The 72,089-nt window shown below is 37.1% G+C and overlaps 1 protein-coding gene across 1 annotated transcript; it reads right to left on the bottom strand.

The window, feature by feature from the left end:
* Positions 1 to 36,384: 36,384 nt before the first annotated feature.
* Positions 36,385 to 57,445, bottom strand: LOC139713131 (alpha-N-acetylneuraminate alpha-2,8-sialyltransferase ST8SIA3-like; the record flags this gene model as incomplete). Its single annotated transcript, XM_071624884.1, has 5 exons — positions 36,385 to 36,769; positions 38,628 to 38,872; positions 45,509 to 45,598; positions 47,195 to 47,307; positions 57,268 to 57,445. Coding segments are annotated over 5 exons (856 nt in total), but the record flags the coding sequence as incomplete, so codon positions are not given.
* Between the last annotated feature and the right edge of the window lie 14,644 nt (positions 57,446 to 72,089).

Genomic DNA, 72,089 nt, shown 5'->3' with positions numbered 1-72,089 from the left:
TCCTAACCCTCCATCCGAGGCGTAAATTGTTTGAAGAATCTACTGTACCGACTTTAACTTCAACGATATACCGATATTTGTGCAAAACCACGATGTTACATAAAGTTTATTAAGTAAATATGTTACCCATTGCGCCTTCTGGGTGAATGAAAAAAAAAAAAAACACCCAACACACACACACACACACAAAAACCCAAATATCATAAGCGTCAATTACAGTACGTAAACCACCAAATATAGAATCATCGTACATTCGCTCTGTGCTCTCTGATATCCACAACAGAAAATAAGAATTATTTGTAACGTAATTTTCCAATAGAGGTATAGATTGCACCAATCGACTTTACACAAGTCTCCAAAATTGATCCTCTTCAATACGTCAAGTGTAATAGTTATTTTTTTAAAGTCTATCAAGTGTAACGCTATCGAAAGCTTTTCCTAGCAAAACGAGTCCACCCAGCCTTTATTCAAGTAACCTTACCAAAATAATGTGAAGCAAAATAAGGTACAATTGCACTCGTGTTTTGTAATATAACTAAGTGGGTATTTCCTTCCAACAGCAACGATGGTGAAAAGGTTAAGTCCACGAGTGCTGCTGAAGGTGATATTACATGAACCTGCATGTCTATTCTCAACGATTCACTTTCTTACCTTTGAGTACCATTTCCTTGAAGTACCAACCTGATGCTACTACACATATTATGCTCTGATCGAGTTACCTCATATACAGAGATGCATTGATAATCATTATGGCCTGTTGGGGTCAAATGAAAGTACATCTTCTGTTAGGCATTTTCATACCCATTAGAAGAAGAGGTAGCCATGAAGATATACCTGACAACACTCGATTTATCAGTCGAAAGGGATGATTAGTAAGAAACTCTGCTTATGATGCCGCTTGCGTGCATTGCCTGATACGGTTTTGACGTCCCCTTCAAAAGTACAGATGTTTAATAATACTGGTTAACATGTGGAAAGTACGTGAGACCGGGGGTCCGAATTGACACATAGGCTTCGTTGGAACATTTTTCTGCTCCAGCTATATCAGCCACTTCGATACCGTAATTATTTACAGCTCTCCCGCGGATGAATGACCGATTTCTTTTTAATCCTACGAAAAAGTTCTTTTCACAAGATGTCTCAAATCATTCTCTCGCTACCCTAACTTGTTCTCACACTGCAACGTGGCATGATTGTGGGTTTCCCCTAACCTTAAATCACTCGTTACCATTACACCATAATGCTATAAGTATTTACGTTTACACACCAGCTCTTCTACTTATAAACTATAAAAACTGAAGAACGAACTCACCTAATCATATAGATATCATGTCTTCAAATGCGTGATTATTAAATCGTTGGATGCCAACCCATCGATGTAAACACTATTTAGTCAAGTCAGACCTGGAATCTGTGTTTATAACTATGCGTGCATTGCATGTTGGTAACTGAACCACAGATATACTTGTCTTTTCTCTCAGCAGCATGCAGTAATAATGCGCTCACTTTAATGATCTGACTCGTTGCAAAGACGTTTAATGGTTCATCGCTGTATGGGAACAATGACAAGCGATTTGTTCATTTCTTCAAATATCGAATATTTCAAGCAGAATGATGTTTGCTTTACAGAGCTAGTAGGGTGCACCGTGGTGAACGTTTATTTGACATTGACCGTTTGCATTTTTTAAAGACTAATATCAATTTTCAGGATGCACTTTTTACGTTTTCAGTAATGTTCAATGAATAGCTCACTTTGAAAAATACATCCGCAATTATTATAGTTTCTGTTTTTCAACAGAGAAATATCTTATCTCTCATAATGATATCAGTTGTGAATCAAATCATAGGCCTTGTAAACTGTAACAAAGTTGTACTTCAGCGCGATTTGTAATTTGGAAATCTTCAGCAACTACTATACGTTTGACCAATGCTGTTTTGTGTATGTGTGTGTGTGTGCGTGCGTGCGTGTGTGTGTGTGTGTGTGTGTGTGGTTGACGAATGTCTTTGCAGTGCTAAAGCTTGGTTGGTTTGGTTTGGTTTTATTTCCCGTCATAAAAAGCATACAATGAAATAACTTTACAAATAAACAGAGTTTACAGAAATGCAATGTTATACAAACTATACAAACAAAAGAAAATTAACATCATTAAACAGTACGAGTGAGAGTTTACAAACACAGAACCTAAGCAATAATAACAAAGACAAAGTGATAGATGAGATAGTGGAAAACGGCTGGAAAACCCATATTCAGCGACACTGTTGTAGAGTCACTGGTCTTCCATGGGGACCAGAAGAAGAAGAAAAAGAAGAAGAAGAAGAAGAAGAAGAAGAAGAAGAAAAAGAAGAAGAAAAAAACATAGAAAAAAAAAGTGGGAGGAAACGGGGTAATATCGTCTTGTAATAACAATAATGATATTCAATATTATCTTCTTATTCAAATTAAAAATCGATAATTATACAGATTGATACATAAACATCATACATGAAAAATCTTTGAATTGTTCATAAAATAGACACCATTGAGTCTTATTCAGTCTAATTGTTTAACAATAATCGCTTAAATGTTACAATTGTTGGGCAGTTACGAATACAAATGGGAAGACTATTATGCAACTTTATACCTCTATAAAAAAATGTGCGTTTACAACTATTTGTTCGAGGTTTTGGTAAAGGAAGATTGTTGTATCGAAAATTATAGGGTTTATCAACATATGATATATTTTCTTGCAAATAACTGGGTGTTAAATTGTTCAAAACTTTAAACATCATAATTTGAACGTGACGAATTTGACGAGATTTCAGAATTTCCCACTGTAATATTTCATGCAAATGATTCTTCCTGCTCTATTTTGAAGTTTTTGTATTTGATTAAGAAGTTGCCCACGTGATGATTGAAATATAATATCTGCATAATCTAGATGAGGTAAAATAACCGTTCGATATATCAAATTTAAATATTTTCTACTGATAAATTGTCGTAAACGACGAAGAAATGAAATCATGCGACCCACCTTTTGACACAAATGATCAATATGAACATCCCATTTGAGTTCAGCATCGATATAAAGGCCCAAATATTTCACACTCTGTACTTGATTTATCACATGGCCTTTTATGCTAAGATCCAATCTATTATACCTTTTAATCATATGACGGTTCCCAATAAGCATACTCACAGTTTTTTCATAATTGATTTTAAGTTTATTTTTGGAAATCCACTTGTCAAGTTTCAGAAGCTCATATCGCAAAATTGATTGTACTGTACGCGGGTCTTTATGAGAAACATATAAAACTGTGTCGTCCGCATACAAATGTACGCTACATAAGTCAAACACAGAAGGTAAATCATTGATAAATATAATGAATAGCAAGGGACCTAAGATAGATCCTTGAGGCACCCCCAGCCCAATGGGTAATTCTTCAGAAAAACAATTCCCTATACTAGTAACAATCCTCCGATCCGAGAGATAGCTTTCAAACCATTTAAGCGAGGTGCTACTGATCCCTATTCTATGCATTGTATTGAGAAGGCATTTCACATTGACCAGGTCGAAAGCCTTTTGAAGATCGACAAATACGGCACCTGTATACATTCCTTCATCCATGGCTTGTAACCACGTATCCGTGACCTTAATCAGTGCTGTGGAAGTAGAATGATTCGGACGAAAACCCGATTGTTCTATTGTGAGTATATTATTCTGACTCAAATGTTGAATCAACTGTTTTTGTATGACTCTCTCAAGGATTTTGGATAAACATGACAATATAGAAATTGGTCGGTAATTATTTGGAATCGATCTGTCACCCTTTTTATGTAAAGGAATAATTTTACCAACCTTCCATTTCTTGGGAACGATACCAAGGGTTATGGATTTATTAATCAAAAATGTTATAGGTTTAACAATTTCATTCTGAGAAATTTTCAAAATATGTACAGATATACCATCTAAGCCTTCAGATTTCTTATCTTTTAATAATTGTATTTCTTTTAAAATATCATCTTCGCTAACAGTACACAGTTTGAAAAGATTTTTGACACAGGTATCAGTAATTGAATTACAATTTTCAGGCTCATTCTCAGATGAATCAGAGATCAGTCCAGTCGCAACATTAGCAAAATGGTGGTTAAACTGATTTGCCATGCTCTGGCACTTACTGGGTGGAGGCTGGGAATTGGAACCTTCCTTTGGTAATAATGAAGCCAGTATTTTCCAAGACTTGCTGGCATTTTGTTCCTTGGTTAAGTGTTCAGTATAATAGCTTCTTTTCGATTTTTTAATCAAGGAGGTTACTTTGTTTTTCAGAACACGGTACATTTTCCAGTCATTTTCGTTTTGGGACTTAAAAGCTTTTCGTTTGGCTAAGTCTCTTTTTTTCATGAAAACAAAAATCGAATCATTAAGCCATGGGGATTTATTTGCACGCACTCTCTTAGTTTTAAGAGGCATATGCTTGTTAACAACGTGAAACAAAAGCTTTTCGAAATTTGCAGTAGCTTGATCGATGTCATTCTCCCCCTCAACCTCAATCCAATTCATTTGAGATAGATCAGACATGAACATTTCAATGTCAACACCTTTCGATTTTCTGTAAGTGATATAATTTACGCCTGATTGAGTTTGATGGGCTTTCCATACAAGGTAGCTCATTGAGTGGTCGCTTACACCATTGTGTATAACACCAGAAGACTTTATCATTTCAATACTGTTCGTTAACATATGATCGATAAGCGATGCAGATTCATTAGTGATTCGGGTACATTCAGTAGTGTTAACAAAATTCAGAGAGTATATATCATTTATCCGTATATATCGTTTAGTAGTACAATCACTAGCCTTCTTTTGAATGTCAAGATTTATATCGCCCATGATAATGAGGTGACACTCAAGACTTTCTGTGAATTCCAAAAAACGTTCATATTGGTCAAGAAGATCACTTTTAGAGTTTGGAGGCCGATACCAGTTGACAATCACAATAGGTTTTGACTTTTTAGAACGAATAATCAAAACAATTGCTTCCAGTCCTGACATAGGAGAGTCTTCTATGATTTCGAATTCTAAACTCTCATGGATGTAAAATGATACCCCACCTCCAGATCTGTTACGATCTTTTCTAACTATATTGTAATGAGGAATTTCTATTTCACGATCATATATTGACTCATCAAGTCTTGTTTCATTTAAAGCAAAAACGTGTATATCATTACAGCACAAAATTGAACGTATTTCATCAATATGTTTGACAAGACTTACAACGTTCAATTGAACAAACTTCAAACCTTTGCCTGTAAAATTTGAATATACCAGATTTGGTTTAGGGGGGGTTTGAACATCGGTGTCTAACAATTTGGGGCTACATAATTGATCAATTTGGCTGTCATTACAAATGTCTGTATCAGAAAATGGTAGATGTTGCATAATACACCGAGGACATTCCCAGCCAATAAACTGATGAGATATATCATTGTACAAATTTATTGGTACATTACTACAAGAAATATGAACCCATTGATCACATGATGTGCATAGAAGACCTTTTTGATTTGCTTTTACAGCAAGATTACATAAGACACAAGGATATTGTGTAACCATAATAATTTGCCAGTTCAAATTCAAGACGAATGTAGATAAAAAAAAGGCAAAAAAAAGTAGGAAAAAGAAAAAGAAAAGAAATATCAAAGAAACTACTTAATTGACATAAAAATTGCACAAAGTAATGTTTTAAATAATGCGCGTGATACAAACTTGAAAATCACATGTTCCGCGAAGTGTCGATATATTATATGAATGAAGTTATCTGACTCATATAAGCAATACATCAAAATAATATAGCCGCATAACTGGTGAATGCATGCGTCTTGAACTGCGGCCACTATCTAAAACAACTTATCTATCACAGGAAATTTGACGCAGCATTTAACATGAAAACTTGAGAAAGACTACGAAGTAGCACTGAACGAATGGCCGTGACACTGGTAAAAACAGGAGAAAGCAGGAAAATGGCTCTGCACAGGTCAAGACATAATAGAACATTGGAACTACAGACAGGTCAAGACCTACCAAAAGATGCCAAGAAGAGATAAAGCAGCCACGATTGCATAAAACTGGTCAAGGCATACTACAACACGCAGGTCATTAGGACCCCACTGTAAGCAGGCCAAAACATTGTAACAACTGGATTATAGACTTTAGTAGAGAGGTAGATGCTATTCATGTGTAGAACACAAATACAAAAGAAAAGCCAAAATGCTTGCCATACAAACGGACGCTCAAGCCCTCTAGGCTAATTAAGCTCAATATAGTAATTGCATTGGAAGACATGCTTGTACAAGAGTGGCATTTGACAGATTACACAAGAAGACCATCTGGTCTTGGGCAAGCAAGATTTTAACAATACGGCACCAGCTCTATACAAAACATGACAGAGAGACACGTTTCCTTTCAGCCATTGTTAGGAGTTCTTAACTTTTTGAGGTCGGTTTTGGACACGAAGGTAAGACGTCGGTCGTCTTGTGTACGTACATGAATTCGGCCATCTTGTGTCCAAATGTGTTTCACTGCTTGTTTGAAGTTTGATTTGATTTCCCAGAAGAGGTCCCCTCTCATCTTCGTCAAGCTCTCCTGAATGAAAATCGGGACTCCATCCAGATTCCTCAGCTTCTTCCGCGACTGATATATACGATCACGCACTGCATAATTCGTGAATTTCACAATGATTCCTCTTACTTTCCCCTTCTTGGCTCCTAGTCTGTGGGATCGGTCAATGTCGTTTTCCCCAAGCTTAACATCCAGCTTGTCAGAACACAGATTCTTGACGAGAGTATCCGTCCTTTCGTTGTCCTTTTCTTCAATCCCATGAATAATCAAACAATTTCGCCGGGAATATTGTTCAGCTTCATCCTGTTTTTCTTTCATTCTGTCGATCTCCTTCTCGAGCTTTTCGATCTTGTCATCTCTCTCTGCTAGATCAAACTCAAACCGCTCCTTGATATTGTCAGTTACTTTCCGCGTAATGACGGTGGTGATTTCCTCAATCAATGAGTCTTTTACTTTACTTATGAGAGTGTCAAGAAGTTGACGATTGTCTTCAATTGCCTTAGACACCTCTTCACGAATATCTCTGGCAAGGTCACTGGCGGCAGCGTCCTCAGTCTGTCCCCGCTTCGACCTCATAGTGTCGTCGCAGGTGAAACCATATAATCGAAGTACATGGGACTAATCCGATTTCATGGGGTGCGCTGCCAGGTGTTGAGATATGCAAATCACTCAAACAAAATGTATATTTCGACAGTATAAGAGTGAGAAATATATGAGTATTACCGTCAGTATAAGTCAACAGAAGCAGGAATGACTTTGGAGTCCTTTATCGATGCATTTTTCAGAGTTAACACTTCACGGAAACGATGAAATAGAGAGCAGAGTTCAAACGCGTCCGATCATGCCGAGCATGATGACAGCTTCACTCAAATGAAATTCGATAGACGCGTATATATCTTATTCAAACGAGCGAGGACATTGAAATACATTTATTCCATCTGTATAATAGGAGTGAACAATTAATGATAGCTACACGTATGAAACCGAGTAATATGTGAAGTTACCACTGGTTTTAACGTTAGAATTCAGTGTGTACAACATAATTTCATGTGAGACAGTGTTGAATTGCTTTCAAAAGAACAACAACACCAAAAAACAAACAAGCAAACTTTGAACTACTAATGCAAAAAAAAAAAGAAAGAAGTAGGTGTTGTTACTAATCTGAATGGAGTCAATTTGTATTTGCATTCTTCTTATGACAGTAACAAACTGGATTTTCTATCACAAGTTTCATTATAAGTATTTTGAAGCGCAAAAGCAGAAACGCATATTTGCAAAAGGTAACTGTAGACCAAAGTATGCGTGGTTTAATCATCATTTCAAACGTAATTATCATGAACCACTATATACTATATAATGCAATGCGTGTCTAAATCTTGTACAAGGCAGTAACTATACTTTCGATCGAATCTTTTGTCATCAGCTATTGACGCGGCTAAATGCAAGATTACGTTTGTCATTATTATAGGATTTCTACTTCTGTTGACTATAACATGAAATAACTTTGATATAAATCAAATCGTTAGATCGTGTCGCAGTAATACATCAATCATTTCATTTAATTGCAAGGACGTTAAATTTGTTGCTACCTGACTTCGGGAGAAATATTAATCAAATAAACGCAAAAAAAAAAACAAAACCCAATGCAACTTTTGCCTTTCGTGTTTCTACTGTTACTATCATTTAGCTGGTCCTGCCAGTCTAATCATAAGGTAGGCTACGTCTGTTTCCTTCTACTGATTTTTTTTTGTACGTAAATGAAACCTTTTATACCCGTCAGGCTGACTTCGCAGCTATTGTTGCATTCAGAAAACAAACTAGAGAAATACAATGCTGGGTTATATTCTTGTTTTCAGATAATATTATGCAAAGAACTCTGGCGAATCGTATGAATTCTTTTTGTTTTAACAGATAGACACATCAAAGACTGCATAGAAATATGTCCAATAAAGTTGCACAAAGCTAAACCCATTCTGATACCATGACATTGAGACAGTTCAACGCATCAGTCGCAAAAACCAACCTTGCCAAGCTTTACGAATGACTGGAAATATGCTGAGTTATTGTAAAGTTCATGTGTTTCTGTAAGGGACATTCAACACAATTTCTGCGACTTCTACTTTTTGCGGCAATGAAAACCCTCTTAAATAAAATGATTGTGTCGCTCACAATTGTCATTGATCAAACATGAACTAAGCTCGGAATAATACGTGTGCATATACTCGAACGATAACTGTGCTATTCCGTCGTTATGTTTGGTCAAGATTCCTACCACTTCAAGTTGTGTTTTGCAATGTGTATCACGCAGGATTTTCAGAACCTTGATTTCCACATCGCCTTTTCACCTTTGAAACCTCTCATACGCCTAAATTTCTGCAATGCGAAATTGTTCTCTAACAATTTTTGAAATGCCTCTCCTAGAGTTAAAGGTGAATGCTTAGCGATACTCTATCCGTTATGAACCGTTGTTTCGAATCGCCGCGTTCATGCCAGGGGAGTGTGATGTATTTCAATTTGCGGGGCAAGGCAAGAACATCTCCATCGCTCGTGTCGGTTGCTCCTCCTGCCAACGACCTACTAAGATGATACACCCATGTCAACGATTTAGATTTTATCCCTTTATTGGAATATTATTATATACTTAGTATGTCCATGTCAGAAAAAAAGTTTCCTATCCTTTCTCTAACAGTATTTTGCAATGACGCGCCTGTTCTTCGCAGTGGACATGATTGGCTGTAGACAAGCTGAGGTGCTTGGACATGATTGGCTGTAGACAAGCTGAGGTGCTGAAAACTCGCTATTACTTCCTTGAGGTTCCAGTCCGCCAGCATGAAAATGATGATCCCACTGAACCAACGTTCCCCGGAAGAAGACGAAGCCCTTATATGATTGATTCCTACTCTGAGTCTTTAATGACAGCTTGAGAATGAACGCATCTCGGGGTTAAAATTCTGTTCTTTCAAACTCTTAAAGTGAATTGTGAGACAAAAAGGAAGGATTAAAGTTCTCTGAAAAGATCTTTATTCTTACCAGAAGCTACAGTTGAACATGTATGTTTGAATGTAATATGTTTTGGTGTTCTGATTATTCGTGCATTATAATTCGACACTTATGTTTCTTTCCAATCTAATTAATCAGTCACCACAGGACACACGATTTAGTAGGCGTCCTTGTCGTATAGTCACAAACTCTGCGTGCCACAAAATGACTGTCATACATACTGTATATTGAATCTACCTCCCACTGAAAACAAGGCATACACAATCACGTAATATCCCATGTAAAGTCTTTCTTCGTGTATAACTTGTGCATAAAATCATGGAGCCATCGTAATTATACATGGCTACGTTACAACTCATTCGCCTCGTGAGTCAATGCAGTATTTATTCCGCTCAAATGGTTTTATAAACCTCTGTGGCGTGAACTTGTGATTTTACAATATCAATATGGTTGCAACAGGGTCTTACAACATGTTTCTATCATACATGTACGCCCCTGTTCCTGTACCAATAGTTTCACCCGGCCCATTTAGGCATGTACCTTTACCATGTACACGTATACCATACACGTTTTGTTTCATCCATCGCAGCATTCTGAAAAGTGCTTGTAGCCGGCAAGAAAAAAAATGGACTTGTAAAGGCGTGTTAACAGCAAATGTATGCGTCGTTACATGGGTGAATATCATCTTTTTGAAATTATTCTATATCGACACCCAGGGAACAGGCGATGATGATTCGTATGAGACAGCGTTGATAGACCAGTGGGTAAGGTTGTTAAGCTATTATTGGTCGCTGAGACTTCAATGCGATTTCTTCATCCAATGGGATATTGGATTTAACATCAGCTAGAGTTGCTATTAATTCGGAACAAACGTTGGTTTTGTAATTATTAACTGTACGATTTGAACTACTTGTTGTGTTATACCTAGAAGTAACGATGTTGCCACACACACAATACACACGTGCAGAGAAAAAAAAAATACCCGCCCTCGAAGTGACTCTCATTTCCCCGTCGAATCGTACTAGCCAGTGGTTGACCTAGCCAAAAAATGGCCCAACGATCACTTTTTGCTCACTATTCTAAAGTCAGCGACACGCGTCTGCCACGATATGATATCCTTTAATTCTTTATGGCGAGCTCAGGACATAAGTACATGCATATTGCACAGCGTTTAGGAAAATAATGGCATCCTCTTGATTTTCTTTCATTCATTCATTCATTCATTTATTTTTCATTTCCAACAAAAACATATAAATATATTACAAAAATTGAATACAGTGCATAAATTTCATCATACAAAGTAAAGGATAAATTTACAGAAAACTTGTAGGTATAGGAAAATGTTGGAAATGGGGAGGAATGCTAAAAAGCTGAGCTTGTAGGCTGCATTCCCCCCACACGTAATACAAGAAATTATATGATCGATAGACTGATAAGCATTGAAAATGGATGAAACAAAGAAACTAAGACAAAAAGACCTATAACCAAACTTATCCGAAACAAAAACCCTGAACAAATCCCTACACTAAGTCGCTGTCATGCCGGAAAAGAGAGGAGAGAAACAAAGTAGTATGTGTGTGTGTGTGTGTGTGTGTGTGTGTGTGAGTGTGTGTGTATGAGAGAGAGAGAGAGGGGGGGGGGGGAAGCAGCTTAATGCGTGGAGTGAAGATAAAAGACAAAAACATAGAAGGACACGAGAGGTAGTGGATGGATGGAGCCGCTGGATATTGCATATGGATATTGCAGAGCGTTGCGGCACGTGTCGGATGAAAATGGTGTGGGGCTTGTGCTCTTCATCAACTGGCCATCCCGACACTTATCTGTATTTGCATATTGATACCATCATCTGCCCAAACTTCCCCCCTTGGTTAACCAAAGATTCTTTGAAGAGCCACCAAGAAAGAACGAATAACGATGTCGTGGCATGATATTATGGCAGGGCAAGACAAATGGCAAGTTCTATGTTTAAATAATCCTGTAAGAAATTCCCCGGTAGTCATTGTATAAATGTTGTAGGCTCGTGTGCATAATCAACTCGTATTTGGGATATACATGCGTCTTAATCGGCAACTTGTGGGCTCCCCTATCGATCACCTCACTTGTACATACGACGCTTACTTGTCCAGTAAGTTCACTGATATAGCTAGAAAGTGTCCAATGCACCCGACAGCACAGTCACATCGATGAAATGATAAAGCCTTGCTCTCTCTGAGCTGTTTCTCCGTGCCTCCTAATATTTGTGATTGCACCATCTGTACGCAACGCAACACCTGCAAAATGTCCCCAGGAAGTAAACAAACAGGTAATTTTCTCTATTAAACATCGCCATGACATCAGTTTCCCCCATTGGCTCACGGTCAAAGCTCATAATAGCAGCGGCACGCGACCGGTGTAACGATTGACCTGTTGACCCACCTCCTCTCGCGCATTTCTCGGTTGCCATTTGACCTCAGCGGCACGCGACTTGGGGGCAGAGGTTTCCGTATCATGGAGCTTCCGTTGTATAGCTTCATATCCTAATTGAAAAAAAAAAGGCCACTCTCTCGTTCACTTATTGCTCACTCTCTTCAATTCACTTTCCCCATCAGGCCGTATGTAAGGGCGTTTCTGCGAGCCACGACACTATCCACGATCAAACCAAATGATGGCATTATGTTGCGCCATGTGTGGATGATGTCATTTTATTCTACGTTATGTCTTGGAATAGTTCATCTCAATATGTGCCTCGGCATAGTCTCCCGTGTCCTGTGCGCGACAAGCAAGACTTTCTTGTTTCCTAAGCAGGGTGGTCTCATACTCTTCTTCCTGGACCTAGTGGACTACCTTCGCGACGAGAACCGTCGGAAACTCAACGCCTAAATCTCTCGGGCTTTGGTAAGCCAAAGGCTCTTTTAAGAGCCACTACACCTACAACAACAACAACAACAACAACAAACGAATAATGGGTCGATACGCTCTCATGGTATGTATGAAATTATATAAAATTCCAGCAGGGATTACACCGACAGAAATTCCCCGGTAGTCGTTGTAGAACTGTCGTAAATGTTCGTGCTCACGATCAACTATACTCACACATCTATGTAGGGCCTATATTTATTGATATCATCGTCATCTTAAACACTCCATCTTACTTTTACTCGCTATTCTATTATAGGTTAGATCCTAATACACGCGTCCGCTGCAGCGATTGACCGACGATTGCACCTCAATGGTACTGATCGCTATACTCCCTAACCGCTTATACTTACATTAAAAGCAATAAAAATATATTTCTCAGCGCTTCGCGATATTCGGCATTGCGCCACCTGTACGCAACAGCGTTCCCAGGAAGTAAACAAACCGGTATTTTCCCACCATGACCTCAGTTACTCCCGATGACTCACGGTCTAAGTTCAGACGGTGCAACGATTGACCTCTTGACATTAGACGGCACGCGACTGTCTCAGTTCTCTCTCCCTCTCCCTCCGTCACCGCAGCAGGCACAGCTGACCTCGTTACCAATCCTCTCTCTCTCTCCCTCTCTCCCCTCGCACCGAGACGGAAGCAGACCCAACCGACCTCGTTGTTAATGGCTCCTGACCTCTCTCTCTCTCACTCTCACTTACATCGCTCACTCTCTTCAATGCACCGGCTAGGGATGCTGCGATATCCTCATCATATCATGAAACGGCGCTGCTGCGAGCTACCCTATCACGCCGAGTTATAGGATCTCATGTTGTCACTATGTATGCCTACGACCGTCACGCTATGTTGCGCCATGTGGTGATGCAGCGTCATTCCAGCCACGTTGCAATCGATTATCTCATCCCCCCAAAACACTCACGTAATTGATCATTATAATGATCTCATACTATGTCACGACATGTTGCGACATGTGCGGATATCTATCATTAATATTTTCTTGCGCCATGCGTTGCAATCGATGAGTTCATGATATAAACGCGGCCATGATGTCACCCTGTATGGTGCAATCGATGAGGTCATCTGTTACGCAAGAAATGGTGTCATCATTTACCTAATATAGCCCCTGTTACGTAATACAACTGATGGTGCAATCAATTGCGCAATTTTTCTCGACTTACTACCACCCCAATCTACTTATTATGTTATTGGTATATCTTGGGTTGATTTTATGTACCTTTGTAATATAGACCTAGATATATATGTTATTGGTATATCTCGGATAATTTTTTAGTACATTTGTAATACTAGTTCTTAAACCAAGTACATACGTCTCTGCCATGTTCCTCGTATATCACTTGTGTTACCAATAACAAGACGATAAATAACGAAAATCCATATAACTCGGTTGCTATTTGTTGTATAGACATAGCTCGCTTGTATAACCGATACAGAGGAAAGCGATTAAAAAAAAAATGTCGAGTTTTCGCTGCCTTGTAGCTAAGCTGTATATGTACTGTATATAGTCCTATCTAGTCATTACAAGCATAGAATCATTAAAACTAAATAATTCGATAGATTTATTATCGATGATATATTCTCATTGCGTTTACAATGCTTTCAAATCTAACATATTATACCACACGTAACATATAGAAGATAAAAAATAAAGAGGAAAATAAAGAAATGCATAAAAGAACGTCATTCAAAATCATTATTTGTATATATATAAATATATTATATATCATTCTCCTCATCCATTCAGAAAAAAAATAAAGAAATACCAACGAACTTCTTTACGTACATCGATGTTTGATGTATATTCCACGCATGTCCACCATTAAGAAAAAATGAAGAAAAAAATGAAGAAGAACACAAAGAAATATGAAAAAGCCCCTTATATCCAACGATCACGCGCACACAGCGCAACACATTCTCCGAAGAAGAAAATAAAGAGTAAAACAAAGAAATATGAAAGAACCCCTTGTATCCCACGACCACGCGCACACACACACAAAGAAAAAACATGCCCACATCAATCACACATCAACCACACATTACTCCACGCACACACGCACACAACGCACACAACGCAACGCCAGACCAACACTAACACATTCATGTACAATCTTCACACGGTCCTCACCAACCGAATCCAAAGCACATCACACGTTATAACATATACAACCGTCACCAAGACATTTTCACCCATTCACTCAACACATCACCCCAAAAAAATTCTAAGTTCCAACATATCTCGCACTTAGACAAAATATCAACATCACATCACACGTTATAACATAGGACCGTTACGCCACGCACACACGTACACAACGCAACACCAAAACCGGTACTAACACATTCATGTACAATCTTCACACGCAAACCACACGACACGTTATAACATATACAACCGTCACCAAGACATTTTCACCCATTCACTCAACACATCACCCAGAAAAATTCTAAAGGGCTTTTTACACTTGTGTTTCTTAACCCCGGACTTTCTCTGACCCAGGACTATCGTTAGTCCCGTACCAATTTTTTCAGCTTTTTACACTGTCTCGCCAATTAGTCCCGTACTATCTCTTGTCCGGGGCTAAGGAGAAAACTGACCTTTTTACACTCGTATTTCTTAGCCCCGGACTTTCCAAACCACATGAATATTCATAATTACGCTGTGTACTGTACACGTACACGCACGCACCGGCAGCACTCGATTACCTCGTTTCTGATTGGTCAGTGAGGGTCGGACTTCGTCTCCGTCGCTTAGCCCAGGATTATTTTTTCGTTTTGTTTACACTCACTTGCTTGGCACCGCAATTGCGGTGCTAGCACCGCAATTGCGGTGCTAACCCCTGCTATTTTGCAGGGCCAGATAGTACCGTACTATCGGTGGGGCTAGCCCACTTTGGCAAAAACGAGTGTAAACAGAAAGTGGGCTAAGGATAGTCCCGTACCAACGGTGGGGCTAAGGCCCCCCTTAGCCCCACCGTTGGTCCGGGGCTAAGCAAAATTTTACAAGTGTAAAAAGCCCTTAAGTTCCAACATATCTCGGACTTAGACAAAATATCAACATCACATCACACGTTATAACATAGGACCGTTACGCCACGCACACACGCACACAACGCAACACCAAAACCGGTACTAACACATTCATGTACAATCTTCACACGCAAACCACATGACACGTTATAACATATACAACCGTCACCAAGACATTTTCACCCATTCACTCAACACATCACCCAGAAAAATTCTAAGTTCCAACATATCTCGGACTTAGACAAAATATCAACATCACATCACACGTTATAACATAGGGCGTCACCAAAAAATTTCGGCTAATTTCTTAACTACAGCGTCTATGGAGAAATTCTAAGTCCAACTTTAACACAGGGCCTATGGAAAGTGAACACCCCCGATTCGCCTACAACACGCGATTTCCCATAGGGCGTCACCATTTAGACTACTATAACTACTTTTGTTTGTTTTTTAGAGACCAGATATATCGAAATAAAGACTTGGAGAAGACAACGAAGATGACGATAATTATGATGATGATGATGATGATGATAACAATTATAGCAATTATGATAATGATAATAGTAGTAAAAATAATGAATATGATAACAATGATAACAATGATAGCAATAGTGATAATAATGATAATGTTGATAACGATGCAAACCTGGGGGAGGGGTGAGTTTGTTCATGTTACCCCCCACATTGTAATCTGGGGGACGCTTGCCCCCTCCTCCCCCTCTCTCGCTCTGTCTGCGCCCCTGCTTTGCAAGAATGACAGTTGAAGAAGTCAATAAATTGATCAACTAAAAAGCAAATGTTGCAGAACGTAGATCAAATCTAAGGGTGTACACAGTTAGAACTTTTGTTAGCTGTAACAATAAAAGCATATTGCCTTCAGTACTTGAGAAGAAAATGAACATGAAAAATGAGATACCAACGTAGTGGCATATACACAATTAATTAGCCCGTGCGAACCCGGAAATAAAGTGACGAAATAATACATACAAACACACACAATTGGTCCCGACATGCAACAAAAAAAAAAAAGAAGAAAAAATGCCACATGAATAAAGTATTCAATATTGTAGAAGAGCAAAGAACACAATGACATTGTAACACAGAGAAGAAAGAACTAAACTAAAACTTTAAAGAGGAAGGGAAAAAGAACAGGGAAGATTTGAAAGAGGTCTCTGAGTCACGCCATTCCAGACATCAGGACAGGTGAAGATATAAATCTGAGATTGTTCTTTATTTTGTTTTGTTTAAACACAATTAACATGGTAACTATAGTATTATTTGTCCAATATCTTCTCAGCTTGCATTTGAATTGAGAATGATAATAGAAGATTATTTTAAACTCTTTTACATCTATGCTTTTCCAGAATCTGCTTAATATCATAGAAACAAATGGATTTCGGGTATGTTCTGTTCATTGTGTGTATAATACATTAAGCCACGTGCCGTGATATCGGTCTCTTGGGCCTTTTTTGCCAGGCGTCGGTCTCATGGGCCCTTTTTTTTTTTTTTGCCTATACAGTGTCGGATTCATGGGCCTTATTTACCAAGTGTCGAGTTCGGTGACTGTATAACTTGTGAGCTGTATGACGACTCGTGGGATGTATGACTCGTGGGTGTTGGTATTGTGACGTGCACCCTACAATATCCCACGGCATAAGGGTAGAATGATTTTTTTTTTTCAACTACACAATACATTACTTACAGCTTAAAGACATTGTTAGTTGTTTGGTGACATTTTGTACGCTCCCGAATCTGCTCTGGCCTCTGCATACTAAGACTTCATTATTATTAAGTATTATTATTATTATTATTATTATTATTATTATTATTGTTATTATTATAATTATTATTATTATTATTATTATTATTATTATTATTATTATTATCATTATTCATTGACTTTATTATTATCATTTTTATTGAGAGTTACAGCACACTTCGGCTATTAGTGCTATGGGAGCATAATTATAAAGCTGATGTATCCCTTTAAATCATCACTGACTATTAATACCGTTGTGTTTTGAAACGATATGTTGCTGCACATGGTAAAATTTCCTTCTTTTACTATTTTCACCGTGCACCGATGAATATCTGGATATCCCGTATAACCTTTTATATCATGTTTTTCAGTTATTATCATTTCGCCAGACATGTTTAAAGTCTTAGAAAAAGTAAAACGTAAGCATCCGGAAATCGATCAAACAAACAATATTGTGAGCAAAGAAATCACTAGGGATTCTTGTATTGAGTCGCACGTTGTATAGAGAGTTATGTACAAAGTCTGCGTGTACAAAACAGTTGGTATGAAAGACTACGTTCTTACCGTGCTTATTTTGTTGGTTTTTATGACATTAATTGTTTTCCCTTTATTGAAAATAGTGCTCGTAGGTATTTTATTATTCTTTTGTACAATCATGTACACTTACACGAGTTATCTTGTTAATCACCTCTATAGTTTGTAATGAGCACAATAAGCACTGCTGTGTAAAGGATTACATTACTTTGACTGTGCTGACTTTGCGAACTCTTTGGAATTCCTTGACGTCCCTCACTATGTGACAACAATTGTCGCAACATTTACATAGCCTTCTCTATAGCAAAACATTATTCATAGATGATACATTATTCATAGATGATATAGCAATTGAACAAAAACCATGTATAACATTTTCGGGTGTTGTTATAAATGAATATTTAAATTGGTCTGATCATGTCAGACATAATCTAATCCCATTGCACGCAATATGTTCTGCGTAAATTACGGTACTATCTTCCGGTGGAAATTCTTTTTATATTGTATAACTCACTAGTTTTGCCATATATAGATTATTGCAATATTGTCTGGGTAACTTCAAACAGTAGTACAAATTCAATATTTTTGCTCCAAAAGAAAGCCATGCGTGGGACTGTGCTGGGACTGATTGTAGAGCTCACACGGACCCAATATTTCAGAAGCATACAATTTGGAAAATTGATGACATCAATTTTTTTGCAGTCTGCTGCCTTCATGGTTCGCTACAATACTCAGTGTTTACCTTCTTACTTTATGAATATTTCCAAGTTCAATGAACAACTCCACTCCTACCCTACAAAATGCCTCCAATATTCATCTGATAAATCCCAGAACTTGTCTAGCCAAAAAAAAATCAATTCGGTACATCGGCCCAGATGAATGGAATTCTTTACCAACTCAGTCCCGTGCAATTCGCTCGATTGGCTCCTTTAACAGATTTGTTAAACATATGCTAGTTGCCAGATATCAGTGACCTAACTCACATATCACGAGCATGATTCTTTCGTTACTTGAAGCACATTCATTCTTTGTTATACCCTGCCTTCTGTAGTAGGCATGCCATGAAATGTTTTCTCTATTTTCATGTACAGATGTAATTGGTCCGTACGTTTCTTCACCCAGCCGTTTTAATACATGGCAGCAGGGTGAATGCACCTGCAATAGTGTTGTATTTGTACAGTGTATTATTGTACAGTAAACAAGGAGTCTTTCTATTTCTTTCTATTCTGGTCTTTCTCTGCACTATCTTTCATTATCGCTATACCCTTCTTCTTTGTTTTTCTTTCTTAGCATTACCTGTGTACGTGACCGTGTACGTTTTGTTGTGTGAAATAGTCTGTTTTTGTTTTAGTCAAGTAAGTCGTTGGTTGAAACTGTTCATTTATTTCTTTGTGCATGAGATCCCAATATCAAGCTCGGCTTACTGGGGATCCTCCTGTATTGTACCTTGACTTTTTTTTATCATCATTATGTCTCCGTTCTTTGTCACAATGGTTTGCTTACCTTTTATCTGCAAAATCAGCCATAAATTATTATGAACCATGTGTATATTTCTGAAAGTGATCATAGTTGATTATATTGTACCATACAGAAACAACAAAATGAAAATGAAATGAAAATGAAATGAAAATGAAATGAAATATAATACAAATGTGACAGTTTTGCTGGTCCACGTAACGAACGTTCACCGGTTAAGTCTAGAAATGGTATAAAACACGGTGTTCGATAGAATTTAAGGGATGACATCACCCTTTCTAATCAATATCAGGCCATGCAGTTGAAAACTACAAATTCCAAATGAATATTTATCATTTGATCTTATGTTTAATACATTGATGTCAGTCCAGGGTTACCTACGTTTGACCCAGAATTCTGATAGATTGCTTGTTTGAAGCAATTTTCGGGCAAAGTTATCTCTCATTAAAGTGTTCTCAAATATCATATTGTATTAGGGAGTATAACGCATATAGGAAACAGGATATAACCTTACATCCCTGACATTGACCCCTTTACCTTGGAAATACCTAGAGCTCAATGTGATTCCGTTTACAATGTATGTGAAAACCGGGGAAACGAGAACAATTCAGTCTGTAGACACATCATTTGAATATTGGCTATCAAGCTTAAACCATCGTCGTCAGATTTTCTATTTTTATTTATTTATTATTATTATTACTATTATTATTATCATTTTTATTTTTATTTTTTATTCATTTTTTTTTTTTTTTTGGGGGGGGGGGGGTCTTTTTAACAGTTGTACAATTTCAAGATGGCAAACTTTTCAAAGTATCCAAAAGAATTTCCCTTAGAAAAAGTAGAGAAGATACACGTATTTATCATATTGCATACATTAATTATTGGTAGAGAGACACCAAAAGCATGCATAAACACAGTTATTATTCCAAACCGGACACCCCCCCCCAAAAAAAAAAATAAATAAATAAAAATAAAAATAAATAAATAAATAAATGAATGAAAAATAAAAAATAGATAAAAGGTTAGCAACCGATTGGAAATGCCTGCGTTTCAAAATTGGAGAAATGAAAAGGATTTGGTGACATCCATAGGTACCAAAATTCCATTGTCAACACGTTTTCAAATTTCTGCGACCATAAACTCAGTTGTAGTCAATAATCAAATTGCTTAATAATTTGTTATAAATCACAAATACCCCGTGGCATTGGCAGCGACGAAAACGAAACGAAGAAATTTAGATGTTCTAAATTTTCTGCACACACTAATGAGTCGGGAACAAACAGAAATGAGGAACAAATTGCAATTGAATGTAGATGTATTTTTTTCTCAGTCAACCATGACCACAATGCTCATTTCCTTTTCTCTTGCTAATGTGGTCATTAGAAAACGAATAAATACGTAGGATTGAACAATGTCATAAAGAGAGGATAGGCGTTTATTATATCTCAAGGCATTTCCACACCCAGTTGACCATTGCTGTGCATTGTGTATATCTCTCTCGAAAGAGAGCAGATACACACAATCCCGATCAATGTCTATCATCAGAGACTCCAACCCAAAGTACCTTCTGATCTGGAGATTCTCCCGCCTGAAACCCCTAGCAAACGGGAGACTCAAAGTTGATGTGTGCGAAGCGCGAAATTCCCAGGGTTCTAGATGCTCTCTGGTGCTATCTAAAGCCCCCGTTCCACTTTCACGATTTGGACCCCGATCTGTCCCGATCTAGCAGATCGGGAGAGAGCGGCAAAAGCGTACGGGCATCGGAAGCATCGTAGCAGCAGCGTGTGGAGGTCGGGGTTGGAGCGGGCATTTTTTCAGATCGTGAAGAAGTTTTGAACCGGTTCAAAATTTCTTCCCGATCTCCCCGATCAAAATTGACATATTTTTAATCGTACGGCAAGCGGGGAGAGCGCAGTGATAGCGTAAACGCAGCGGGGAGAGCGTAGTGACGGCGTTAACGCAGCGGGATAAGCGTAACAAGGTCTTTCTAAGCGCAGTAACATCGGCACAAGAACGGGAAGTAATTTTAGCTGTAATTTTCGAAGAAGAAGAAGAGATGAAGAAAAAGAAGAGAAGAAAGCAGCGAAGCAGCTACCCAAAAGGCGAAGAAATAGAGACTGCGCGTGATGCTGAAAGAGGAGGAAGAGGACATAGCAGAATTTTGAAGAATATGAAATCATCGACAACTGGAGGAAGACGGACTATAAAAGGAGGGACATCAAGAAAAAGCCTTGGAAAAATAATAATAATAATACATACGATTTCTATAGCGCCGTTCTCCACTTTGATTAAATGCTCAAGGCGCTTTACAATTGTACATCAAAGCAAACAGACTGAAGATACAAGTACATCACCGTACTAGAAGAAGATGAAGAAGCAGAAGAAAAAAGAAGACATGAAAGTCTGTCTTCAAAAGGCACTGGTCTTCAAAATGCACTGCTAAACAAATAGGATCAGCACGTCTTTGTTTATACAATGCATTGCTGCAAAAGAACCGTAAGTTTAGGAGCCTCTCCGAGGTCCACAGAATATTTCTTCGGTTCTGCATGCTAATAAGTTGACCAACTGCAGACCGACAGTCGAATCGGGGTACATCGGGACACATCGGGCACTTTTCAGCTCTCTGAACGGGGTAACAGCGTAATAAGATCGTATAGATCGTTCAGAGCGTAGAAAAAAGCGTGCATCGATCGGATAACATCGGCAACATCGCACTGACAGCGTAGCTACATCGTTCTAAAACGTACCGGCAGCGGCAGAGATCGTGATGTCTCATTCCCGATCATCGTAGTAAGAGCGTAGCAAGCACTTGGTAGTCGGTAACTGCAGCGTACTTAGAGCGTTCTAACATCGTACTGTGTCCAGATCGGCTCAGGTTTTACCCGATCCTTCCCGCCCTGACAAAATTGTCAAATCGTAGCGAGAACGGCATAGTGGAACGGGGGCTTAGGCTTATTTTTCAACATACGATAGAAATATGTAAGGAATCCTTTCCAGCGGGAGACAAAGAGCCAGGGTGGGAGAAATTAAATCTCAGACGGGAGAACGGGAGATTTTGCAAAAATGGGTTTTCGGCGGGAGATCTCCCGTCGAAAACGGAGAGTTAGAGTCTCTGTATCATCGCACTGCACATGAAAGCCTCAAAGCCAGTACACAAGCGAGTCAGAATATCAATGTTGTATTATTGCTTACCATTAGCCAAGGTCCACTCGTGTTATCTTAATTAATTGTTACATTCTTATATACCTTCTTCTGCCTTGTCTCCCACGGTGAACAAGCACACCTGACGACACTATTGGTACACATAGATCACCCCTTATTGTGCTCCTCTTATTTACTTTCAAACAAATTTCAATTACTTTATTTTTATCCAGCATTATACAAAGTATACATTTGTCAATTCTTTTTTTAAACGATTTTAGGAGTACAAGTCAGTATAGTACCATACAAATGCATACAATGCATAATGTGCAATGGTGACAAAAAGTGAATTGACTAAAAGAGTGAACTACGTTGCCAGGCCATTAAGACTACGTAAATTTCTCACTTTTGCATATATAGTTAGCTTTATTGTGTTCTTCGTCTTCAAAAATACAAGCATTGGCCTTGTAGATATGCCTCCTTTTCCCCGGCATGAGTTAATTTCATTTTGTGCACGATAGCGATCAATCTGAACATTTTCATAACATAATACCAAAACACAGGAAGATAGATCCCGTTTTTACGACATATTCATTCAATGCAATTTACTTTTTGTTGACAAAAAAGTGAATTATCTTTTTCTTTCATCTAGAGGAAATGAGGTAAACCAGGCGCTGAGAAATGAAAAGGGTATATACAAACTATATACTTCAACCCCAATGAACTCACAATAGGTTCATATTTCGTAATGGTTGATTCTCGTATCAGCAAGTTTCTAATGACCCACTGCAAAAGGATTTCTGTTCAATGTGACCATCACAAAAAAGTCTTGCAGAACAAAATCCAACATTTCTTAGAATTGAAAGTCAGGTTCATAATAAACTCCAAGATGAACCTTTTTGAGATGGATACATTATGACCCATGCTTGACCTAGTAGCTTTGAATTCATGGGCACAAGACAAAAGCAAATATTAGCAGCTGCATTTCCTTGCGTCTCTGCAATGTAAAATCCGGTTCAACTGTTGTATGTTACTTACACATCTATTTTTGGCATGTCAAAACGTTGCATCGCGTGTTATCCTGTTGTTTTAATATTCTACTCCCAAAGGGTGAGAGAGAGAGAGAGAGAGAGAGAGAGAATCAAAACAGTTTCATCTATCTGTTTCTTTTATATTCTTCTCATCTATAATCAAAACAACTCACAGTCACGTTAAACCAAACATTATCCTGTTAGCTGGTTTATTCGACTCTCCTAAAACATGAAAAATCTATCGCTTTTTTCCCCTTATAACAGCATCATAGTCATCCATACTTTCAAGGCTTCGTGTAACATGGTCCATGTACAGTAGTCCTCCTGTTTGAACAGCAGTTTCGATCATAAAACAAAAATCTTACAATATAAATACGCAACCATTATCTGCTTTGTAAAGGTTGATTCTTGTGTTGGCAAAATCTCGATGACCCATGACAAAAATGATTCTTAGTCAACTCATTTGGCCTCATCAGACAAAATGCTACACTTCAAATCCTTCCCTTCCGACATTTCAGTCAATCAGTTATTTCAATCTTAATCAATTTATTCTCTCTTTTTTTATTTGGAGTCACGTTCATGTAATATTTGTTATAAACATATTCTTATTTTTATTTTTTTTACCCCGTAGATAATGATCCAAACAAACCGGAAAAGGATTCTTGATTACAAGCACATTGCCTAACGACTATGGAATTTAAAAAAAAAGAATCATGGTTGTGTGCCTGTGTGTGTATTTGTTTTATGTTGCTATACATTTCAGACATCACCGTACATTACATCGTGCGTTATATCATTGCTATATTCGACTCCCAGGAAAGACGGAAAAGGCAATGCTCATCTCTGTTTCTTCTCAAAACACACATTATATTTTCCGTATAATCAAAACTATACACAGTTTCCTTTGGGAAACGGCAAGTTATGCATACGCAACTCCGTGCGTTGGTCTGTGGCTTTTTCAACTCTCCATCAAAAAAACAAAACAAAGCAAAACAAAACAAGACAAAACAAAACAGTTTCATCTCCAGGTTCTTTTTTTTCAATAAAAAAGCAGCATTTTCTTCACATAATTTCATGGAACAAGTACATGTGTCGCAGTAAAGACACAACCAGAACATGTTTTTTAAAAAGTGATTCTTGTGCTAGCGAGTTACAATATCGCATAAAATTAATTCCTGGTCCATTTATCCACAGAAACCAGTATTACATGACAAAAATCCAGCATTTTCCCAGGGTTTAAATTCACTTTCAACTCTGAATCTTTCCAAAATAGATACATTCTAAAAGTGTTTATGCAACGCATTACTGAAATCTTTAGTTTGGTTCCCATGGATGTACAGTAATGCCACTGGGTTCTATATGCCATAGTGACCCCTTTGTTGTTGTGTCGCAACACATATAGACATGATGGTGACTTTATTTTCTCACCTTGAAAATGACAATTCAATGAATAATTGAGGTTTGCCAATTCCAGTTCATAAACTGAGACCATAAAATTATTCACAACCACTATTGAATGATGACAGCGCCTTTGGTTATCCCATTTTGTCAACATAATATGGATATAAAAACACAGCTTACTCACTGTCACGATAACAGTAATAAGCTGACTCGTTATCGACAGGTTGAAGTCCGGCTAATATTGCCCGAGGGTGTTGGTCATCAACGAATGAAAATCAGGGATAACATATGAGCATAATTATATTAGCCTGTATCTATTTCTTATTCAACTTGAAAAATAGTTGAGACCCCTGTAAAAAGAGTATGGCATAAAGTTGTCCTGTATAATGAACAACATTATGATACACGACTAAAGATAATTATGATAGTGAGTACTATCAATTCTCAAATGGAAATGCAAGATGCAAATGTCATGGACAACACTGCAATACAATTTAACTCAGTAAAACCATACGTTGATGAAATATGAACAAAAAGTCTGAAACTGCACAATCGTGTATGCCATTTTAACAACTGTGAAATTGCCACATTTGTAAGAACTAAAACAGGAAAATTATGTAATTACGAAAAAGAAAACACATGATGATAACATCAAGTAAAAATGATTGACGAAGAATGATGACGCACAATTGAGTAAATGCTTAAATTTGCGATACTGCTGAAGTTAAACGACGGATTCTGTATAGTACATAGTGAAGACAAACGATTGAAAATCTCTCAACGCTGGGATTGTACATTATCCAAAGTGAAATCATTCGAAATATTTGAAAGGTACCATTCTCACCGACTAATCTTTGGACCAAAAATTGTTGGTTTGATCTTTCATCGATGGGTTATAACGAACAAACTCTGATATACCATAGTGCATTTCAAGATCCCTGACAAAATACGAGACTATGTAGACTCCTTTGTACCAAACCGTACTAACACAAAATCTAAACATGCATTTAGAAAGCTACTTTACCATGAAGTATGAGACAAGTACCTATATGTATCGCGCTTTGAAATCTGTCGATCATGTTAAAGTCGGCTGCATCACCGAGGATACCTCGATCCTTTCACTCACCATTCCCATGTCAAATACCACGAATTCCAGACGAGACCTAAGTTACATCATCTATTGACCCGAGTGTACCATGTCGCTACGGCAATATACTCGCAGGATTGCATTTCACTGGAGAATGCTGCTCATGCTCCGTATTTGATCGCACGTAAAACCAAAATTGATAGCTACATTTTTGCTTTGTTTGATGCACTAATATTTCTATTTCGTCTTTGTCTTTTTTCTTTATTTCTTCCGCTTTTGTACGTCCGGGTCTAATTTGAATTACACAAGACTTTATTGACCGGTACCTTGGGCAGCAACTTTACATATGTTGCAAATAAAAGTTAATGATACATGGTCCTGTGAAAGATTAATCCTCCTTACAAAATTACGAAATTTCATGCGGGCAATGTGTATCCAACTATAGTCATACTAAACAAGGAATATAATCTTCGGTTGTCAATAGAACCAATTTGAGTCTTAATCATTAAAATTTTCAAGTGTCGCTTAATTGCTTGTCAGCTGAGGAAACCTGGAAGTGGCAACAGAAATATGAACTGTCCCCCCCCCCCCCCCACTTTAAAAAAACATGGCGCTACCGGTCATGTGATTGACGGTGATGTGAAATGGGCTAGTATACATACCATACTGTGTGACCATTTCTGTTTCTGCTTTATGACCTGAAGACAACGAAGAAAGAGTCTCTGATAGATTGACGTCAGAAGAGATCGATTCTTCTCTCGTAAACAGGTAATTTTGTTCGTCTTTACATCCGACATCGAGATGTGTGCGTGAGAGAAACACAGCAGTTGCCTTGGCGAGCAGGCTAGTAGGCAGGCCATTCAACAAAGGTTTATCCTTCATACAGTTTCAAAGGCTTATGGTACACTAATTTTATTCGCCAACTATATCACGAACGGCGAAGAGCCGATGCTGAGTGCGAGAGGGCGTCCCATTGGTTTACTGTGCAGCGTTAGATTGACCCATGTTGAACCCAGCTTTCAAAAGTAGTAAAACGCACACTTACCTTGAAAATAATACATCAACAAAACATCTGTCAGACAAAGCGTTGCCATGGTAACCACAAATTTGGGGATTTCTACATAAACTTGGGATACACAAGAAAGTGCTCGGCAGACGTGGTCAAACTCACAAGGTACTCACAAGACACTACACACAGACACAGGCACACACACAAACCAGGGGCGGCGCTGCCGTGGGGGCCGTGGGGGCTCGGGCCCCCAAACTTTTTGTGCACCATATAAGGGAATACATAAGGTGTCATCACTTTGGGCCCCCACACTTTTTTCAACCCGGAAGTACGAAAGAGGCACTACAATGGGAGGGGATGAGCTGAGGACTTTTTTTGTTTGCTTGTTAGCTGAAGAAACCCGGAAGTGGACGGGGACGGGGAGAGATGAGCTGAGGACCTTTTTTTTTCCTTTTTTTTTGCTTGTTAGCTCATGAAACCCGGAAGTGGGCCCCCACACTTTTGAAAACAGTGCGCCGGCCCTGAACCTTTTGTCAATTCTTTAGTCACCATGTACACTGGAACTGTTGGAGCAGGGGTATTAATCACCTTCATTATATCTATTTTTGTTTCTGAAGTATGTCATGTCTATTTGCATCAATATGATTCCTTTTGTCGTGTATAGGCCTATCTAAAACATTTCATGCTAAATATTTATTGAAATTCAATCATTCCACGTTTCAGGAATTCAACCAGTCCATGCTTAGAGCAGTTACGCAATGATTTGTGATTATTTGTTTTTAAAATGTGCAATAGTTCCCGACCCCAATTGTAAGGTAATGTCGTCGTTTTATTGAATGCTAATTTCGTTATGTATTTTGTTTTTTGTGTATCATATGTATTTGCATTAGTATGATTATTCTTTTTTTTTGGTTGTACAGAATATTTGTTATTAGTTGATTTGTGGTTATATAATGTATGAAAATCTATTTTGTGATTTTTACTGTAGCAGGATGTTCAATAATTTATTTCCTTTATTGACATAATTTCAATTATTAGTAGATACGTATATATTAGGATTGGTTAATTATGAAATGTTTCTAATTGTGCTTAATTTTTTTGAAATTATGTGATAATTTCTTTATGTAATGTGCTGATAAGGAAGCGGATAACTTGTGTGCAAAGTTGAATTCAGTTTTTCTATGACGCGAGAATCCGACATGTTGTCTGCAAGTCTTATACACTCTGTAGTCATACTATTTCAAACTAATTTCATATGTGTTTCGTAAAATGAATAACTTTAGCTTTTGACCTGCATGTTCTTCTTTATCGGGAATAAAACTATATTGAATTGAATTGAACCAAACCACAAATGTAAAACTTGGATAACGCCCACAAACGCATAAACAACCAAAAAAAAAAAATGTACAAACGGTAAATTCGTTATTCGATTTTGATGATCGACAAACCAAGCGTAGAATATGCTCTTTACGGGTACATGCATGTGTGTGTGTGCGTGTGCGTGTGTGAGTGTAATTTGTATGGAGTAGAAATGTATGATTACAGTAACATATCACCAAAGAACTGTTAAAGAGGTGCTTTCAAGGAAGACTTATGTACATTTCGTGTCGTGTTTACAAACTTTATATTGCTTAGAAATTAGAGACGATCATCAGAAAATTGATATTTCGGAAAAAGGGTGTGAGAACTATTTTTGTAAGGCCTAGAACCTAATCGGAGATTTTAGAGAATTTCAATTCAAATTACATCATGGAACGGTTTATACAATGGACGCGATTTGGTTTTGTTGCTGATAATGTATGTTCTTTTCACAGTCAAAGTTCAGAAACTTTGACTTTGAATGACTGCCAATTGGTGTGTATGGGAGTGTGTGGTTAACACCCAGTCAATAGTTCTCAATAATGGCCAAGGTTTTTTTTTTTTATTTATTCATGAGAAATTCCACTATCACAGCTAGTCTTTATTCTTCATGAATGTAGTGTATGCAAGCACGTGGAAATATGTGATTTTTTTTTTCATGTGAATGCATTTCATCCTTTACCAAGAATTCAGACTATCAGTGCCCTGGACATTCCATCACGAATTATTGGTAAAGCATTCATGTGCTTTGGAGCAAGAGACCACAAACCTAGTTAGCAGAGCGCTGAACAGGTGGTATTCATGTCTGCGTTGTTCAGGATCATTGTAAGCACACATAAAATTCACATCATTGGTTCCGGTGTAAAGTTCACGTTTTGTACAGAGGGTTAATATTTTGGCCAAAAATTGGAAACCTACTTTGAAATTAATCATGGATTCCTGAAAATGATTTATGTTTTCTTATTCAAATGACCTCCAACTAAATTGTACACTCTTCAGCCATTACTCATATCAATGACAGGATTATCTGATAGTTTTCGCACTATCAAGGATCAAAAGTGGGTTTTTTTTTTGTAACACCTAATAATACGTGTCACCCCAAATTAAAGGTTCAGCCAAATTAAACCTGTTAAAGCTTCATTCTTTCTTATACCGATACATAAATGCGTTATACATATCAAACATGTATAGTATCCGTTATACCAGACGGGATAAAACATATTGTACAAAACCCTGCCTATCGTTAGCTTATATAGTCCAAGAGCATTAGGTCAAAAGAGGCTTAAACCTGGAAATTTTCGGTAACAACCTGATTTTTTTAAATATTTTTTTTAGGATAGGTCCAGAAAAATGTCTAGGATAACATACTAAAAGTCCTCATAAATCCTCTTTAAGCATTTTCCGCAATCCGAGATGGCGTCCAAAATGGCCGCCATTTCCAGAAATTCTTATAACTTTTCAACCAGAGAACCAAAATACAACATTTGAATGTCTAAATATATGTTTTGAAGCATGAAGAACGCAATGTAACACATACATCTTGTATCAAGAGATGTTGATACACGCAAGTACCGAAATCCAAGATATATATAGCGTCCAAAATTTTTGATTTTTAAATTTTGTATTTAGGCTACCTAGCTAAAAAGTTATAAGAATTTCAGAAAATGGCGGCCATTTTAGACGCCATCTTGGATTTCCGTACTTGCGTACATCAACATCTCTTGATATGTGTTTTATTGAGTTCTTCATGCTTCAAAACATATATTTAGACATTTAAATTTGTATTTGGATTCTCTGGTCGAAAAGTTATAAGAATTTCAGGAAATTGCGGCCCTTTTGGACGCCATCTTGGATTGCGGAAAACGCTCAAAGAGTATTTATGAGGACTTTTTCCTGGACCTACCCTGAAAAAAATCAGCTTGTTACCAAAAATTTCAAGGTTAAATCTAATGCTCTTGGACCAATAGCTACACAGACAGCTTATATTTTGCGCACAGACATTAATACAGACACATCGCACATTTTCACAAAGTCATTGCACATGTGACTGCCAATTGAAACAAAATTTAATGACTGTCAAATCCCAGCTAAAGAAAATTCTAAAAGCAATCATCCAGATACCACATCAAATTTTCATCTAAAACGTATGATACGTGAAATTTATGTCAATTACGCACAATACTGTGGCAGACGGAATGGTGAATAAAACTCTGGTTTACAAAGTCGGTCCTAATGGGAAAACATCCCAGCAATGCAATGGAGTATGCTAGATGTATCATTCAACAACAGGATAGCGTTGTACCGCAACATTGGTTGTATAATTTCTTCATGAATAATCCTCCATATACAATATATTATTATCATTGGCATACCAATCAAATGAAAACATCTACCATGAACAGACTATATCCTTGTAACATATTGCCGAAAAGTGTATATATTGTGTACAGAAATAATGCATATAAAGACCATGCACGTACATGTACGTACTGTGTGTGTACATTTTATATTCATCTCATCCTAACCTAACGTTTCACAAAATTGTTAAGCATGTGATTATAAAACAAATCATGTACTGGATGTGGCAGATCTTGTTTAATTCTGTGAACATTTATCAAAACTTCATGCAGGGCGGTAAATGTGAGTAATTCTGATTGGATAATTCGTTGTGCAACTTTCCTTACTCGATCAAACTTCTGATGTTCATTTGTTAAACTAATGATTTCCCCCCAAACAAAGCAAATTGAAGGAGATTTATAGCACTGTATCCAACTTTGGAAGAACAGCACAAGAATAGGCAGTGTTGTCTGCTCGAAGTTCCCTGAGTTTACTCGAGAAGTATATCTGTGAATTGCCACTGTTTGTGAATTTTGATTCCAGTTTTATTTGTTACCAATTATTGTCCCCAAAAATTCGTAATCAGACACTTTTTCTATGGATTAAACATGAGTTTAAAATTAAAGGCTCATGTGTGCAATTTGAAGAAGAAGAACGACGGAAATCAAAGATTATTTCCTTTGTCTCTTTGGCATTCAGGATCAAACTGACTTGATCACTCCGGTCATAAAACCTCTGAACTTCCTGAAAATATTCCCCCAGATTCTTGATTCAGAAATCCACTGATTAGTGTACCATGTGTAACACAACATTCGGAGAACTATGATATACTGTCAGTGGCTTATAGAGGGAACAGAGAAGAGAGCACACAACCCTGTGGCATACTATGGTAATCTTTCCCACATCAGAGAATATTTCATTACACTAAACCACAGTGGTATGTTGACAAGAAAAATCAAATGTTATTCTATAACCAATGGGAGCGACATCAAAATGAGACGAAAACTATTGACTATAATTTGTGTGCAGTACTGTGGTGTTGAAAGCACTTGAGAAATCAATAAACACTGACCTTACAAAAGCCTTGCGGGTTCTAGATGCTTGTACACACGACGTGAGAAGGAAAACACAGCATCTTTAACACCCTTATTTGTTTGAAAGGCAAACTGAGTTGGATAGAACGACCAGTCTGGTCCGTCTGGTCTTTAAGAAGTTTGATAAGAATTCTCTCCAAACTTTTCATTACCCGCCGATTATGATTCAACCTTATGGGTATATGGTTACCTTTTGGGATTGGAATTAGTATTGATGATTCCCATATTTTGGTGGAATATCGCCAGGGTTTACATGATTGGAAAATGTACGTTGAAAAGACGCCTGAAAGTTGTTGGCTGCAAACTTTGATAATCGTGTTTGTAATCTCATTCGGACCAGTTGCTTTATTCACCTTGACTATTGCAAACAAAATTCGAACATCATGAACATGAACTTTCAATTCATAGTTATAGATTCCATGATGTTGGTATCCAACTTTCCCAAAACACCGGCATTTCAACAAAAAATAATTGGTATCGAGTCTATTATAAAATTCACAGAGCTCATTGAATATGAAGTAGATATGATAGAGATTTCCTAATTTCATAGATAGATATCCTTTCATGTATACATACACATGATATATTGATGTTGTTGGTCACCATAAGACTTGAAAGCATCACACACGAAGATGATTGAGTGAACACGTACGTATATTGTATCTTCGGTATATTCTTAACAATTGCCACCACGAGGAGCACTTTATAATTGAAAAAAAAAAATTCATTCATTAAATAATGATACACTGCTGAAAATACTTCACAATTAAAAGAATATTTGATCTACTGAAACACTATAACAGTGCAGAATATCAAATTTTATTACAGGAAGAGTTTGAAAGCAAAAACCGATAAATACGATACATAATGTACAGAATTGAATAGTGACAACTGAATTGCAACGAGGACGAAGTTGTGTTGCAAACCACTTTATTTGAGCTTTCGGGCTTCGCCTTAGTCAGATGAACGTTAACAATATACAACGACAGTGATGATAAATATATATCTTATATTATCATCAACCATGGTTGATCTGATGAAGGGCGAAAGCCCGAAAGCTCAAAGGGGTTTGCAACACATGATAATGGTCTTCGGTGTAATTCTCTTGTCACTACATAAAGTCACCTTACATCACACCGCCATCAGGCCCGTAACTAGGATTTTTATGGGGGGGGGGGGGGTTCAAAATTAGAAATAGTGGACCTTTCTGAGGGAGTTAAGCAACCAAGCGGGATAGGGTCTCACTCTGGGAGGGGTATATTTTCAAACGTAAAAACAATCCATTCTTCACCTTTAATAGTTCGGTTTGACACATGAATCAGTGATCATCTTCGTGCCTATATACTGAATTGTTCTTGTACAAGCGCGCCGGAACACTTTTTTTTTGGGGGGGGGGGGGGGGCAAAATGTCGACGGGGGCACATTATGTGACAGTGTGAAATCCTCGGCGAGGGAGCGAAGTGACCGAGCGGGGGTACAACGGGAGGGACTTTTTGTAAAAACAGAGTACAAAGTCGCAGCTCATTTAAAAGTAAATTTCTAGGAAATTACGCATAATGGAAAAATTTAGTGCGAAGGACTATGATTATAAAATACGGGGTACATTTATGTGACGGTGTAAGATCCTCGGCGAGGGAGCGAAGCGACCGAGCAGGGGGAGGGTGTGAGGTGGGGATACCCCCCTCCCACGATAGGGACTTTTTGTTAAAACAGAGTACAAAAGTCGTGTTTATAGATCATTTAAAAGTAAATTTCTAGGAAATTAAACTTAGGTTTAAAAAAAATTGCATTTTCGGATATGAAATTGACACCTTTTTAAGACAAGAAAAGTGCCTTTATTGTTCATATTGGTCTTCCAATAATTGATTAATAATTTGTTACAGAGGAGCAGGGGGGGGGGGCAGAAACTCGTTTTGCCCCCCAAAAATTTTATTGGGGGGCACCCCTGCCCACCCCCCCCCCCCCCATGAATATGGAGAAGCACAAGAGACGTTAGTCGAGTTTGGGTCATGCTGGCTTTTGGCTTTTGTTTTTGTTTTATTTTGGTTGTTGTTCTGGTTTTATCTTTAGAAATCATTCTTCTGTCGTATTTGGAGCTTTGGGAAGAAGTTTTCACTTTTTTGTTTTTGTTTTTTGTTCAAGTGGACCCTGCTCGCTAGCGGGGGGGGGGGGGGGGTTCGTTCGAGACCCCTCAACCCCCCCTAGTTACGGGCCTGGCCATGATTATGGGTTTAAGCCCCTTGCTGCCGCTATATTCATATTTTTGTGCTTATTGCCAGTACTAGCATACCGCTGATACCACTGCGAAAATTCATAAGCACTTTTATCCCTGACGAAGGGTGAGCCCCCCCCCCCAAAAAAAAAAAAAAATGTTTTTTTTTTTATACAATACCAAAGCATTTTTCATTTAATGCATTCCTCTATCGTGATATTGCTATATACATGTATAATACATACTTTGTAAAGCTATTTCTAGTCATAAGAGGAAATGCGGAATAAATAATAGTTTGGGGATTTTTGATAAAAGGCATGCAAATATTCAGAAAAAATGCAAATATCACCCTTTTTGAAAAATTATGCATTGATATGGGCTCAATTCAGCATTGAACTGACAAGAGCACAAATACATCTTATTCCACTAAATTCTATATCTTGATAATAAAAAAAGTAAAAAAAAAAAAAAAGCAGATATACAGTACTCTCCGCATAATCGGGTAGGCTCGGGCAGAGCGTTTCTTACCCGATTAAGCGGAGTACCCGATTAACAGAAGAACCCGGCTCATTCACAATGGACACACACAATGTGTATGTACATGACTGTACATGCATTGTACACTGCACTAAACACCTGTCTGTCTATGCAATTGTGAGTGCCAGCTACATGTGTAATGTTCGTTTACGTGTGACAAGTTGGTACGTGTACATGTGCTTTCATGTTTAATCACTCCCTAAATGATCGGTCTGCTTTGCAAAATTAAGCAGAGAATGCGATTAGCCGTGGAAAATTTGACATTCGTGATTTCTTTAAGTGTTATATAGGCGATGAAATGTGGGCAGAAATGAGATAAGAATAAAATTATTTACCCATTTATGCGGAGAGGCAACCCGATTATCAGGTAATTTTAATGTGCATTGGAACTGATTCTGACATTACTACCCAATTAAACGGAGTACCCGTTTAAGCGATACCCGATTACGCGGAGAGTACTGTACCTGAATTCCCTCAATGACCCGTTTTCTGTGCACATCCGATGTATAAACCCTATTTTTTTTTTTTTTTTTTGGCATGGCTGCCAATCACCCATAAAATTGTATTGATGGTACAGTCTTCAATCTACACATATACTACGTCATCGGTGCCCTACTGGGGAGTATTCCTGAGGCCCCAGATCAATGATAAGGCGTTGAAAAACATTGCAAAACCCTTAAAGGGAATCAAAAATTTTCCCTTTGAAACGAATTCCCCTTAAGATATCTCGTTTTCATACGTAGTGTATTCCCCCTTTGGACGCTTCATATAAGTGATTATAACATTCAACTGTAACATAATAAATAGTTTAAGTAATCCGATCATAAGTGGTAAGGACATGATTTGCAGCTGAAATATTGCTGTTAATAAACCACCTGAATATTGATTCATTGTTTTTGTGCGATCATTGTCACTGTGATTTTGGTCGCAACAAACTTCTTTGTAAAAAGTTGACATTGTTCTGTACCATGTTAAACGATCGAATGTTCCGTTACGTCGCAATGTTTCGAAATAGATATACATATAGTCAAGATACACACGATGCATGTCGTACTGATATCAGAATGACCGCTGACGAGTTTAAGGACAGGTATTTGGTGCAAAAAACAGAACCAAATTGAAGTGTGCTTTCTCTTAATGCGCTATTGCAAATAGTCAAGCCGTAGTAGTTGGTTGAGAGAAAGATACCGACTTTCAGCATATCCTGTATAATGCACTTTTCACAGTAAGTGAGAGTGTGTTTTGAAGTTCTCACTATGTTCATCCCATTAAAAATTCTTAAACACCTTGACTGTCACATTATACTTAGGACTAAGCTTGCTTTTTTGTTCATGATTTCTTTTAGTCATAAGGCTATTCTCCACTTATCCCATCGTGTCGTTAAATCAAATGGCTGTCTGCACGAAACTTGGCGATATCGTTATTTTCGCAATAATGATCACCAACAACTTCTATCCACTATCTCGTCCTTCAATCAATACTATTTCTTGGTTAAACTACAAGACTACTGCATAGTAGACATTCATCGCTTCTTGATTCATGCACCTGTTTCTGTAAAAAAAGTCACAAAAATAGTTTAGACGTGTTTTCTTGCTTTGCTCTCATCATCACCGCCGACTGTCAACTTGAATAAAAACAGTGACAAATTTTAAAGCTACATACGCAAAAGAATGATAGTCACTTTCTTATATCAAGGAAAATGCATCTGCGGTTGTAGCGTACATTACACTGGGAAATCATCACCCAATCAATTCATGTACGAAATACACGTACTTACGAGAAAGCAAATATTTAGCAGATTAATCCTGATTTATAGTCTAATTTTCAAAAATGTTCATACCTTGTTTCAGAGTAACCACGGAGTTAACGTACACGACAAGAATGTCTCACCATTCAGGACGGTTACATGCGTGTCCATAAGTGTCCACTTCAGTAATTACCAATTGTGTACTTGCACGCTCGAGACCTTGGCTTTACAGCAGCTGACAGGTGGATAAATTACCCCAGCGACTCGTCGCTATCGTCCCCGGCATTTCCCCGTGTGTAGTCGTAAGAGTCCCAGCTCGTGGTACTGCACGAGGTTGGAGAATTCGGTGCTCATTCCGTGTTTCTTATTCAGCAGTATGTCGTCGAAATAATGGTAAGGTACCCGCTCGAACCCCGTGTCCAGCCGCAGAGGGAAGGGCCAGAAACCGTAGACGTGAGTTTCTTCGCACAACTGCAGGGCTACGTGGACTATGTAGAACCCTGTCAGAAAGAATAGTTCGTAATATACTTTTGGCAGGGGAAGATACCTCTAATTAACCAATCTCTATTGAATGTTGTCCTGATCTTTTATGAAAAGCAAAGGTAATTGTAATTTGTTTTAAAAATAGAAGAAGAAATGATCTTACCAGAAGTAACCAAAACTCATCGTTCTCTTATTCTTTTACCATGCATATCAAAATAATCGAAAGAAAAATTGCACAACAGATTGGATTATTTTTCGGATTAAATATTTGCCAAAGTTCAATGTGGCTGAAGTAAAAAAAAAAATCTCTACAGATTTTTTTTTTTAATAACTTAACTACTAGAGAAGATCACAAATTTATTTTCCTTTCACAGAAAAGTCTTCGATTATTGATAGTAGTATAAAAAAATCGTTTGATGTCGTTGGTAACAGAACTTTACTCCACAAATTATATGTCAAAATTGTGGAATACGGGGCATCCTTAGGTCATTAATTAAAAGTTACCTCTCAAGTAGGCAGCATTATGTTTCTATTAATGATTAAAAAAAATCCAACATCCTATATTGATTGCGGAGATCCAGAAAGGTTTCCTGCTAGGTCCACAGTTATTTTTTGATGAACACTATAATAATACTAAAAACTCTCCTCTCATTTTCGCTCATCTTATTCACCATGTTTTCGTTGTTGTTTTAAAGAACGAAAGAAGAGAGAGAGAAAAAAAAATGGGGCCCTATACAAATAATTTGCCCAATCTTTTTACTTTCCCCTAGCATGCCTACGAACGCCAAAGAATACTGATCAATGTAATGAATTTATTAGGATTCAAATATGTATTGCAATGTAAGTGAAATCTTTAAACACGAGTCAAATTTAAGTTCTGTATTTTCAAATCACTCAGAGAAGCGTAAATGTACCACAAAATATCATCATAAAAAATCTGATCTTTTATAGTGATATGTCAAATTTCTCGTTATTGTCACACACAGGCATCATGGTACCAGCATGTAAACAACGCCTCTCCTTACATATCGAAAGGAACTGGAATATTGTACAAATTTATCTCCACACCTCTGTCATTTACAGGGCCTAAACTCTATAATTAATTAGGGTAGAATTAATATCTCCTTGGATTTATTTCAAGGGACAATTTATAAATGAATTATTACAAAGGTTGAAATTATCCATCCTTCTGCTCGATATCATCTCCTCTGCATGTCCACCTCTTCTTTCTCCTCTCATCTCAGTTTATTAAATCTATTCCTTCTGTTTCGTATCTTCTCATCCCATCTTTCTGTCATCATGTAGAGTTTCAGTTTCAGTTCTTTGTTGAAATTTTCTTTATACCATTCTGGTATATACTTTGTTGTTGTTATGTGTTTAAGTGACGGGTTTGTTATGTTATTCAGTTTTCGGTAGTCTAAGTAATAAAGGCCTTCCTTTTGACTTAGGCTCCCCCACTTTGGTTTATATGGCTACCATATATTTATCATTTGTTGCAAATGTGATATTATGTTATCGGAGTATGCGTTTAGATTATTTGTAACAAAATTCAATTTTATAATAATTGTAACTCAATGACTTTTTGGTTCAGGTGAAGACAAAGTGGAAATAAATTCAGATTAAATCAAAACAAGTCAAATCCAATCGAACATAAGAAAACATTAGAAAATACAAGAACGCTTGATTTTGATCAGACTGTGTTATGTTATATCATGATGCCAAATTGTAACTACACTTAGTTTCATCATGATGATAATGAATATGTATTTCCTTTAAGGAATTTTGTCATAAAGAATTTGCAGAAACCAAAAAAGTACTGAAATGGAATTTCAAACAAAATGAATTTAAGGACAATCACAAAAATGGAAATGGTACCGGTTGACGGCAGATTCGTAAAGTTTCTCCGCTTCCAGAAATCCCAGAAATTGACGAACTCTTTGGGGTTCCCTACTACGAGGTGGGGATCGTCCTCGTGGTTGTTCGCCTCGTCCTGCACCGTGGACAAACAAACGTTGTGGAGCGCAGCGGCCCCGATGCAAGGCATCCAGATGTAGCCGTGGTACTGCGAGATGTTCTTTCGAAATGCAAGGTAGTCTTCTTGTCTGGCAAGGGCATTGAATCTTTTTGGGGAAAAGAAATATAAACAAAACAAAATAAAACAAAACAGATTGATTGATTGATTGATTTTATTTTCCGTATAAAAACAACAACGGCTGGATGGCCCATATTCAGCGATGCCAACATGGCATCGCTGGTCTTCCATGGGGTCCAGAACATGGAAGTTATACAAATACAATGTGACATTGTGAAATACATAACTCTTGTAAAAATGTACATATTTGAAATACAGTATACATAGGTTGAGAGAAAGAAAACAACAACAACAACAACATCGAATGGCGAATAGCAAAAGAGAAGGATACAAATGAAAGGGAGTGGAAAAATGATAAATCATAACTTTCAATAATCTGTACTAATTCAAATAATTCTGTAATAACTCTTTTTCATCAGCAAAAAGAAAAAAAAATTAAATCAACGGGGCAGTGACCTTAAACATACTTATTCTAGATTTAAATATATGAACACTGGGGGAAATTTTGATATCCATGGGAAGGTCATTATATTCCTTAGCATATTTATACTTAAATGATTTCTTCAAATATTCAGTTCTAGGTTTGGGAAGTCTTAATTTTTGCCCAAAACGGGAGGGGTAGGAATGAATTACAATTTCAAATTCATCTTTTAAATAAGAAGGAGTTAAATTGTTCATTATCTTATACATAAGAGTAAGGGAGTGATGATGCCTTCTTTGGTCAAGGAGTTGCCAATTCAAAGCGTTATGCATTTCAAGAACAGAAACATGAGAATCAGGTTGTAATCTTAATATAATTCGGCCGGCCCTATTCTGTAATTTTTGTAGCTTATCTAGGTGTTTCTTAAACGATGACCCATATATAATGTCTCCATAATCAAAGTGAGGAAGAATCAATGACTTATAAATTAATTTCAGAATCGATTCACTTACAGAGTGTCTTAGTCTACCGAGAAAACCTACCATCTTTCCAATACTCATCAACATCTTTTCAATATGATATTTCCAATTTAAATTTTCATCACACCACAGACCTAAGTATTTAAAAACACGTACTTGATTCAGAGGAGTGTTGTGTAGCGAGACTCGTAAAACATTTTGTTTGGACATCATGTGGTTGCTTCCAAATAACATGCATACAGTTTTCTGACAATTTACACTTAACTTATTTTGACACATCCAGTTATACACATTTTCTAAATCCAGATTAAGAGCAAGTTCAATGTTGTATACTGAAGAATGAGAAAAATATAAAACGGTGTCATCGGCATATAATTGCACTTTACATACTTTAATATATTGTACCAAATCATTGATATAGATTATAAAAATCAGTGGTCCTAAAAGGGACCCTTGAGGGACCCCGCACGTTATATTAGATTCGGAGGAAAGTTTGGAGTTGACCAATGTTTGGCAGACTCTGTCCGTCATATAACTTCTCAGCCAAGCTCCGGGGGTACCATCAATGCCTATTTCCTTAAGCTTCTTCATTAGTATATCACAGTTCACTGTGTCGAAAGCTTTTCTGAGGTCGACAAAAACAGCTCCTGTATATTCATTTCTATCAATTGCATGAAGCCAGTCATCCGTGACTTTCATAAGGGTAGTAATAGTGGAGTGTTGTGGTCTAAAACCAGATTGCGCAGACGTCAGAATATTGTTTTTGTGTAGGTAAGCTAGTATCTGTCTTTGAACAACTCGTTCGAGAATTTTTGAAACACATGACAATATTGAAATAGGTCGATAATTTGAGGGATAATCTTTATGCCCGTTTTTATGAATTGGAATGATTTTTGCCCTTTTCCATGGCTTGGGAAACTTACCACTTAACAGAGATAGATTAATCAAATCAGCAATGCTATGTGATATATCAAAAGCGCATAATTTCAGCATATAAACAGATATCTTAACAAAACCAATGGATTTAACCTCTTTCAAACTACGAATGATTTTACAAACTTCACTTTCCGTCACCAAAGTAAATTCAAATATATCATTAACAGAGTTAGCTTTACTGTGAATAAAAGGTGCATCAGGAATTTGCTCTGCTAAAGTACTTCCCACTGTGGCGAAAAATTCATTAAAATGATCAGCAGTTTCAATAAAATTATCAGAATTCACATGGACTGAGCTATCACATTTCTTATTTGGTATGATAGATTTCAACAAACTCCAAGTAGATCTGGAATTTTTACTATTTTGGGAGAATTTATCAACATAATATTTTTTCTTTACTTTCCGAACTTCCGCTGTAACTTTATTTCGTAACTTTCGATACTCATTCATCATATTTTCATCTTTACATTTATATGCTTTCTTTTTAGCTTTATCTCGTTTCTTCATAAGTCTATAGATATCAGAAGTCATCCAAGGTGAAAAATTATCTTTTACTCTTTTACACCGTTCAGGCATATGTTTTTCAATAACATTTAGAAACAAATTCTGCCATAATTCAACAGCTTCGTCGATAGACTCAGATTCTCTAATCTTTTCCCACGGTTGATTGTGAATATCAATTCTGAAGTCATCAATATTTAAATTTTTCCGACTTCTGAAATTTATAATTCTTGAAGAAAATGAAATATCAGACTTCCAAGTCATAATACTAATCGAATGATCACTCATTCCATTGTGAATTACAACAAAACTCTTCACTTTAAAGGGATTGTTAGTTACAATGTGATCAACCAAAGTAGCAGAAAGATTAGTTATCCGGGTCGGTTCAGTGCAATTTATCTGTGTCAACGCGTACGTAGTATTAAGATCAATATACCTTTTGGTGACACCAGATAAAGGCTGGGACAGTAAATCACAGTTTATATCTCCTACCAGGACTGTATCACAACCTAAACTGTCTACATAACCAAGGAAATTTTCATATAAATCAAAGACACCGATATTACAAGAGGGGGGTCGGTACCAAGTAGTGAACACCATTGCCTTTGAACGCTTCAAATAAACCTTTACTGCAAGCACTTCTAACTCATTCAAACTTTCATGTATGAGGTTCTCAAAATGAATCGACTTATGAACATATATCGCTACTCCTCCACCTTGACGAGTTCTATCTTTTCGCACCAGTGAGTAATTTTCTATATTGAGTTCATGATCGAAAATAGATAAATCAATTTTAGTTTCATTTAGAGCGAGTAAATGTATGTCGTTTGACGTCACAAACGCTCTAACTTCATCTATATGTCTCAAGAGACTATTGACATTTAAATGTGCAATCCTTAGACCGTTACCTCGTACATCTTGATGCAGTTCCCCTGAAGTAGGCAAATTTCTTTGTGTCATATTGACCTCATGTAAATCAACATCTGCAGCAGTTTCACAATCAATATAAAAAGGCATCTGCTTAAATAAACAAATATTACACTGCCAGTCGTTAAAAGTTTCTGTCAAATCATCATAAACTCCTTCAGAAATACCAGAACAAGCAATATGAAGCCACTGCTGGCAGTTAGTACATCTCAATCCTTTTTGATTTTTTTTCACAGGTTTCTTACAACAAACACATGGAAATGTATAAATACTAGACTTCATTTAGCAGGGAAAAAGAAACAAAAATGAAACATTGACTGTGCAGAACACAAAAGCATGAGAAAAAAAAAGTACACAAACAAGTATAATCGCATGTATATCGCGAGTATAGGAACACAATCTTCCGCAGACAGAATATAAAAGTATTCAGAGTATTCAAAGACTCCTCAAAATAACCATGTCATATTCCAACTGGATGTCAATGTATAGACTTCAATATGCATGAGTGTTCTAAAATTATGGATTTAAAACACAAATCATTCAAAATCTTACATAAATTTTAAAAACACGTGTACTAAGCATGCTAAGTGATCTCTGGTGATCACTTTGCATTCATCAGATACGTTGTACGATCTCACAAAAATAGTTTAATTTTTAAATTGTTTAAACTTTAAATATGATTGAAATGGTTACCAACAGTAACCAGCCGACCGCATAATGGAGAACAAAAATCTGATCTGTAAAACAACTGTTCAGTTAGTAGGAAAATACGCGTCCGGGGAAGGGTGAGGTAAAGCAGCAACTGCTGCTATACATCGACGAGTGATGGCGCTCTTCATCTATGAAATTCGTGAGGGTAGGGGTGTGGGGGCGGAAATGCAGTGGAAACCCTTGGCCAGAACATAAAGTGCTACAGTCAAGGGTTAATCCTAGAACAGATAATGCGATGGCTGAAATCACACAATATTTGAGTTATCATAAGCGGAGACATAGCGGCCGAAAATCAGAGGGCAAGCCAAAAGAGCACGATTCGGAGCAGGGTGGGGTAATGTGTCTACAGGTGATGGCGCTATTCTTCGATTACACTCATACATATGGGGACAATACACTACTCGGCGTCTGGCAATCATGAATACCGTGGCCTACGGCGTAATGTGCTGTAATCAGGGTGTATCCTATTCAGATATTGCGAGAGGGTGTCAGCTGGAACCATTTGCACCGCAACCAGTAGAGCAAGGCTAGCACACACAATTAGAACACAATTAAAAGCAGAGCGAAAGGGGAGTGGGGTATTGTTGCCGACAGGTGATAGCGCTATTTTTCGGTGGAATTTGTGAAAGGGGTGGGGCGACGTTGCAGTGAACAGCTTCCGGTAGTCATGGTAACCACGAGCTAGAACGTGGGGGTCCTGCAGGCAGGGGTGTTTCCAATTCAGACGATATGAGTGCTTCACACAACTGTATAGAGTTAAACACAAAAGACTTTACCGAAAGAAGATTCCCTCAAGTTGGCTCAATTGACAGCAGAATACCAGGCGATTTATCTTGAAGTGAAAGAGGCGCGTATAGACATGGTTCAACAAAAGGCAAGCCACGGCTATCGAACTTGTCCATAGAAGATGTAATTATTCAGTGGAAGTTAGTTGACTCCATCCTTTGTGCCGGAGGGATTATGCGGAGGCAGTTTGTGCAGATCTCTTTCTTTCGTGAACGCAATTCGTTTCTTTGTGTCTTTCAAAATGGCGAGAATTCGGCCATCTTGGGTCCACAGGGCTTCGATATGATTGCTGTACTTGGTTTTGATTTTCCAAAAGAGTTCTGTCCTAGTCTTTGTGAGACTTTCGTGAACGTAGATACCTCCCCCTTGAAGATTTCGCAGCTTTTTGCGATTTCTGTAGATTTCGTTTCGGATACGGTAGTTTGTGAATTTTGCAATCACTCCTCTGGTTTTGTTTTCCTTACTTGGCCCCAATCTGTGACTCCTGTCAATGTCTGTTGAATCGACGACAATATCGAGCTTGTCAGCACACAACTTTATCACAGTTTCGTCTGTGTTTTCATTCACATTCTCCTTAATCCCGTGAAATATTAGGCAGTTTCTTCGAGAATACTGGTCCGACTCGTCCTGCTGGTCGAGTAGAGACTCAATGTGTTTCTCGAGAGAAGCTATACGAGTATCTCTCGTCTGCATCTCAAAATCAATATATACAGAAACAACGGACGACTAAAATTTGTGCTTATTAGGTACAGGGAACCGGGTTCGATTCCCGAGTCTTACTGAGCAATGTTGCGTGTAATCATACTGTCCCCTCTGGTATTATGATAGAGGCAAAACACTCTGTCCCTTTCATAGGCCATAAAATGGAGGTCCCGTGTGTGCGAGAGTTACATCTCATTGACGTAAAAGATCGCGCTTCATTCATTGATGGTAAACATGGTAAAGAGCAAGGTGCATCACCCGGTGGAGTGGGCTTGCCTCACATCCAACTGAACCCCATGGAAGCCCAGCTATGTGCAGCTGAAAATAGACTACCAATCTATCTTTTCATATGGAAAATGAGACAAGCAACCAAAAAATCAAGGTCTCGGTTACTATGCATCGTGATGCACTTCCTTTGGCACTTTTTGGCGAATGTCACGTTGTAACTCGCTTCGACACTCTCACAATATTGCTTGTGCATGTGCGGGACAACATTGTGCGGGACAACATTGAGCGGGCATCCAGTGCTTTGCGATGGAAACTGCATCAATAGTGCTTTGACTTGTCTTTGATGATTCAGTGGTATTGGTGCTAACAACAGCTAATCGACAATTCCCTTATCACTCTTGTGAGACATCTTTGAGAGACGCACACAAATGCTTGTGTGCCATGCGGAGCAATTGAACGCAGAATTGCCTTGATAATTTTGGGTTGTTTCTGTTAAAGTAATCTCTCTCTCTTTATCGAACAAACATTCCATCGCTGTTTACCAAATCACAAACGGGCGTAAAACACATTATAGATGCGGAGAGAAACGTGATCACCAACCATCACCTTGTGCTCCGCAATCACTTTTTTTTTTTAAATATTACGAGAGCAATAGCAGTGTGTATTAAGTTAATACGTAAAACAATGCTAGAGTTGAACAGATTTACGATGGTATACTTCTTATATAGGCTCTGTCAGTCTTATACACACACACACACACACACACACACACACACACACACAACACAAAGAAGACAAGTGGGCGGTATTAAAGAGCATAATACAAATCAAATCGATAGAATGAGTCTATGCGACATTCAGAAAGATGGTTTTTCCTCTCTTTATCTTCGATTTGGCGTTTCCACCTTTCCATTATTTGCACTTGATTAGTTTTTGGTTTTCATGCCAGCATCATTTTCAAAGCAGTGCTTACTTTCTGAAAAGTATACTTGGGTTGAAAGTAGTCAAATTGCTCTTCTCTCCCGCGTCGTCTGTGAATTTCTTTATGGGCGCAGCGTTACATCTAGTAAAGATAGATGGGAAAGGTAAGAAATGATCGCTGTTGTCATAGCAAAAAATTCAGAAGTTCCTTTCCAAAAGGTGCTAACTCCACTTTTAATAATAAGGAAAACCTGGATTTTTATTTCATAATGCCTGTATATGTTTTCGTGCAATGACTTTATGTTCTGAACGCGGGGTGATGTGGAGCTCTACACTGATTTAAGTATTGAATTTCATACTGTGGGGAGTTTTATGGATTTAGCATGGTATGTTTTGTAACAAAACTTCAGCAAAGTGATGTACAACAAGCATACAAGCAAAGCTTGTAATAGGTGACTAGATTCTGTGACCTTGTGTAGTTTGTGTGGGATGACTTATTACCACACATTCTCTTCCTGTTTCCTGATTTGGTTTCCGATTGGATCCAACAAGATTTAGACTCTTTTGGAAAAAAAAAATAGAAATGGATTTAGCATATTTTAGAACATAACCGATATTTCCTTGCCTGATTTCTCTCTTGTATTTTCAGTATCAGGTCTTACGAGAGCTTCAATACTTTGAGAATTTAATGTGTGGAACAGCTTAGGTGAATGGAACTACTTAGATGAATACATTTTAGCAAAATAAGTCAAATTTGACGAAAAAATGGATTTAGTACCTTTTCAAAAAGGAAGTATAAGATTATGTACACATGTATATATACATCAGATATACTTATTTCAAAAGATATGATCGCAGAATGGCATAGAAGGCAAAAAATCAACACATGTGACAAGAGCGAAGCACGGATGAGCAAAATTCGATTCACTTTAAAAAAGGTCTTGGTTGATGACGTTTGAAACCGATGTTATAAGTCCTGCTGTATGGGCATTTTAGGTTGACCTTACTTGAGTCCTTTTGGAACAAAGCACGACACATGAAGTGCGATTTCATATAATTCTTTTTGAATCCGAAAGTTAGAGCTGCATAAAAAATAATCACAACAAATAACATGATTTTGATCGAGCTCATCATTTTCACATAATTTCTATGAAAGAAGAGATAATTTGGTCCAACTCGCAAATTGATGTGATTGGATGTGATTTGTTCCTCCTATTATCAGACAATATTGTCGGCCATTGCTTAATTCTCATCCATAAGCCTCAGAGCTTTCACGTTCTCTGAGATAGCAATTTTGTTCCCAAACAGAAGAGCAATATATGGGATGATAAAGTTTGACACGTTTTCAGGAAACGATGCTATTTTGGTGTCTGATGTCTAGAGGAAAAGAGGCGAATTAGAGTATCAAAGCTCATTTGTTTGTTTGTTTGATTTTGCTAAAGAAAAAGATTTAAACCGATTCTTCATATCATTGATAGTCACCTGTAAAATTATAACAGTCACAATAGCTATAGATTCGTATGATTTATTCACTAGTAAAATCACCTCTGACGTATTGTTATGAGGATGCACTTGAAGTAATTGAACACTACTATGAATCTGTATGACTATTTGACTGGTTGACATCTTGTCTTTTCTATGCACAAAAAGGTTAAATACAAAGGGAGAGTTGCTCTACCTAATGAAAAAACGAAATTGAGTAATTGGAAAATTAAAAGATCTTAATGTGCATCGGTACCGGAAAACCATATCGCTGGAATCGATTTCGCTTCCACATCCGCTGTTTAGAAGGCTTCCGCTGTTCCCCACCACTGCGCACTTCTTGTAGTGTTTCTCTTGGAACGGACTCACCTGTAATCGAGACAAAAAAATTCAAAGTGCGACAGACAAAAGTTGATTATGATTCCTTTCAATCGACGTTTGAAAAGCGTTTTGTCCTGTTACATTATCATTTCATTTTCTGTTTGTTTGTGTATAGACGAGGTTCATGACGCGTTGCCTGAGGGCAAAAAACAAACCTCATCTAGCCCATACCAGCCTGTTTTTCATTTGACGTGCTCATGGGAAGTATTGTTTATTTTCATGTAACAAAAGAGTGAGGCAAAATATAAAGCATGCATTACACAAATTATTCTAATTCTTCTATCAATTTGTAAAAGATACATTATGCACTGAGGATCACTAGTTATGTAATAAAATTTATGAGCAATTAGGTAGATCAACCAAGAACAGCAATCCATATTCTGCAATGTTGAAAAAAAGAAAAGAACGTATAATGGTGTAAAAAAGTGATCGATTGAAAAGAAGGGCTTGTAAAACATGGATCACTCAAAACACAATAATATTATGTTATCAAATATCATCCAACATCTATCCAAGAACAGCTAAAGAATATGGTGAACCCCCCCCCCCCCCCCACAATAATGAAATCATACATTCACGCAGAAGTACACAAGCACTTAAAACGCGTGCATTTTATACAAAAGACGCGACAATGTACATGAAAGAGAGCACGATGATATTACAAAACAGAAAGTTTTATGAAAAAAATTATGAACCGGCAGACTGCAGCGCAGTGGGAATCAGACTTATTTTAATACCTCGATGGTTACAGCGTTTATCTTTCACTCGTTTCCTCTGTATATTCCTCATGTTTATGCATTTTTTCCAGTTTGCCTATGCATTATTACAAACTCCTTGTGTATCAATTTAAACATTGAGCAGATGATGATGAAAATGCCGATATTACACTAGTAATTACAATAAGATTTGGATGTTCTGAGGACATAAATTTTTACAGTTTATAAATAAGTTTAACGAAGCATTGTGATAAAAATACATTGAGTTGTTGCGTTTTTCTTCTATAACATGTCCCATGTTGCGGAGATGTTTGCTGAGAGATACAGCCCTTCCTCGTGACAAAACGACTTGGAAACTATTCTCAAAGATTAGGTGTAAGTGCATGAGGGGCTGGGGAGGAGGACCGAATCATCAATGGCCTTGTGTTATTTTGTTTTAAAAATGAATGTACTGAAAGCGAACATAAATTGAACAATTTTTACGTTTCTCTTGTATTTGCCAATGCTTTTACTTCAAAAATATCATTAACTTTAATTTTACAAGGATATTATACGAACGGAAAAGGATGTGATTGATGCACATATGAAAATTGTGTTTATTCTGAAGAAAATGTATGACTATTTTAAAGACGAAACAATATCTATCATAATTAACATCAATTTACAATTAAAAAGGATTTGAAAAGGGATGTCATTCCTACAGTTATTATAATTTTTTTCAGAGGAATATGAATAATTATCATAATAATTATTATAATTAATTATTATTATAATAATCTCAAGAAAACACAATATTTATCATCATTAAAACTATAATTTCCTTTGGAAGGATTTGACTAAGGATGTCATCGCATCGGATGATTATGGATAGCATTCCATACATCAAATTTATATAGTTTGACGGATTTGTGAACCATGAGGATTCTCTCTTTCTAAAGAAAATGCTATTGAAGATATGAGTTTGATATGAGTTTGATATGTTTTTGTTGCAGTAAAAAATGTTAGGTGCTTGCGGTAACCATTTTTTTTTTTTGTATCCTCAAACTTTTAGAATTGTACGCATAACAATTAAAAGAAAAAGAAAAATTACGTCAGTGGACCTGACGTATTCTATTTAATGTCATTACCGGTAAGTAAAATTTGAATTACATTGGATTGAATGGATATACATTCCAATTTTAACGGCGTCACCAGAGTGAAGGGGATAAACTTATCAAATAAGACGATTTGATTGTGGGCATGACTTGAAATGAATGGAATCCATACATTGCTCTCAAATTCATACACCACATTTCGGTAATTAGTTTGCTTCTATTACGTTTCTTCAGTCGGTCTGTAATGATTGACTCGTTTTCAATCCTTGTGTGTGCGAGTGCCTGTCCGTTTTGTGTGTGTGTGTGTGTGTGTGTGTGTGTGTGTGCTGCTTTTGTGTTCGTATTAGATTTATCGTCAACATGTACCTGATATTGAATGAAACTCAAATAAAGAATATCATGAAACACACACAAATGTGTGTGTGTGTGTGTGTGTGTGTGTGTATCTGTCTGACGGAGTGCTTGCATGTGTGCGACTGAATGACTTCTTTATGCATCGATCAATATTTTTGTCTCGCCAAGCAAACCCAAGTCAGACGTTAAACAAATTAACTTTCGAGATTGTAATGGGTATTAAACCAATGTCCTTTATAGCAGGAAGTACAAAACGCATGATATTTGAGTACACCACTCAAACTGTTTCATCAACGTGCTCAATACGAAACGCTAAAAAACTCCCCAAACACCAAGCCATATGGTCTGTATGCAACGAGGATGAGGCTAATATTGGCATGCGTCTTGACTCAATCAAGAAGCGTAAATGGGAGTACTGTTTTATTTTGCTTTGACTACTTAAACTGCACTGGTCTATAGACGCAGCAGACTGTTCCAGCGGGTTAATTTTCATATTTCACTTTACATACAGAGCGGTGAGTTAATGATAATGATAATGAATAACATTTATATAGCGCTTAATACTGATGTTTCTAAGCGCATTGATCCGGAAAAAGAAAAGTATGACATTAAAATAAAATACAGCATTATGTAAATATACGTATTATGATATAACATGCAACAGCAAAACAGCATAATTAAAGTTGAGTAAACAGATAAGTTTTCAACGATGACTTGAACTTATCAACGTTATCAGCATTACGAATATGGAGAGGAAGTTTATTCCAGAGAGACGGGGAAATAACAGAAAAAGCCCTATCACCATAGCGGGTGCAGGTGCGGGGACCATGTGATAGTTGGAGAGTGGAGGAAGTGGAGGAAGTGGAGGAAGTTAGCTTAGTCGGTAGCGCTTCTGCCTCTCGATCCAAAAGATCCGGGTTCGATTCTCGAGTTCTACTGAGCAATGTTGTCTGTAATCACACTGTCCCCTCTAGTAGAGGTAAAACATTCTGTCCCTCGGATAGGAAATAAATAATGAGATCCCATGTCTGCATGTGTGAGAGAGTCAAAACTCATGCACGTTAAAGATCCCGCTTAATTTATTCATCTCATAGAGTAGGGTGTTTGACCCGTTGAAGTGGTCCCGCCTAACATCCAACTGGACCCCATGGAAGACCAGCTATTGCAGCTGAACATGGGCTATCCAACCACTTTCTTAGATGGAAACGAAACAAAACAAAACAAAACTTCGAGGTAATGAATATACATCTCTAACTATATACAGAAGGCAAAAAAAGAGAGAAGAAGTACAGTGGATTATAAGTATTAAATGTATCTGCATATGCACACGCCTTGCACTAAAGACTAATTCTAACAACATGCAAAATATGAAGGAACCCTTATGGCAGAGTTTGTGATTGTGGGTTCCATTGACAAATACCAACGTATATATATGAATATGTGAAAATATGTGAATAATTGAGAGGAGACACACCCTGAGTACCTATAGAATCCAAAATAGCAGGGTACAAAGGGCAAAAGAAGTAAAGAAAAAGAGAGAGGCAGATGTGGGTGAAGAAGAAAAGCTAGTACAAGTATACAGGCATATCTACCGCCATGTTCGTAAAAACTTGAAGTCAGAGAATTGACGTTGAGACAATGGAAGCAAATCGCTGAGACCAGAGGCAAACCAAGCGTGCACTATAGAAGTAAATATGTCATGCATTATGAAAAAGGACAATAACTAACAGAACAATGCACATTAGTCAGGGAATTTACAATCATTAGTATCATTGAAGTGAGTTTTTGTTGAAAAAATAACAAGAGAAGAATATTTACTAGCTATTATCTTAGGACAGACCGAACCAAAATTAATGACAATGTTAGCAATATTATTTTCTAGGCTAAGAAATGTGCGAGTATGTGGAAGTTGAAATGCAACATTTCGTCTCGCAGGGTAAAAATGGTTTGCATATCATGTGTGTTTTTCTTAGAAAATATGGGTAAATCACTGGCCGATAGTTGATTAAAACAATAATGTGAATAACTTAATAATCATAATATACTCATATAATCAATAATCATAATAACTATAATCATATGGTATTCATTATAAAAGAAAAGTATAATTAGTGTTAGAATAAAAGCCAAAGGAGTTGATCCGGTTCTTCGCATCTTTTAGTTTTTCGATTTCTGATTTTGTTGTCTTAATGCGCTTGGTAACATCATACAGAGATTTATGAAATATTGCTTCGATGCATCGATAATATCAAGGTGAAAGTGATTTTTGAAATGCTTGTTCGTCTTCGCTTGATATCCCTTCTCTCCTTGATACTGCAATGTTTATTTTGTGTTGTAATTAAATAAACCCCAAGTCTTTCCTCCTAGCAATGATACGACTTCTGTTGTTCTGTCCCTGCTCTTTTAATGTCTTAAATGTTGTAGTATATGATTCAAAACATGCATAATCAGATAGAAGATTCACAAGTATCCTACTGTCGACACTTACTAAACTTTTATTTTCTTTCATTTATTGAATACCCCAACAAAGGAAACCAATCGCAAATGAATATTTGATTCCATATAAGTAGGCCCTACATAAACTCAATACCGATATCAAACTCATCAATGCAAAATTGCTGTCAAGGAAATTTCTAGGAATTGAAATGTAATAAATCTACTGTCTTTGGTGACATATACATATTTGTTTGGAGGCAGCTACACCATAATAGCCAGCACTTTGTGTATACATATATATATATATTTGTGTGTGTGTGTGTGTGTGTGTGTGTGTGTGTGTGTGTTTGATCCTCTTGACTCATTTGAGCTATAGAAGCCAATGTCGATCCCTGATTAACCTGTCTTTGCATTGTGTTATGCCAAACTTCCTGCGTACTGATTTAACCATTGGGCAGATAATCATCACAAACAAGAACAAAAACAGTATAATAACAAGAATAGTGGATACTGATCATGACAATGAAAATAATGCTGATGTAACACTTATTATTTTGAACAGATACTATCCTAGCAATCTATAATGTTAAAAATAATAATGACATTGTTAGGTGAAGAAATGATTTTATATGTACTTGATAACCCAGCGATCAGCAGCAAGCAAAACAAAGTGAGCTGAAAAAATATCTGATCTGCTAGTCACTATTAAAGGAATCTGTTTCTTTCGTGCATCGCGTTTGCCATAACACCTTTTCGCCTCGGAGTAATGAATTTCACCAACGAGGAACTTGTCCTATTGCAGAGAACATGAATGTCACCAGAGTAAAAAGGGGAAGGAGAATAAACAGGAATGTCATCTTCACGGTTCGCATCATTCGTACACCATTCTTCTCGAATGTAAAAGAATCCTTTGTCGAATATGTAAAGGGTTCCACGTTATCACGGAAGTAGACTAATAATTGTTCCTTCTAGATGAATACGCCGCCTTTGTCCTTGAGTTTGTTGAATTTTCTCACAACCTAGAAGCTAGAAGAAGAGTAGATAGAGCTAGAAGATCTGGGAAATATACCGCAATATTTTGCAGTTAGAGAAAGGTTTGCAGAAAAATTGTGAGCGGCTGAGAAAATAAACTTAAAGGCTTGATGAAGCGACGAAAAAAAGAATGAAACTAGAAATGTCGCTAAGGCGACTGGTATGCCTCCGCCATAATGCATGATTCTCTTAATAGGTCTGTAGTACATGTGGACAATGTGTGATTACATTTTCACAAAATTGGCAAAATATTAAAATTACACAAATGTGATGAATGTTCTCCTTCCTTGACTTAGGTTTAATTGGACGAATAGGAGAGCATGTATTTGGGGATTTAAGGACTTTAACTTGACTTTGACCCATTCATAAGTTCATGTATTGAGTAATTTTCAAGGCATGGAGAAAAAGTGCAATTTCTGTATTGAAAAGTACATTGTCACCATTTTCATCTGGCCTTTGACCCTAAAATTCATAGGATAATCACTGTCAGGCAGAACATGCATAGATATGTAGTAAGTTTCAAGATAACTTGAGCCACTTCCGAGATATGGAGGGAAAAGTTAGTTCAGCACTTTACCTTGATCTTTGACCTTTTGACCTTTGAGGCAAAAGAAAAAGAAAAAGAAAGTTTCTAGAGAATCTCTATTAAGTTATACATGCATACACCAAGTGAAAAAAATAATCCTGCTGGCATTGCATAAATATGAGGGAAATAGTAAAATTTTGAAGTGTTGCCCTTGATCTTTGACCCCTGACCTTTGACCCTGAACCCTAAATTCTCTAGATAATCACTGCCAGTCAGTACATGTATATATACTACGTTCCATGAAGATACCTTGAACAATTCCAAGGTACGGAGAAAAAAAGCGAAGTTTTAATATCTTTACTTGACCTTTTGACCTTTGACCTTTGACCTCATGACCCCAAACTTTCACCAGAGAATCTTAATTGGGTATATCATGTATACACTAAGTTTCAAGAAAATATCTTCAGGCATTGCATAGATATGGTGGAAATAGTGAAATGTATGTATTTGACCTTGACCTTTTGACCTTTGACCTTGAGCATGTGCACCCAAAAGTTGATAGGCACAATTTCACCCCCTATTAAATACACATACATGCCAAGCTTCATTACGATAACTCAAAAGGTCTTTTAGTTACGCTGTCCACAAAATTCCTTACGGACGGACGGACGGACGGACAACCCGAAAACATAATGCCTCCGGCACCATGCATTCGTGGCGGAGGCATAAAAATGAACGTGGCTACCTAAATACGTGTTGAAGGAAAACTCTCTTTGACTTTCATAGACTACTAAAATCAAAGAAACAACAATGGAAGTTTGGTTTCTAGAAAAAAAAATAAGTACGTTTATGCTTAATACTTTGCAGCAAAGCAACAACAACATAATGTATGGAAATTCATCAAACGCGCTATGCTTCTGTCACTTCGAGGCTTTTTCCCTGTCTTGTACTTGTAAATAGTAAACTTATAACGTATAATTTCTGTGTCACTTTACATTGTCATTGATGGATGTTGTAAACACAACACTGTATGATTTGTGTGGAAACCTAATAAATGATATGAAAGAAATGAATAACAACATTGTATAATCTCTCAATTCGTCACTTTACTTTGAGCTTTTTAAAGTTCCCCTTTGGTTCAATAGCTATGGCTGTATACAGAATAGTTGATGGGAAGGATGCGAGTTCTTCTTTTTGATTTTACAAAGTGAAGTTAATGAAGATCCACGTGGTGTAGACATTGAGACCGTTGTTGCACTCCGGGTAAAAATATGACTCAAGTTCCACATCTTTTATATTATGTTTATATCATCTCATTTACTTAAACATTCATTTATTCAGTGTGTTTAATTACACTACCCCCTTTTTTATACAGACAACGTTATCGAAAGTGGATTTATTCTTAAAATTTCCTTTTAACAAAAACAAATGAGATACAAGATAAAAAACAACAACCTAAAATAGCTGGAGAAGCAACCAACGATCACTCTGTGTAGTGACATGATTCTTGATTGACTAAAGCGCTGTGGGAAATAAACAGCTTACAAAAACGTTTTCTCTTGTACAAGAAACCCACAAGGGTTCTAGAGTGAATAAAAGTGTACGTTTTCGTGTCTGCGTCTATTCTACGTCGCAACAAAGCTTACACAAATGTCACAATAGTGAGCATGCTGTATTGTGATAGTCAGCTTTAAATCTAAAGAGACAACGAGGATAATGTGCCTTCCCTATCCTAGTCTTGAGGGCAGAGGTGGTGAGATCCCATAGGGAAGGGGGGGGGGGGGGGGGAAGAGGAAAGTCCCCCTTTCCCTCGATTTCGAGGGGGTCCCTCTAAATTTTCAAAGCTTAATATTGTTACTTACTATATTTTGTTGTCTTTCTGAAAGATTTTTTTTTTTTATAGGAACCAGTTCAAAGTGTGACTGTTGTTCGCTTTGTTTGTTTGTTTGTTTGTTTCTTCTTTGAGCGGAAATGTTTTCCTAATATTTCGCAAAAAGTATGCACCTGATTGCTTAATTCTGGTTCCAAAAATTCAAGAGCTCTTTCGGGTGAGAGGGGAAGGGGGATACCCCCCCCCCTCCCCCTTTCACAACCTTCCCCATTGAGTACATTTCCATGGGATTGGTAGGCCAGAGGCAGTGGTGAAGTCGCACACCACGATTTAGCCACTTACCATGCTTACATTACCCCGAATGTTCATATTTCTTTCTATTTTTCATTAAATGTGGTTCAAATATTCCACCAAAAGTGTGCATAAGATCGCTTAATTTCAATTCTAAATGTGCAAAAGCTCCCACGCCCGGTTCCCCTTTCGGTTCACCTCATTAATAGACTTATCTAGCACATAATGAAAAGGCGCACGTGCGGATCAAGAGTTGATATGAGGTACCGCGATTTAGACATTCACCTTCGCCCAGTAACATGAATTGTATTACTTTTTGATTATTGCACCAGATTGTCGGATTTTACTCCTAAAAGGTCTTAAGTTCGATGTTGTTAGAGCAGTATTAGTCCATGGGCCAGGCCAGATATTGGTACCATCTGAGGTGGCAATACCTTTTTGGTGTCATTTTGTTTGTCGGGCATAGATATGCTTATCAAGCTATGATAGCATTTCCAAATGAGTAGCTTAGTCATAGTAAATGAATTTTAAACCAATTCGGTTTCGTTGTTATATCCCTGTACTTCTGAATCGAGACCAACCGCTATACAAAGAAGAGCACTGTCTTCTGTATGTTCACAGGTGTTCTGTTGTAAACGCTGTGCGCTTAGTCTTTATTCAAGGCAGCGAAGGGAATATCCAAGGGTTATGATGTCCACAGCTCTTAGTCTAATATTCAAGACGGCGAAGGGAATATCCAAAGCTTATGATACAGTGTATATCCCTTTATCTAAAAACAACAACAACAACAAAGCAATTTCTCGTGAATTTTAGCGTATTTTTCAATTATTTATCATTTTCCGGTGAAAACGCTACGTTGAAAACGCTAATACCAAGCCAATGTCGCTTTATTTCCATCCAACAATGAAAGACTATGCAAAAACAATGTACCGGTACACTACAATACATTATAATTTATAATGTTGTAAATGAACAGAGTGATATTTGTTTCATTTAAAACTGATGTATTTGTTGAGAGGGTGGTATAAAAACAGTATAGATAATCCCTTTTATTAGGAACTTTAGATATGATAACGGTACATTGTTCTAGATAAAGACTAAGCGCACCGCATGACAGCTGTGGACATCATAACCCTTTGGATATTCCCTTTGCTGCCTTGAATAAAGACTAAGCGCACCACGTTTACAACAGAACACCTGTGGACATACAGAAGGTAGTGCTCGTATTTGTATAGCGGTTAGTTTCGATTCAGAAGTATAGGGATATAAAAACGAAACCAAATTGGTTAAAAATTCATTATTATGACTAAGCTACTCATTTGGAAATGCTATCATAGCTTGATAAGCGCATCTATGTCCGACAAACAAAATGACACCAAAAAGGTTTTGCCACCTCGGGTGGTACCAACAACCCATTTTTCGGCTCTTGGCCCATGGACTATATACCCCGTGTCACCATCTCCCCGGAATATCAATTACTATTAGCCCGGAGGGGTCGGGTGGTATTTTACACTAGGAAAGCGGAAACATTCCATGAAAATTGTTTGTCGTTTGTCACAACATTAGAGACTCTACATCCCATCATACAAGTGTCATGTGCTTGTCCTGTGAGCTATAAGGTATGCCTATAATCATCCCAATAGAAACATACTCGTGGACCGTTCTTACCTCTGGAATGTATCTGCGTAGCTCTTTGGTTACGTTGTAGTAGTACAGCCGCCGATTGTCTTTGCCAACGCCCACCCTGGTGCTAGCGTAGAACGGGTACTGAGAACCGAGGGGCGAGTTTTCGCGGGTCAGTATCAAGGTGTTTCTGGAGTCCAAGCCGTCTTCTGCCAACTCTCTCCTATCAGGTGATCGATATACAATGATACATAGAGAGCAAAGGCATACACTGATTTGAACGGATCTGCACTCGCAGTGTCAAGACTGAATTGCCGTGGCATACATAAACTTTAGAAATACAAGTCCTTTAACGTCCAAAAAATCATGAAAAATACTCAGTTCCTTATCATAGTTAGGTACAGCAAGACAATGAGAGTTAAATATATCATAAATGTGGTGATATCATGATACATTGGAAAATGGAAAAAAATATTTCAGAACTCAGTATGTAAGATACTTGCGAGTATAAAGGGGCAAGCTTTATCAATACTGATTGTGAGTGATTGTAGCGGCACGAAGGTACATTCACCAACACTGTGTCTCCCAACAGGATAGATACAGCACCACCTCACAAAGTTTATTAAAATTCATAAAACTCCAAACAATACCTATTTTACCTAATTTACTTTAAATATGAAACACCCTTACACCCACACTAGAGCACATTCTTACAAACAGGAGAATACAAATAAACAGAGTTATAAATCAATAAATAGAAGAAAATTACTGGTTCTATTAATTGACAACATACATTGCAGTTGCTTAATCGAATTTATTATCAAAATACATGTTATTTTTCTTCGTATATATAAATTCAATATTGATAACATACCAATGATTAAGGACAAGCATTGTCCTAAAAAAATCACCTTTCATCATGTGGACTTTGCGTCCAACACATCGAAAGGGTGTACCAAGAACCTTGTCTGGCTGAGGGCTCAGAAGAGTAACAATTTTAATCGCATGTACACAACTTGACATGTATTCCTGAAGAGTCCTCCTAGTTCAGTAGTGGGCAAATTGGTAGAACGATGTGTTAAAGTCGATAGCACCCAAGCAATCGTATTTCCTACAAGCTACATACGATTCACTCTCGCTTTAGTCCACCCCAACTGACATTCTTATAAAAATGTTTAAGCCACATCCGTTTTTTGTGGTTAAACGCCTATCTCACAAAAGACTGCATCATGGGCGGATAGCCCTCAAGTAGCTTTCACAACACGTGGGACAATGAGAGGGTTGTTGGTTACGAGTAAATTCACAAACTGTTCTATACTGAGGTAACTCAGCATGCCAGTGCAGGCATTGTGAAATCTGGCACAGATGGGATGGGGCTTCATTGTCATCTCATGCTTCCAGTGCCCCAACATGGAAAGTTAAATAATCATCTACGATCATGTGGACATTGGAAATGGAAGATTCCTTGATCATGGAGACATCGGAAGAGTTCCAGGCTGATCTCGTCAGCAACATCCGGTCTGGAAAAGGAACAAACCTAAAGATATGTTTTTCCCTGCGACTTGAGATAACGGAAGTCGTTTCGAATTGACTGGCACTTTTTGGTGTTAACCTAGGGGTATGTCTTTCCATAAAAACCTCGATAGTTGGCGTTGTGCACTTAAAGGGTATTGGGTTCCACTCTACACCACTGCTTGATTATTGAGATTCCTAAACAGCACAAGAATTCCTCTACTCCCAGTTCCTCCTGGTGATCGTATATAAAAATGTGACAATACTCTGGCGTATGTTGAAGCCATGTTTGGCCTTTAAAATGATTATGAAGATGATGACGATGAGAGAGCAGACCTCCGCTACGCAGCGGCCGTGATTAAGATATTGCCATTTTGTAGGCAGTATCTTCAACCCAAGCATTGAGGTAAAGGGACATCAACACAATGCATTGGGTAAAAATCCGATGGTCCGTCCTTAAGTTATTAGGAGATTAAGCACATATTATGTATCTTTGACCATTGACCTCATGTCCCCACAAGTCAATATCTCTCTCTTACTCCATTATGAACACACACTGCACCCTGCAAGTTCTGTGCCCTGTTGCATAAAACCCTTACCGCTGGACTTACCGCTCCTTTCTAGCGGTAAGTCTTCAAATTAGCGGTAAATTTTATAATCCTTGATGCTGATTGGCTGTGACGCCTAATTTTGACGGGAGTTACCATTGAAATTCAACGGTAAGTTTTATGCAACGGGCCACTGGTGAGAATCCTATCATCCGTTCTTGGGTTACTGGGAGATTAAGATTATTCTATGTCTTTTATGACCCTACCACCTTTGACCTTTGACTTCATGATCGTCAAGCTATCATTTATTCAAATTCTTACTTCATTATAAAAACACGTTTCAAGTCGTATGAAAATCCGATCACCCGTCCCTATAAGTTATTGGGAGATTATTAAAGCTTATTTCATGTCTTTTGTGTCTCTATACATGACCAATGATCTTCGACCTCATGACCTCAATATTTGATTGTTTCTTTCTTACCTCACAAACACACCCTTAAACTTTGGTGAAATTCGTTTATCCGTTATAATTTTTTTTGTGGAAAACAAACAGACAGAAAGACAGACAGACAAACAGACAGACAAAAAAACCCAAACATACGGAACCGAAACCATAACCACCTCCGGTATATAGGTTTCAAAACGAGACACAGCTTTCGCGAGGAGTCGTGTGTGCGGCCGCGTTTCTTGTCCTTTGGAAGAAAGACCGGCGATGTGGAACAGAGATCTTGTTGAATGGTGTCTTAAAACTTGGTATCAATACATCTGGCAGAGTGCCATGATTATGAATGAACATGAATCAGAATGAAGCAGGTGCGCAATGTATAGGCCGACAAACATGTACCCCAGTCACCATTCCCAATTGAATTTGAATTGAACATAACGGCACTATAATATGTAGGCCTACTGTACCATTTCGGCCTGAAATAAGCTTATTCTCTCACATGATACGCAAAATGTTAATGAAGTTCAGGTTTATTCCCAGCAAATATGAATATTATATGTTTGTATAAGTAACATGCGGTCAATTTGAAATGCTAGGCCACATCTCTAGAAGTACAAAAACTTGTGTGCCTTTAACATAAATGAATATTACATTCAGTAATATGTAGTAAAAGATCCCGCTTCATTCATTCATAGCAAAGAACAGGGTGTCTCACCCGGTGAAGTGGTCCAACCCCACAACCAACTGGACCCCATGGAAGACCAGCTTAGTAGCTGAATATGGGCTATCCAGCCATCTTCACAGATGGAAAATGAACAACAACAACAACAACAACAACAACAACAACAACAAGTATCATAGTAAATAGAAATAAAAAAACGAGGTAAGGACAAAGACAGAAACAGACGCATATAGACAATAACAGAAACAAAGACAAGGAAATACGGACACTGACATTGACAGGGACATCAAGTTCGACTTATTATATAGCAACAATCACAGGGACATGGGTCCCAACAAATCTGTAAGACAGAGGGATTGTCGAGGGTATATAAAGAATGGAAATAAAAGGAAATGTGCCATTTCACGGAAATCAGAATAGTGTCAGTATAAATACAATATAGGTGATTATGTGAAAAAGGATTTCACATCACGTTAACAAAGGCAAAAACAAAAACTGATAAAAAAGAATCCACTGAGAATCATTCATGATTGATTCCACATTTTTTGTTCTTGTTTGCAAAAGGGAAGGTAAAATATCAGCATGTTACCTTAATCATCTCAGCTGAAAAGAATAAAAGATATAAACACATATGAAAAGGAACAAAACAAATAAAACTACATGAGAATATCCATGTTTTCGGAATATTATGGTTCATTATGTTACATAATAAATCAAAAGGCCTATGTTGCATAATTATATACTATATCTGTATCATATGACCAAAAAAAAAAAAAAGCCAACAAAAAGTCGCACCCCTTGATTTTACATGAGGACTAAAAAAAGGTGACACGGGTCAACCAAGTCAAATGTCTGAAAGAGCTATTCTTCTTCAACATGAGATTGTACATTATGTCGCTCTGAAAACGAGTGAAAATGCCCCTAATCGACTGAGGAAAAAAGGAAAGGTCATTTGTACTAATGTGTCCGTAATCTGCCTTCGAACTGGCTTATTATGCCAACTCTGGCAAAGTTGGTTACTGTATATGCACATACCTTTTATACGTGCATGAAGAAAAAAATGTGTTGAGTTGAACGAAAGAAAGCAAAGAAACATAAAAACACACACAAGCGAACAAAAACATGTGTAGACTCTTCTGTGGGTGTTTTCTAGTTTGGCAGTTTGCAACAAAGGTGACACTGTGCGTGCGGTACGCACACGTCACCACGTCTAACCAAGGAGGACTTCGAGATGGACTTCTCACTGGCTGTAATTACTCAAACAGTCTTCAGTTTTCTATCGATGTAAAAAAGAATTCCACATGTGCGTTTGTACCTTTGATGATCGACGTTCGATGCCACCGTATTGCTGAACAGTCTAAAAATTAATCATGTTCATTTTGAACTTTAACATAATTATTGTTGGTGATATTTTGCTTGTTTATCTACTAAAAGAAATGAAATCTCAGTTGATAAAGCATATAAAACAAATTTCAGTCCGGTCTAGAAATATGTGCAAAAGTGTAAATCAGAGATGTATTATGTGAATGTGTTTAAAACTGTACCCTCATGGAAGCCGGTCTTAATAGATAGGTTTCAATACCATACTGGAAAGAACACACTGTCCCACCGATGAAGTTTGAGAAATGGAGTTCCAACAGGCTCTAAACATTCAAACTGCTGTCAGTTTTCTTTTGACGTACAAAAGAATTCCACAGGTGCATTTGTGACTTTGATGATCGGGGTTCGATGCCGCCGTCTTTCCGAGGACAGAGATGATTCATTTGGAACGCTAACATAATGTAGACTATATACATATATTTTTTTTTTTTTTTTTGTATCAAAGGAAATTAAATTTCAGCTCATGATAAGGCATATGAAAAACCTGTCCAGGATTCTGTCAAAAAGTGTAAATCTGAGCCGTACGTTGTGAAAATTTGTGAACTGTACCCTTACTGGAAAGTCAATTTTATCATCTTTCCGATCACTTCCGACAAGTGAAACTGATATGGTATAATCTTCAAGGTAGTTCTTTATTCATTTATATGTAAGATTAGTGTAAAAATATGTAAAGTCGGGTAATTTTGATTCTTATTTCATCATTTTTTTGCGGAATTTTTATTTGCGCATCTTGTCACCTGCCTGTGTCTATATACCTTTATGTACCGCTCATGTTTCATAAAAAGGGACAGCAAAAAGTAATTACGATCATAAAGACATAATCTTCCATTTGAGAGTGACGAGTCATGATGCAATACCACATGAATCAATTGTCTTCCTATCTGTGAGGTAGCTTCAGTTTAGCACATACTTCAAATATTTCTTAGTGGCGGCATCAAACATGGTATTAGTCCAGATTCTGGACGTTTTCTTATCATTACGCATCCACGCGCGCTCCACAGCTTATCGCGCTATTAGTAGACGGCGAGTTGTCACAATATTGGGGTGTTCTTAAAATTTTCTGTAGATTTTGATTTTTTGTGCTATTTCCCCTATTTTGGGGGTGCTGAACACGAATCCACTTGTTGCCATTTTTCTAACCGACGTCTTCACCCGTTGCCATGGCAACGCATTATTTTCCTTAAAAGAACATGCATTCTTCATCAAAAATCATAAAAACATGATGTAAACACCAAAATATGTCATTATACATCATTTTTAATTAGACTTGAGAAAGAATACAATTTTTAGAATGTCATGGTTACCTTATAGCAATGACGGTTACCATGGCAACAACTATTTATAAAGAAAAATCATATCTTTAATGAAAAAGCAAGAAAACATGAAAAGATTGAGTGGAATATTTATCATAAATTACTATCTACATTATAAGCTTATTTTTCCACTATGTTAATTTCACATCATTTTCGTTGCTATAGCAACAACATGACAAAAGCTGCCTTTTAAAGAAAAATAAGCATTGTGATTGAAAGAAAGTCAAGAATACGTCCATAGATGTTAAATTTCTGTGAGATTTTTAGTGACATTTTTGAGCTATTCTCTTTATTTTGCCGGTGCCAAACACGAATCAACCTATTGCCATATTTCTAAATGACATCTTTAGCCGTTGCCATGGCAACAAATTATTTTCTTTGAAATAACATACATGTATTCTTCATTAAACATCACAAACGCATGCTAAAAACACCAAAATAAGTCAATATAAACGTATCACGCTTCAATTAAATTAAAAATCACAATATCCGAGTGCCACAGCAACCTCATAGCAATAACGGTTGGCATGGTAACAGCTATTTTTTAAAAGGAAATTACTTTTTCGTCAAAAAGCATGAAAAGATTGAAAGTTTGAGTAGCATACTCATTACAAATTGCTATGATAATCATCAGCTTTTTTTCACTACGTTCATGCCACATTATTATCGTTGCTATGGCAACAACTTTTTTTCCCTAGAAAGGAGAAGTATCCCATTGAAAGAAAAACTAGATAAACAAATGATCAACTTTTGTTTATTATAATTATATTACAATTCTTTATTATTACCTTTAAAAGAATGTGTATTCTTTATTAAAAAAATCATAAAAACATGCAGTAAACAACAAAATAAGTTAATCTAAACATCTCTTTAATCAAATTAAAAATCACAATTCTTATAACGCCATGGTTACCTCATAGCAAAGATGGTTGCCATGGTAACAACTATTTTAAAGAAAGTAGTGATACTTTCATGAAAAAGCAAGAAAACTAAGTGACAAGATCGGGTGGAATATTGATTACTAACTACTATCATGACTATCACCTCTTTCCCATTATGTTCATTTCACTTCCTTTTCGTTGCTATAGCAACAACATAACAAAAACTGCCTTCTAAAGAAAAAAAAATAGGTATTTCAATTAACAGGAAAGTAAGAATGAAGTAAATCCATAGATAATACATTTCTGTAAGAGTTAGATTTTTTGTGTTCTCTCCCTTATTTTAGGAGTGCCGTACACGAATCCACCTGTTGCCATATTTCTAATTGACATCTTTAGCCGTTGCCATGGCAACAAATTATTTTCTTTAAAAGAACATGTGTTCTTCTTTAAACATTATGAAAACGTGCTGTTAACACCAAAATGTGTCAAGATAAACATGTCTCTTTAGTTTAGTAAAACATCACGATTTTTCAATTTCATGGTTACCTCATAGCAATGACAGTTGTCATTGTAATAACAATTTATTATGAAAAACATAAAAATGACAAGATTGAGTAACATATTTATAACAAATTACTGTCAGTTCTTTTTTTTTCACTGTAGTCATCCCACTTCGTTCTTGTTGCTATAGAATTAACATGAGAAAACTGCCTTTTAAATAAAAAAATTAACGTTAGTCATTAGATAAGGAAGGAAAGAATACACTAAACAAAAAACAAATGAGTAAAAACACAAAAGCTTAGTCAGCTTCCTGAATTTCTGATCACATTGCACCTTTAAAACCTTAAATATCGGTGACAATAGTTAATATTTAACATGGTTGCCATGGAAATGCATCAATTTTTGTAGAAAAAAAAACTTCAAGAAAAAAAATGTGAAATTATGGCCTAACCTTTGAAGTATTACAAATGAGCAAGACTATAAGCCATCTGTTCACATCATTTCTGTTCCTATATCGCAACAACATGAGGAATAGATTTTTAAAAAACTATAGATATACCCAGGAAACATAAAATACAAATACAACTTGTAATAAGCAATACAAATGTCTAAAAACCTCCCAAAAGTTCCAATTTTATTGTCATGATGTACTCTGTTTCATCATTAACGTCTCCAAGACATTTGATAACCTTAAATAACTATGATACCTCCTCTATAGTAATTTCCAACAGATTGCTATAGAACTTTAATCCTTAAAAAACATTTTTCTCATATTATTGCTATGGAAACAGAAATGATGTGGAATGAACGTTGTGAAAACAAAAGCTGATAGTAATTTGTAATGAATATGGTACTCAATCTCATCATTTTTTCAATTGTTTTTCATTAAAATTTCAGTATTTTCTTTTTAAGAATTGTTATTATGGCAACTGTCATTGCTATGAGGTATCAATGTAATTGTAAAAAAGGATTGTTTTTATTGAGGAAAAATGTATATAATGACATATTTTCGCCTTAACAACATGTTTTTATGATGTTAATGAAAAACACATGTTCTTTTAAAGAAAACAATTTGTTGCCATGGTAACGGCTGAACACGTAATTTAGAAAAGTTGCCATAGGTGGATTCCTTTTCAGCATTCCCAAAAGAGTAAAAAAAAAAAAGGGCCGAAAAATTAAACTCTACAAAAATTGATTATTTTTATTTATCTAGTTTTTCTTTTACTGGGGTACTTCTCCTTTCTAGGGAAAAAACGTTGTTGCCATAGCAACGATAATAATGTGGCATGAACGTAGTGAAAAAAGCTGATAATTATCATAGCAATTTGTAATGAGTATGCTACTCAAACTTTTCATCTTTTCATGCTTTTTGATGAAAAAAAATCATTTTCTTTTAAACATTAGCTGTTACCATGGCAACCGTTATTGCTATGAGGTTGCTGTTACAGTCAGAAATTGTGACTTTTAATTTGATTGAAGCGTGATACGTTTATATTGACTTATTTTGGTGTTTTTAGCATGCGTTTGTGATGTTTAATGAAGAACACATGTTATTTCTAAGAAAATAATTTGTTGCCATGGCAACGGCTAAAGATGTCATTTAGAAATATGGCAATAGGTCGATTCGTGTTTGGCACCGACAAAATAAAGGAAATAGCTAAAAAATCTCACTATACAGAAATTTATCATCTATTGACGTAAACTTGCTTTTCTTTCAATCGCAATGCTTATTTTTCTTTAAAAGGCAGCTTTTGTCATGTTGTTGCTATAGCAACGAAAATGATGTGAAATTAACATAGTGGAAAAAAAGCTGATAATCTAGATAGTAATTTATGATAAATATTCCACTCAATCTTGTCATGTTTCCTTGCTTTTTCATGAAAAATATGATTTTTCTCCATAAATAGTTGTTGCCATGGTAACCGTCATTGCTATAAGGTAACCATGACATTCTGAAAATTGTATTCTTTCTCAAGTGTAATTAAAAAGGATTTATAATGACATATTTTGATGTTTACATCATGTTTTTATGATTTTTGATGAAGAATGCATGTTCTTTTAAGGAAAATAATGCGTTGCCATGGCAACGGGTGAAGACGTCGGTTAGAAAAATGGCAACAAGTGGATTCGTGTTCAGCACCCCCAAAATAGGGGAAGTAGCACAAAATATCAAAATCTACAGAAAATTTTAAGAACATTACAACTCGCCGTCTACTAAAAACTGCAAAAAACTCTGAGAAGGTCGTGAGATGTGGACCTCAAGAAAAGTTGGAAGATTTGTTTGGCGATGTTATTGTTGGTAAAGGGGATCAATATGTTTGGTTTTTGTTTTTGTTTTTTTTGGGGGGGGGGGATTGTGCCAATCATATTCATTAAAGGAAATAATTTTGTCATCAAATATTCTTCATTAATAATATTGTATGATGAAATATTCAGAAATTAAAGAAATTCTTTAATTGACAAAGGCACTTGTATACACCTGTTTTCACTATTATCTGACCCACTAAATAACAATGTAATTTTGTAATGTAAGCTCAGGGCTGTGAGATGTGGGTTCTATGAACCGGTACTTGGCTATGGTATACAAGATATCTTAACATATTCAGGGGTGGTGGAGGTGAAGGGGATACATTACACAATTTGTAGTGCAAAGTTTTGAAGTACATGTTAGGAACCAGAAAGTGCCTTTTTTTTTTGTTCTTTTCCCCAAATGTTAGTAGAGAGCAGTCTAAATTTAAAGAATTGCGCTAAGTTTGTAAAACTTTTATCATTTTATTACCACTTCATGTAGGGCCTACTGGGCAGTTAGACCGAAACTATTCGCTTTGCTAATTTCTATAACAGAGACAATCAGACCAATATCCCTGTTGTAAGAGTACCCCGTCACTCAGTCTTTGTTTGTTAGTCTTCATGATAATAAAGCTAAATTTAGTAAACCAAGATGAAGACGCTTAAGGGCATTTTTGCTACAGAGATATTGGTCCATTTGTCTCTGGCATTACAGAAGTGAACAGTTTTGGTTGAACTGCCCTTCTGCATATGCATATATATACATATATATATATATATATATATATATATATATATACATATATATATATATATATATATATATATATGATATCCAATCATATCTTCCTTTTTTTTTGTTGCAAACCATACCTGCATTTGCTCAAAATAGTAGCTCCATGTAAATAAGTAGGCCTATTCATATCAAAAGACAGTCTGACAGAGCAACTTGTTTGTTTCTAATTCACAAACATTTAAGGGGTAGTCAGCGTGAAATTATGCTTGGGAAATGTGTGGGCCATGCACACAACACACACAAATGCATACACGCATGTGCACACACACACACACACACACACACACAAACATACACAAACTCATGCACACACATGCACACACACACACACTTACATGTTAGCAATTTTATTAAACCCCCTATTACAAATCACATCCAAATTAAAACATTGTACATGTACTTTGTACATACAGCTGTACAGTGTAGTAGACTTTACTTTTTTCCACGTTTATGGCAGCTGATTATTGGTAAATAAGTTTAGATTTTTTTTTTTCAGTGTTGAGGTGTGGTCAGGAAATACACCAATTTACCACTATTGTACTTTGAAATGTACAATGTATACGGTGTGCATGTACACTGTACATGTGCAATATATGTACTGTTAAATACACTGTGTAGTGTACAGGAAGAGCAGACAGCAAAGTGAAAACAAATGGACTACGAGTAGTGTAATTTGAACATATGTATAATTTGTACATTTTTAATCACATTAGGCCTACTTCTTAAGCATTTATTATAAAAATTTGGCCATGATGGTAAAACTGTTAATGTTGTACCAACTACCAAGGAAGTTTCAAAGCTAGCATCCCACTCCCAACTGTCAATAATGAGTTCAAAAAGTTGTCACTCTGGGAAGGACGTTCAAAATAATTCCTCAGGTGTATAAGTGTCTTTAAAGTTGAATATTCTGTGCCACCATGTACTCAAAAGGAACTGAAATTAAATGTTCTATAGTTGATAAAATATTAGGCATATTTCAGTTGTTTCTCCATGCTCTTGAAATTCCTTCATTATACACTTTCATTTGTCCATGTACATGTACAAGTACTGTAATATACAATACATTTACTGTATATAATTCATGATAGTTCATGATCATTGTTCAACAACAGTGCATTATTTCAAACAAAATACATTGTAAACTGTTTGACTCTGAATTTTGATGTCAGAGAAATAATTTGATATGTCACATTTCAGTCTGATTACCATGTGCAGTAGACTCTCATTAAACATCAAAAACACAGGATTAACACAAACTGGTTACAAGTTATGACAAAGAAATCTTCCTGGTCCCACTGTAGATTTTGTTTTTTCATTTGTTGTGTTTTACAACAATTCTTGGTAAAAAAAAATTGCTTTAAAGGTTAAAAAAGAAAATAAATTCATTGCTACATAGTCCAAACTACAGGTACAAATGTTCATGTGCATTACCAGAACTAGTTTTATTTTTATCAAAATGGGCCAAAGAACATACTATACTTCTCATGAGTGATTTTGTATGTAAAGAAAGTATGTAAACAAGTTCTTGGTAGCTGTACAACTCAAAAACATACTCTACACATGTGTACACTTTCCTGTACATGCATGCATAGATGAACATGCGATGTACAATTACATGTGCAGACAAACGGCATAACAGTTCAATTTTCAAACACCCAAAACACAAAGCCCATCCCCACTTGGCATGGTCTGTATGTACATGTACATGTAATCCACTGCATCACAAAAACACAACCTTGAACTAAAATATTTCAACTTTTCCATAATTTTATCACTTGTAATTATGATATGTACCCATTAACATGTCCAATGAAATGAAAATATTCACGCCTAAAAAACAAAGTACAGTATGAAAAGTAGAGAGTGTACAAATGTACATTGTATTTGCATAGTGAATAAGAGCAAGGTACAGTAATTGCAGTGATAAAAGGAAAATTATTGTACATGTTGCATGGAACTGCAAAAATTTAGGTACACCAGAAACCAATGTACCAACCACTCACCATTACAAACCTTAAGGAGGAAAAACACCCACAGTGGATTCATATGAATTCTCTAAAAACAATTTTAAAAGCCCAAAGGTACCACTTACAAGCTACATGTACACATGTGTACGTAACATTTTTCAGTTAAAAAAAAAAATCTGAGCTACGATGTACAGCTGTACATGATTCTTCATGTTACCAGTATATCTGATAAGGCCTGAAAATTGAGTGCTTTTAAAAAGTGGATATAATCGTCTAGATCACTTGGGCATCCACACAAAACCGTACTGTGTGCGCTGCTTACGTCAACACCCAGGCCAGACGCAATGGTAGCAATCAGAACTCTGATTTCACCATCTGTTGCCAACATGCAGATGCTGTCAACAATTTCCTTTTGGATATAAGTTTCCGTGTTCCGGTGGTACATATAAACTTATTAACATACCTGTGGCAACCTTCTGGAAGCAGTGCCATAAAGGTTGCGTACACATTACTGCACATTTTTATCATCCTTTCACAACATGCACCATGGGTCTTCAAGTCATCTGCCAGCCACTTGAACATTGCATCTAAATCTCTTGCAGCAGACTTGACAACATGTTTTATATTTTGCTTGTACGGCAACTGATTTACCCACACATAATTGCGAAGACCAAAGTTTTCGATGATACCGCTAAGCACATCTCTGGTTGCAGTGGCTGTCAGGGCAACAGCAGGACTGACGACTTGAGTTTCGATCGTAATTCACCCAATTTTCCATACGCTGCTCGAAATGCTTTGGTGTCTCCAGATGCGGTCCCCCTATTTGAAAAATAAGAAAAAAAAAAACCATTTTCTACATTGCACATAAATGATTTTAATAATGCCTGCAGTCTCTACAATGCACATCGCAGAGCCTTAAGACTGCATAATTGTAATCTATAGATGAACAAGTATGAGTACATTTGCATACGGAAGCATGTTCCTATTTGAGTTTTTTCTCAATGTACAGTCAAACCTGCCTTAGCGGCCACCTCTCTATAGCGGCCACCTGTCTATAGCGGCCACTGAAAAATCCCCCCAAGAGAAAAGCCATGTTAAAGACCCTGTGTATAGCGGCCACCTGTCTAACGCGGCCAGCGGCCACAAATTTTGTTTCCCGCGGTAGATTTTAACCTGTCTATAGCGGCCAAAAACCCGATGGAGCCGTAGCCGAGCTGATAATTCAGGGTGTTTTTCTGCTTTTTAGCCGTGCCAGTCATTTCTGGGCAATATTCAGTGATCGCCACCGTTGCATTCATCACTTATTCAGTCACAATAATGTACTAATTCATGACTGTGCACATGCTACATCTAGTGTACTGTGCAACAATTTCATAAACACCGGCATTGTTCTATGCATGATACACACGTGTGCATACGTACACACATAAATGTACGTGTATATACGATGATACATGTACATGTAGGCAATGCACACAAAGTTGGATTACCTGTCTATAGCGGCCACCTGTCTATAACGGCCACTTTTTCCGTATCCCTTGGGTGGCCGCTATAGACAGGTTTGACTGTACATGCACATGAAGAATTAGTCTGAGGGCCACAGCGTGTGTCTCGATCGCTCCTCAGAGTAGAAGAGCAAAGCCGACGAGACAAAGGCTGTGGCTCACAGACTAAAGCTATGAGAAGGCAGTAGGCCTATGTGTAATTGCATTTGTATGCAAGAAAGTTACAGTAGTTACTGTACTGTACAAAACAATAAAACCAGTGCAGTTACGGTGTTAACAATTTATCACAATAATTACACAGGATTTAACTCGGTACACCTAGGCACACTCACAAGAGTAGTACCGGTACTGTAGTAGAAGCCTGACACGTGTTTACCCTACCCGGCCCAGAGGCCAGACATTACTACATTTAGTTTTACAATCATTTTTTTTTTTTTGTTCAACTAGGGGCCTACAGTTACAGTTTGTAATTCAAGACAAGAGACACGTAATGAAAGTTGCCTTGACGAATCATTTTTAGAAACTGGATAGATCTAAATGATTAGCTTACCGCTACTCTAGGTAGGCCGCTTGAGTCTTTGACTTTGTCACGCAGCCAAGCAAGATCCATAGCCCTGCTCATCTGGTCCGAAATTAAAGACTTCAAAGGCATGAAAACAAGAGCCACAGCTTTCGGAGAGTCTGGTCCATCATGTAGATCTAGTTTGCGAAGAATATCAACGCATAACGGTGCAGCTTGGAAGTTGGAACACCACACTATTGCCGAAAACCAGTCGGCAGGGAGATAAACAAATCATGACCATGCACGGAGAAACGAGTACGTGTACGTGTAGGGACTTCTAAGTTCTGGTTCTGCTGCTGCTCCCCGAAACCGTCAACGAATCCAAGCTTCTCAGTAGCACATTGCATTGTATGCTTTTCTCATTATCACTGTCAGAAAAGCGACGCGGAGACGCTGATGTTGACATCCATTGATCATGTAAACAAGATTTGGAGGAAATACTTGAAATGCTGCACAGATTTTGGTCGGAAAACGCAAGACTTGGAA

This window comes from Diadema antillarum, unplaced genomic scaffold (genome assembly GCF_040938485.1).
Source record: "Diadema antillarum isolate AM-2024a unplaced genomic scaffold, OU_Dant_1.0 seq00001910_RagTag, whole genome shotgun sequence".
Taxonomy (NCBI): Eukaryota; Metazoa; Echinodermata; class Echinoidea; order Diadematoida; family Diadematidae; genus Diadema; species Diadema antillarum.
The sequence above is the reverse complement of the archived record's forward strand: the minus strand, read 5'-3'. Positions and strand labels throughout refer to the sequence as shown.